Below are 72,089 nucleotides of genomic sequence, written 5' to 3'. Positions count from 1 at the left end.
AATGGCTTTATGCAATAAGCTGCAACCCTTTTTGTCCATCATGTCAACATCAGCTTTGCTATTAACTAATGTAATTGCTATACTTTCCAGTCTTCGGGAAAGAGCTAAATCCAAAGAAAGGTCTCCATTTTGGTCCAGTTCATTTAATTTTCCAGGCAACTGAAATGACAGTTTGTTCCAAATTTATGAGATCAAGTATAAACTAACTCTTAGACCCCGCCCCACCCCAAAAAAATATAATAAAATCTATGCTTTGAAGAACGAATTTCTTTATTATGCAAGGAACAGTTTTTGCGTGGAGAACCCCTTTAAATGAGATATAATGAGGACATAGCTGAGCTTATGAAAATGATAGTAGTACATCAAGGATAGTATAAATTAAAAGAGACCTTAGAAATGTACAGAATTAATAGACTACAGCCAATTTTGATTCAGGGAAAGCTAAATAAAGGAGATTAAACTATGTGTGTACGCAGTATGGTAGCAGGAAATCAAAATACTGTACAACTTACCTGGGAATCCATTTCTATTAGGTACAAGAAAACAACATCTTCTCTTTCCAACTTTATTGCTTTGTGCAAAGGGAACTGTGTCTTTGATTTGATCATTTTGTACAATAGCTGAGCACTCATCGAGCTGAAGTCTTCTTTTCTTAGGTCATCCTGGTGGGTATGAGAAGGAAAAAAAAAAAAGCATTGGTGGTCAGATACTTCTTTCTCTGTGGCCTGACATATTTATAATTAAAATGTTTGGATAATCAAACAAAAAATATCCACGGACGGACAATCTGCCCATTTCCTTTGTGCAGAGGTTCACCGTACATTGAATCCACAGTTTTGTTGATAACACAAGGGGTGTTTTCTTACCCAGTGACTTGCAATAATTTCAGCACAGTAGTTTAACAGAGTACTGGCATTCAGCTCCTCAGCAGTCTGATAAAAACGTATGCAGTTCCTCACATTCACCAGAGACATAACTCCCTTTTCACACCTGGCAGAAAAAGAATTAAGAATTAAATGCAACACATATCAAAAAATAACAAAAACTTTTTTGCAAATAAAAGACCCTTACTCAAAGCAAATATAAAAAATAACAGAACTCAGAATACCTAAATGGGAACTTTGTTTCCTTGGGCTGCCACTGAAGCATAAGCTGAACAAAAATATTGCCTCTTCAGAATAGGACATTTAATGCCTAACTAGATATGATGTTTAAAAAAAGTCAGGTTTTTATTCAATCGGTTTACAGGTATCATTTGCCAAACCCGAAACCTAGATTTGGTACCTCACTCCCATACTTAGCAATACACAAAGGGCTAAAGATTATGGGTGGATACTTTTCTGTCTTTCCTTGTATGTGTCAAGCTAGCCCAGTGCATATAATTGCTACTCTTAGACCCTGTCTGGTGCTCCTGTCCACTGTAAGTGCACTGGCCTGGGGTTCTGTTCCTGCTACAAGCACTCTTTTTCAAAGCCCCAAAGATCTTCTGCACTGTTCTGATTGCACACATTTGCATTAGAGTAAAATTTAGCAGAATGCACTTACCTTTCCCTAAGCAGTTGAAGTTGGAAACGATTAGCTAGTTTCATCAACTCAGTTAAGAAGATATCATCTTCCCTTAAATCCAGCTCATCTGTGTAGATCCAACACAGCATTGCCATAGTCACCTCGGGATTAGAATCTAGAGATAAAAAAGACAAGGTATGCCTGTGTAGAACTGAGATATGTGGTCCACATTTAATTTATTACCTTACTTTATAATATGCCCCCTAAATATTTACAGAAAAGATAAGTAAAGTATGTACAGTATGGGATCTGTTATCCAGAAACCTGTTATGCAGAAAACCTCATTTTAATCAAATTATTCAACCTTTTAAAAATTAGTTCATTTTAATCTGTAATAACAAAACAGTACCTTGTACTTGATCCCAGCTAAATTATTCCTTATTGGAGACAAAACAGTCCTATTGGGTCTAATACATTTTTAGTAGCCTTAGGTATGAAGATCCAATCTACAGAAAGACCCCTTATCCAGAAAACCTCAGGCCCCAAGCATTCTGAATAACATGTCCCATACCTGTAATTCATGAATAGAGGGAATCTATTCACTCATTGCCTTCTATACGGTTACATTTCCAGGCATGAAATGAACAGTGTTTTTATTAAATGTCCCTCTAGTTCTTACAGTTTTATCCAAATTCAAAATCAGGGGAATGCATCAGTCACAGAAGACCGGAGGACAGAGCTGAAAATCTGGTAACTCCCCAAAAATCGGGGTAGTATTGTATTACTGCAAACTAATACACCCCTGAGCTATAGGTACCAAAGGTATGTATGCATGATAATCCCTGACAATTCTTCTTGGCTCATTGTACACATGGCTTATTCTCCACTGCCATTTTTCAATCAGAAGAAAACTGCAGTCTGCCATTTGCTTTAAGAGAAACTGCCTACAACTAGAAACTCATTTTTGGGTCACCAGTCATTACAGGTAGTTGTGGAAGTGTGATCACACCTTGATTATAGAAACATTCCTTTGATTGGTGCTTCTGAGCTTTGTTTCCATGAAGAACATGATGGAATCTCAACTCACCTGACAGGTCAAGTTCTTTAGTTGAAGCCATATTGGCTGGACTCCAAACCTCACTTCTTGCAGCCAGCACAAATTTATGGGCGTTTATGTGTTTGTCTCCAATTTTAATTGTCAGATCACTAATAAAACATAAAAACAAAGCTCATTTGACATTTCAACTGTTATGCTTGATCTAAAAATGTAAAATGTATTCCTTTTACAAATGACTTTATAATTCCATTTATTTGTCCTCACAAGTATTAACAGTGTTGTGTAGAGGATCTCATATATTAATTTTCATATATGAGGTATGAGTCCTTAGAATCCTGGGGCTTTCCAAATAAAGTTCTTGGGGCATAATGACCAGAAATTCCTGAGAAGTCAAAAGTCAGATTATAAATAAAAAGTAAAGATTATAAATTGTAATAAAATATGATTGCAGTCATTTGCCACTGATGGGAGTACCTATACATTTTGCTGAAGAGGTGTAGGTTACAGCAAGCTTCCTGTGTTTGAGATTGGGAAATGGAGAATCTGCTTTATAGTTACATCCGCTGATAAAATCATAGATGTTTCCAGGAATGAAAAACAGGAACTAACTGGAATATCAGCTCTAACACAGACAGTGAAAAAGCCACAGAAGGACACCAGGAAAATAAGTGTTATGTTTAACTCTATACAGTATTATCAGTGCAGCTCAAACTACATATGGTACAACCAGCCAAACAGAAAGATTTACCGTATATACTAATATTACCTTGACTAAACATTTACAGTCTATACAATTTAAACAGAGGTAAGTATGCCTCTTAATTAAACTTTTATAATGTTGCCAATTCCAGTTTCTAAGTTGTGGTGCAGCAACAACTGGGGACCCAGAGTCATGAAACTTGGTAACTGGTCTTCATTTTATATTCAACATATCATTTAGTCTGCAACTGTAAATGCTGTCAGGTTGTTGAAGCACTGACCCCAGCCTCTACAAATCAGCAACATTATTTACAATTTACTATTTAAACTAACATTTCTTTGTAGAAAGACACCTTATCTTGAAAACCTAAGATCCAATGCATTCAGTATAATAGATCCCTTGCCTTACCCATACTTAGCATTGCTTGCTACAGCCAAGTTTATTATCTACAAGGACTTCAATGTCCTTTACCATTATGGATTTGCCTAATGCAGTCCCATTAAGGGTATATGCAAGCCACTTATATAATTGGGACTGCACACGGCAAATCCATAAGGAAAAGGATTTTGTAGATAATAAACTTGACTGTAGCAAGCAATACCAGTCAGCAGCATCAAGGGCAAATAAGGTCTTGAGCTGTATTAAAAGGGGCATAGATTTACAGGAGGAGGGGGTCATTCCACTGTATAGAGCACTGGTAAGGCCCCATCTAGAATATGCTGTACAGTTTAGGTTTCCAGTGCTGAATTAAAGAGGGTACTAAAAAAAAAAAGAAGCAAATTCAAAAGGATTCTGGAAGTTCACTCCTGTGGCCGTTTCCTATCCGTTCTCCAACCGGTATGAATCTTATAAATCCAAACACTGTGAAACAGCGCTTCTCAAGGAAGCTCAGGGGAAGACAACAAGAAAGAATAAAAAAAAAACATATATTCCAAATATAGTGTAGTAGGTTTGGTTACTCTTCACCACCTCTCTGTGTGAACACTCTCTACTATTCACATGGAAACCCACTCCTTCAGTTTCCACTCCTTCATTCAGCGGAACTAGTTTACACATATACCTTCTATATGTTTTTGTGCCTGTCATTCATTATTGCTGTCCAGATTCCACTCCGTATTCGCTAGGAAAAATGCACTTCATATAGTGTAAAATATCTTTAATATTTAATAATGTGTTTAAAAGTTACACTCACACAAAAACAAGCAGAGTGGTGCTTATTAGTCTTTCCAGATTCTATTGCATAAAACAGAAATGTTCTATATACCCTTTACATAGATTAAAACTTCTGGAAATTGCAGATGTGCAAGTTATTTTTCCCAGAAGCCTGAGACAGCAGAAGTTTATGCATATCTCACTCCTACTATGAACGACTCTGGTTAACTGCCAAATAAGATCAAGTAGAAGAAAGAAACACTGGAAACAGAAAGAACTGAGCAGCCTTGTTAAGTGATGCATAAGACATTCATCCTGAAATCCTTTAGGAATGCTTACAGAGGATGGCTTCTTGATTCATTAAGCTTATCCACCTCCCTCTTTATATTTTTGGTTGCATCATACCTCCAATTCACTGAATGGCATCCATGGGGAGAACAAAGAGTATGTAAGGGATTTTATGAAAGCTGTTAGTGTTCTAGCTAAAGCTGCTCATCTGCCTTCTTTCAACATGACTCCAAAAAATTGTCAGTTGTGATTTACACACCTTAAAGGGATTCTGACATTATTTTTATGATGTAGTTTATGATGTAGTTTAATTTCTAAATTACACTGTTTACATTGCAAATAATTCCCTCTACCATGTAAAATGTAATTACTAACCCAACAAGTGTATTTTATATAAACCGTAAAACCTAAAACAATTTACCGAAATCTGGGTTACAAATGGAAGATACAAGCACCTTGTTAAAATTCACTTCTTTTGTGCCAAAACCAATATTATATGCCTTCAGCATGCAAAGCAGTCACTTAGTAAGTAATGCACAGAATGGAGAGAGGTCATCATTTACTGTATCAGAGATATATGTAGCAGAACATTTGCCATCATGTGCATCAGCAAAAATTTTCCTTTCTTGAGAATCCATATTTTTACTTTTAACAAGCCTCACACTATGCAAGAAGTGGTCTTCATAGGATGACAAAGATGAATCATATATGGAAAGGAGCTAATATTTACAATCCACCACACACTTTTACAAACTCATCAGAATAGACCTCTCTATGAAGACACTTCTTTTTTTAGAAATGGCTAGACTATGTTGTCTCTGTTGACACCACTCTTGACATCCTCTCATGAGAATCGCCCCCTCCTGCCAATATCAAATCATGACCCTGCAGCAACTACACTTGATAAAGGGCGTTTGAGGCCCGAAACATGTAGTGTTTTGTAGCTGCTAATAAACTGCATTGTTGCAGATCTTCTGCCTTGGATTGCTCTCCTCATTCTACTAGTTACCTGCAGCAACTACATATACCTTACCTGACCCCACTAAGGCGGATGGGATTATTGAGTAATTTCTTTATGTCTGAGAAAATAAGCTTCTTTGGCTCATTGTATATGGCTCTGCCCCATTGTCAAACCTCTCTGGCGAGAAGTCTATGATTCACTCAAGATCTAAACAAAAGTTCAATTTGGACATGGGCTTTTTTTTAGCAACATTAAAAGGGGCCAAGGAGCGTCCAAAATTAATAAAACACTAGTGGAAAGGCTAGCTGCAGAGACTAGGAAGACCATACTACAATCTACCACCCCATCATCCATAAACCTTGTGCAAAATAGACATTTTTTTTATTTCGCATTGATTGGTTGGACACATCTATTAACAAAGAAATTTAAACATGCAGATTCTTTGACATTTGGATATAGTCCATCAGATAACCTATGGCTGATATGTTAAGATATGTCACTTGGTATGACTCAGAAAGCCAACAAGGCACATATCATCTGTTACTCGCCACAGCAACCTCAACTTTAAAATGCCTCCCAAGATCCATTCCAATGCAGGTAGTAAATATCTTTACAGTTAACTATTACTTGGGGTTGGTGAAAACAAGCAGTTGACTCAAGTTTACTCAATTGTATGTGTTTAAAAAAAGTAGGAACTTCCATGTCTATCTCCAAAGAGCAACATGGCACACCTTAATGAATGAATGTCTGTTACATAGTTAAATTGGGTTGAAAAAAGACAAAGTCCATCAAGTTCAACCCCTCCAAATGAAAACCATACACACACCCCTCCCTACTTTCACATAAATTATATAAACCCATACCTATACTAACTATAGAGCATAGTATCACAATAGCCTTTGATATTATGTCTGTCCAAAAAATCATCCAATCCATTCTTAAAGGCATTAAACCCATCACCCGGCAGTTCATTCCACAACCTCACTGTCCTGACTGTGAAGAACCCCCTACGTTGCTTCAAATGAAAGTTCTTTTCTTCTAGTCTAAAGGGGTGGCCTCTGGTACAGTGATCCACTTTATGGGTAAAAAGGTCCCCTGCTATTTGTCTATAATGTCCTCTAATGTACTTGTAAAGTGTACTCATGTCCCCTCGCAACTGGACTGGAGTCCAAAACTGCACTGCATACTCACATGTTCAAAACTTTATGTCTTTCAATAAGTCTCGAATAGTAAGAAAGTCCCTAAAAACTATGTTTTAGAAAGTATGGCTCCGGAAAACAGAATTGGTAGTAAAATATATCTTGAACACCAACATACTGAACTGTAAATCTATGCTAGAATTAACATCATGTTTTTGTTAAATCAACTCTATATTGCAGAGTGTTCTCTCCCACATTTACTATGAGAAACCTATCATAGATATGTTTAACTCTGGTCTTCTAAATTCTCTGATGTTTCAGACCCAGCAACTAAAAAACACACTATCTTCCAAAATACCTCAACAGTAATGTAACTCTTAGATGCATTATATATTTGCAAAAGAGATATCTGGAGAAATGGAAACATGTATGGGGTCATGTGTGGCAGCACAGGCCATTGTGTCATATAAAAATAAAGCGGTTGGTATGCAAACCGACCCCATTCATTAAAAGCACTTATGTAGAAAATATAAATGGACATCTTATTTAAAGGATCAACAGAAATATGCCCTATCTTAAAGTGGTTGTTTAACGTCTAAGCACTTTTTTCAGTTGAGTTGTTTTCAGACATTTGACCTAAAATAAATAATTTTTCAATTGCTTTATAATTTTTATTTTTGACTGTATCTCTAATATTGAAGTTTAAAGATTTGTTTTTCAACTTCACATGTTAAAAACTATAAAATATAAATAATGAAGACCTATTGAAAAGTTGCTTAGAATAGGCCATTATATAAGATAGTGAAAGTTCATTTAAAGGTGAACCAACCCTTTAACATTCCATATAAGCTACTGAGACATGTATCAACTACTTTGTTGTATTGTAGCAGTTCAGAGTCTGCTTCTGAGATTCCAGATTTAAACAACCAAGAGGGGAATATTATAATTAAAACTTTAAATTTAGAAAAATGGTCAAAATGAAAAGTTGTATATTTCTGGTGTACAAAACACTTAAAGGAGAAGGACAGCTCCAAGACAGTTTATTGGCAACATACATACCTGAGTAAACAGCTGTAGACATTGTCTCTGTTTGTTTAGGATCGAAGCTGCCATATAAACTTGGTATGACATCACTTCCTTCCTGAGTCTCTCCCTGCTTACTTACAGCTCTGAGCTCAGATTACAGCAGGGATGGGAGGAGGGAGGGGGAGAGGAGCAAACTGAGCATGCTCAAGCCCTGCCCTGGAGGTTTATGCTGCAAATAGGAAGTCTGATACAGAAGCCCATGTATACAAAATAGATGGAAAGAAATGCTGTGTTTCTTTTGACAGAGGACTCAGAGCAGCATTACTTTGAGGGTTTACTGGTGTATTTATAACGACCTTTCTGATAAAGCTTACTTAATTTTAGCCTTTCCTTCTCCTTTAAAGTAAAAAATGTTTGTAGGTGAACACCCCTTCAAGTTGGGTTTATAACTTTAAACATACAGTAGAGTGTATTAACAGTAACAGGGAATAGCTTAGTGATCATAGAAGATAAAATTCTTTTCAAGTCAAAACACAGTAACTGCCACCTTACCTGTACTGCTCCTGCTGGAAGAGTTGCGCCACTATGAAGAGGAGGCGGCTGATAAAAGAGTCACTGGAGGCTTCTTTGTTAGTTTGGGCTGCTAGGAGAGTGCATTTTTTCTCAGTCTCTGCCAACTTCTGCTGCAACTTGACATACTCCTGACGGAGAAGCGCCAGGTGTTTCTGCAGCTTTCCCACCTCCTCTGCAACATAAAACAAGAATGCATATAAACCACAGATTTTTGTTTTTTTAAATTGAATATTTTTGAATTGAATATTTAAGGTCATTCAGCATCGAAAAGCACAAAAGAAGATGGAGGATCCTGGCTGTGGAAGCGGCACTTTCTGATATCACATCAGTAAAGTTACTTTGTTAAAGGTCCAGGAAAGCACCAGAAAATGACTCTATACATTTATAAATTATATATGTCTACTACAAATATTATATTTCATCGCAGCAACAATTATTTTCTACACAAATGTAGTGCTACTTGCAAACACAGCCCTATATATTGACAAAATACATTGATAAAACATATGCAGAGAGCCATAAATGACATAGTTGCTGGCCATGGCAAAAATCCAGCCTTAGATTTATGTTCTTTCTTTAAAGAAACAGTTCATCGTACAAATAAAACTGGGTAAATAGATTGTATGTGCAAAATAAAAAATGTTTCTAATATAGTTAGTTAGCAAAAAATGTAATCTATAAAGGAATGACCGAATGTCTAACCTAATAGCCAGAACACTACTTCCTGCTTTTCAGTTCTCTAACTCTGAGTTAGTCAGCGACTTGAAGGGGGGCCACATGGTACATATCTGTTCAGTGAGTTTGCAATTGATCCTCAGCATTCAGCTCAGATTCAAAAGCAACAGCCCATGTGCCTCCCCCTCAAGTCACTGATTGGTTACTAGGGATGCACCGAATCCAGGATTCGGCTGTTTTCAGCAGGATTTGGCCGAATCCTTCTGCCCGGCCAAACCGATCCGCCTATGCAAATTAGGGGCGGGGAGGGAAATTGCGTGACTTTTATCAGAAAACAAGGAAGTAAAAATGTTTTCCCCTTCCCACCCATAATTTGCATATGCAAATTAAGGTTGGGGTTCTTTCGCAAAGGATTCGGGCGTTCGTCCGAATCCAAAATAGTGGATTCGGTGCATCCCTATTGGATACTGACTGGTAACCAATCAGTGGAAACCAAATGAGCTGCAAAGCAGGAAGTAGTGTTCTGTTAAGACATCCATTTACTCCAGCCTTTATACATTACATTTTTGGCTAACTAACTATACTAGAAACATTTTTTATTTTGCACATACGATCTATTTACCCAGTTTTTATTTTTCCCCCGAACAACTCCTTTAAGTATAAAATTACAAAATAGTGGAGCTGTGGTTGTGTTAATTAACCTAATCTGGGACATAAGAGATTAGATAAGAAATTTAATTAAGAACGTTCTCATAACTCAATTTGCACTCTAATAATTACTTTAGTCACACATTGGACAACTAAAAAAACAGTTGGCACGCTTTAAATTACATTTTTATTTAGCGCTTGCTAATAAATGTTTAAATCAAATCACTTAGACGTGAAATTGTGTAAAACACAGCAGTGGAAGAGGTTAACTGAGTATATTGTAGGGAAATAGGAAACAATGCTCTCCTTTTGTTATAAGAAAATCCTGTGCTCAGCATTTCGGCACACTGTTTGTGACAGTATGGTTACAGACATATATATGAACTTTAACAGACGACTAGAATTTAAAAAAGAAAAAAAAAACCTTCAATGCCTGCAAGAACAACATTGAAGATGATTAAAAGGGGTCTAATGTGCTCATTATTTGTTACGTTTGGGCTACCAATAGAAAATCTTTTCCTTACTTTTAAGTCTTGTTGACATTGCTGAGTGAATCTACCAGTTTTTGCTCTGTGTCATAATTCGCAAACTGGCGTTGAAATTTGCTGAATTGCATTGGAGTCAATGGGAAGGCAAAATCACATGCATTTTTGGCTCAGTATACTGCTACATGCATGCCCTACATTGTTAGAGGACCTCCTATTATGCAACAACTGATTTTTAATAGAAAAAAACGTTCCCATGTTGCCAATTTCTTAAAATCACATCTATGATTTTTGACATTACCTCTGGACAACTGTTAATGGTATCTACTACTTTAGGCTACATGTATTTACTGCAATAACACAGGCACAACTAATAATAAGTATCCCACATTAAAATGAATAAACCATATATTTATGTGTATGTCCTTATATATAGACAGTTGGCTGGCTCAGATCCCTTTGGTTGATGTGGAAGGAGAGGGGAAGGATAAAATGTTTTTTGATGCACTTTCTTATTGGTTGCGCAAAGCGAAGCGTGCCAAATATTTTATGCAGGTTCGCATAAAAATTTGTACACGCCAAAATCTTTCGCTCATCACTAGTGCTTAGGTAAGGGGAAGCAGGGTCAGGCCCAACGGGACTGCTGTACAGGTCCCCCCACCCTCTCTACACCGTCGCACCTCTCGTCGCGCACGCATGAAGGCTCGCATGCCTGAAGGGCACCACGTGCAATCGCAGAGGGGTCTTCGGGAGAAGGGGTCTGGCCCGGCGAGGGCCCATGAGGGTCGGGCCCATCGGGTTTTTTCCCGGTGTCCCGCCGGGCAAGTCCAACCCTGAAGGGAAGCTGACCACTCCCAACTCTTGAATGCAAGCACTTGGGTCCAATATTTCCGCTAATTCCTTCTCGGCTATGTGCGCCAAAAAATCTTCAGTGCACATATTTTAAACTTGCTTGCGCATTTTTAAAAATTGTGTGCAAAAATACAAAATTTGGTGTTAACAAAATTATTTGTGCGCACCACAATTTGTTGAGTGTGATGGCCCCAAAATTTGCATGCACAGCTTAAGAGGGAGCATTTGTTTTGCCAAGTCTATTTAATAAAGTCTAAGGGCAGATCGAGAATAAAGCAATTCTACATGTCTGTCCTTTCTGCATTGATGTCTAGCTAACGATTCACTGCTTAGTGTTATGCAAAAAAAACACCCACCCCTTTCCCATTTTGTTTCCTTTTCATCCTTAAATTGCTGCCAGAATTTATAAAGTAGTATTACACTGGTTTCTTTGCTGAATACCCTTGTTATTTGTTCTAGAGTGTACTAATATTTAATGCATATCAGACAATGCTCTACCAATTGTCAATTGCTTTTTCTTGAGAGGTATAACAGCAAATTTGTTATTCTTTGACTTATTTTTAGGTACTTTCTCATAAGTTCTAACTTTGTTGTTAACTTCTAGCTTTTTCACTGCATTGGTAGCTGAACTATAGTACTCTACATGTATTTACTGCAATGGCCATCACACAGTGCTGCTGTCATACAAGCTTTCTCTCAAAAAATGTGCTAAAAATCTAGGGCAAATCTAGGAATAATATCCAAGCAAATGTGCAATTACCAATAAAGTTTATTGATACTTTGTTTAAATGGCACCAAGGCATAACCAATCAAGACAAATCAGAACAGCAACTTACAAATTATAGCACAGTAAGGGCACGGTTTTCTTGACATAACCAAACATTCCACTTAAGCTACTCAAGATTCTTTATCCAGAATACGAAGCAATAAGTATCCACCCATTCCTCGGAGAGAATTTTTAAAAATTGACTTTAAACAGCATAATAAAGGTCAACAGCTGTAGCATTCTGTACAATACAAATATTTAGCTGTTCTCAAAATTATAAAAAGATTGATGGAAGATTAATAATAACTGGTTATATGAAATGACTAATCAACTGAAAATAAAGCTAAATCCAAATTAACCTTTCTACACAAGGAAATACTTATATTTAATACCAGCTAAACAAGTAGCAAATTGCACATGAAGAGGGATCATGTAAAATGTTTAATATCTACCTTTCCAGGAGGGCTCTGGAAGCATGCAATAATTGCCAATTTAGTTAACGTTAAATGATTCCCTGTCTATGAAAATTATTGTCATAGAATACATCCGTGAAACACTAACCAGCATTAAAGTATGCACCGCTGCCTTTAATAAAAGTACTCTAGCTATAGTTTTCTATAGTATATTATCTGTAGTTCTCTTTCACTCAATTTAATCAGGTGTGTTTTTGTATATAAAAATTACATTTACATATCTGGAGTTATATACCTTTTCTAAATAAACCCAACTGAATGAACTCATGTCAAAAAAAGGGGGGTGTATTTTTATCTATACATTTCACTAGCCTGGATGCACATTTTAAAAAGAGTTTGGCACATCACCAGACTTGCAAAAAAGACAAAATTTGTATAATTAGTTCATAAGAACTAGAGATAAACAAAATCCAGGATTCAGTTTGGGATTCGGCCAGGATTTTACTTTTTTCCAGCGAGAATCGGCCAAATCCTTGCGCCTGGCGAGTTGAATCCAAATCCATAAATTTAGGGACTGGAAGGGAAATCATGTAAAAAAATGTTTTCCCCTTTTTCCTTTCCTGACCCTAATTTGCATATGCATATTAGGATTCGGTTCAGTATTCGGCCACATCCTTCAAAAAGGATTCTAGGATTAGGCTGAATCCCAAATAATGGATTCGGTGCATCCCTAATAAGAACCAATGTGTCTGTCCCAGGTCCGGACTGGGATTCACAATAGGCCCCTACATTCCAGGTACACAGAGGCCCAAGCTGCCCCCCATCAGCACAATAAATAGTGACTGTCTATGGCAACTTACAGCAGCCTCTCTGATTGCCAGTCCGAGCCTGGTCTGCCCCACTAGTAAGTCATGTAACTCCTCCTCAGAGGAAGGCTTACAAGTGTGATATTTAATCTTTAAAGCAGTCAAGTAATAAGTGAAAAGTGGCTGGCAATTGTTAACTCATGTGTCAAAGTTTCAGCGACAGCAAATAAATAATTTTCAGCACTTGCAAGCATTCATCAAATATTTTTCAACTTGAATGGCTGGAAAAAAATTGAGCAAAGTTATAGTTAAAGCTAGTAAAGCTATACTTTTAAGTCTTGACCTTGATTAACCGATGCCACGTTTAGAATCACCCCCAACCATGTGCAAAATAAACCTGGACATGTGAAACATCATTTAGCATTGATTGAAAGTTTGGTAGATTTACTCTTGATGCAAAAAACAAACAAACCGTAGTTATGATACAAGTCAAAGATATCTACAGTAGCAAGTTTTTCACCAGATCCTCTTCCGATTTGAGAAACTACAACCACCAGTTTATGATATATTTTAATGCATACAAAACACTTTTCTTGGGCATCACTGAAAAATCCAGCAAGTCTTTGGCTGTGGGGAGGATGCTGCATTTATCGATTAAATAAGTGCTGGAGGGCAATGCTTTTCCCCCATGACTGCAAAACTGCCATATACAGCTCTCATTGCTAACAACATTCCACAAGAGCTTTACACATCATTTAGAAAAACAGGGCAGCAGCTCATGAGTTAAAATGGACTAAACTGGGATATTAACATGCAGTTGTTCTTAGCGGCGCCCTTGATTTCCCTTTCCTGCTTAATGTCAATTTTATGACAAAAACTGTACTATGGGCACAGAAGATACACTTTGTTCTGCTCCCTGTTGCCCCTACAGCCCAGTATATCTTTACTTTTCAGTATGTCACATAAGTCTCCAAATGCCCTAGAGTGGGGTTACTTAAAGTACACAGTCAATATTAGGTATATATGGAAAAGCAGGACCACACTCTCTGTTAGTTGTGAGGTTTGTGATTTATTTCACACAAAATAGCCTCTTTATCCGACGTTTCGGCCTCACATGGAGACCTTTCTCAAGGATACAGTGCGTTACAAGTGCAACAGTTTAAATACCCTCCCCCATGTGTGAATTATGTCGTCAATGTGACATCATTTGTCCTTATACAGTTCATAGGTTGAAAAAGCCTGTCTCATTCCTTTTAGAGAATTGTGCTATAATCATTGCACACCGTTTACTATGTAGAATACCTGGGTGCTCACAAAAATAGAAATAAATGTACGAGTAAGAAAAGCGGCACTCTAAATATTTATTAGACTCAACGTGAACACTGTTCACTCCTGACGAAGATCCCTGTGGGGGATCGAAACGTTGAGTCTAATAAATATGTTTCTATTTTAGCCTGTAAACCCAGTGAGTGCCGCTTTTCTTACTGATATATATATTATATATAATACACAAAAACCATGAATATCTTGTAAATTATATTCTTATAAACGGTGAGTTCTGATATCATTAGTTATAAACGGTGAGTTCTGATGTCATTTCTGTCACATGACTCACTGAAACTTGTGTATTATAATAAATAAAGTACCCCCTGTTGCAAAATATGAGGATATTAGAAGTTACCTTGGAGTTCCATGACCTGTATAAAAACACTCGGCCTTCGGTAACTTATAATATCCTTATATTTTACAAGAGGGGGTACTTTATTCACTATATATTCAATGCTTTCAATGTGTTCGGTCTGTTGCTTTCTATTGTTTGCCCTGGTGTATTTGGAACAATGTAACAGACACCAGCTTCAGGCTTCTGCTACATTTTTTCACAAGACAAACAGACTGAAATATGCAGCTTTCAAATCCAATTAAACTACGTTTTAACCCGTTTTTTGTATCAAAATATATTGGCAAGTTGTTCAGAATTACAATTTATTTTCCCATTGAAAGCATGTGGGGAATAGTGAATAGTAGCAGTGTATGGCTCTTTATAATGGATGAATAATGAATGGAGGGCGTTCCACCCACTTGTCAAAGAGGCAAAGTCCCAACATGATCGCTGTCAATGGGTAATAAGAATGAATTTATCGGAAGACGTCTAACGACCAAATAAAGGACAAATAAACCCTGGACAGACGAGTATTTAATCGCTTCTTATCACTCGCCACAAGTAAAGGCAGCCATGCATTATCTATGGAACGCCTCTTAACACACGGTTGTGTGAGGTTATAACCCAGCAGCAGCACAGGGCTATCTATCAGCTCTCACACCTTCTCAAGACCCCAGACACACAGCGATGTCCATTGCCGCGGGTGAACATCCCCACCCTCGCAGGTAATTCGAACCCTGACTCCCTCCCCTAAAGGAAAGCCAAGGAATATCCTAAGGGCCCACAACTCTACCTTCTGCCATGATGGATCCGCCCGGCTGATATCGCGAGAGGAGAGGGGGCAGATAACTATGACGTAGTAGAAGGAAACCGGTAAGCTGAATAAAAGATTCCACGGCAGCAGCAAATACTGAGTTTCACTTCTCGAAAACGGGGAATGACCTGCTTAGCCGCGTTCTCGGGCACCCCCTGGCGGAGAGAGGACGCGTGACAGGCATTTAGTTAGTGGCCAGTCACCAATTCACCACAGGAAAGCCAGTCAGTTTGTAGGGTTAAGATGTGGGCAGTGCCTCCCCACAAATCAGCACAGATACTTGCTGCTCAGGTTTATTAAAGTGTGACGAGAACGTTTTACTTGTTTTCTTAATGTTTTTATACTACTCACTTATTTTGGTGCTGCTAATTGTATTTCCTGGTTCAAGCAAAACAAAGCAAAACATTGGAGATAAATATCACCAGTGATGTTGCCCATAGCAACCATTCTGATTATTGCTCTTATTTTGCAACCTGTAGGTGATCTAATTGCTATGGGGAAACATCACCATAAGTAATATTTATGCCCAATGTTATTAAACACCTAATTCAGTTTAGAAAAAAACATAGAGAAATAATTCAGCACCATGACCTTTGCAAAGCAAAATTAACATCCCACCCCCCAAACCTGTCATAAAATCTGCACAGTGATTTCAAATAGGCCCCGGCATTTCCAGTACACACAGACCCAAATAAACAGACTCTACGATCTATCCATGTGATCCTCTTGCTGGTCAAAGTATTCTGGGAGGTTAATTCTTTATCTTCTGTGAATGTATGGTTAAATGTGCTCTGGTAGGTTATTTAGTTGAAAGAGAATAAGCACCTGCTAGCTGGTCCTGCTTAGGCCGTCACAAAGAATGAAGTGGGTACAAGGCTTCTGTAGTTTATAACCCACACAGCAAACAGGAAGAGACAGACTATTGGGCATATTTTTAAACACTGGATTAAAAAAATCACAGATGATGTTGCCCATAGCAACCACTGAGATCTTTGCTTTTGTTTTCTAACTTGAAATCGAATTGCCGATTGGTTGCTATGATCAACATGACTGGTGATGTTTGTCTCCAATGTTAATAAATACACCCCTATGTTTAGAGTGTAGTAATTTCAGCATAGACATCAACCTTGGTAGATTTGTCCTGCTCCAAGCGTGTGCACTCACCATGTTTCAATGGCAAATTCATGACAGTTCCATGGGTGTCTGCAGAAAATATTTCAGCGTGGGGCAAGTAGTTGGCAAAGACACAAATCTAGAGTGTGTAATTGTTAATATACTTGAAAGAGAGAACTACTGGGCAGATAAAATGGTTATGGGGTTAGCTAAATTGATGACAAAAAGAAATGCTGTGCAGAGAAAATTATATTATAGTGTGTGGTGAGGTACACTGATTCATAACTGTAGCAAATGAAGCATCTTTATCCACTAAGGGCTCTTACACACGGCCGTTCCGACCTGCGCTCCCCTGCGTTCCGTTTGTTGGCGTTCAGCCGCAGGGGAGCGCAGGAATAGACGCAAGTAATAATTTGAAATGGGGCTGTACTCACTCAGGCGCGTGTAGGCGCCGAACGCAGGTTCAGACGCAACATGCTGCATTTTTCCTGCGTTCGGCGCCTACATGCGCCTGAGTGAGTACAGCCCCATTTCAAATCATTACTTGCGTCTATTCCTGCGCTCCCCTGTGGCTGAACGCCAACAAACGGAACGCAGGGGAGCGCAGGTCGGAACGGCCGTGTGTAAGAGCCCTTAGCAAGCAAATCTATGCCTTGGACACAAACATATTAGCAGGTGAGTAAATGCATCAGAAGCCATGGTTAGTAACCTTAGTTTGTTTTACTTATACACTTGTACCAACTCACACACTTGCACTTAGTCTCAGGCTAGTGAGAAATAGCCGATCCATTGCCTTTCAGTGCAGAGATATCAGCAAGTGGGTTAAAGAGGTGGTTCACCTTAAAGGAATTGTTCAGTGCAAAATGAAAAAAATCAATATACAGTGGTGTGAAAAACTATTTGCCCCCTTCCTGATTTCTTATTCTTTTGCATGTTTGTCACACTTAAATGTTTCTGCTCATCAAAAACCATTAACTATTAGTCAAAGATAACATAATTGAACACAAAATGCAGTTTTTAAATGAAGGTTTACGTTATTAAGGGAGAAAAAAAACTCCAAATCTACATGGGCCTGTGTGAAAAAGTGATTGCCCCCCTTGTTAAAAAATAACTTAACTGTGGTTTATCACACCTGAGTTAAATTTCAAAGGTTATAAAGTCATTTCTAAAGCTTTGGGACTCCAGTGAACCACAGTGAGAGCCATTATCCACAAATGGCAAAAACATGGAACAGTGGTGAACCTTCCCAGGAGTGGCCGGCCGACCAAAATTACCCCAAGAGCGCAGAGACAACTCATCCGAGAGGCCACAAAAGACCCCAGGACAACATCTAAAGAACTGCAGGCCTCACTTGCCTCAATTAAGGTCAGTGTTCACGACTCCACCATAAGAAAGAGACTGGGCAAAAATGGCCTGCATGGCAGATTTCCAAGGCGCAAACCACTTTTAAGCAAAAAGAACATTAAGGCTCGTCTCAATTTTGCTAAAAAACATCTCAATGATTGCCAAGACTTTTGGGAAAATACCTTGTGGACCGACGAGACAAAAGCTGAACTTTTTGGAAGGTGCGTGTCCCGTTACATCTGGCGTAAAAGTAACACAGCATTTCAGAAAAAGAACATCATACCAACAGTAAAATATGGTGGTGGTAGTGTGATGGTCTGGGGTTGTTTTGCTGCTTCAGGACCTGGAAGACTTGCTGTGATAGATGGAACCATGAATTCTACTGTCTACCAAAAAATCCTGAAGGAGAATGTCCGGCCATCTGTTCGTCAACTCAAGCTGAAGCGATCTTCGGTGCTGCAGCAGGACAATGACCCAAAACACACCAGCAAATCCACCTCTAAATGGCTGAAGAAAAACAAAATGAAGACTTTGGAGTGGCCTAGTCAAAGTCCTGACCTGAATCCTATTGAGATGTTGTGGCATGACCTTAAAAAGGCGGTTCATGCTAGAAAACCCTCAAATAAAGCTGAATTACAACAATTCTGCAAAGATGAGTGGGCCAAAATTCCTCCAGAGCGCTGTAAAAGACTCGTTGCAAGTTATCGCAAACGCTTGATTGCAGTTATTGCTGCTAAGGGTGGCCCAACCAGTTATTAGGTTCAGGGGGCAATTACTTTTTCACACAGGTTTGGATTTCTTTTCTCCCTAAATAATAAAAACCCTCATTTAAAAACTGCATTTTGTGTTTACTTGTGTTATCTTTGACTAATAGTTAAATGTGTTTGATGATCAGAAACATTTTGTGTGACAAACATGCAAAAGAATAAGAAATCAGGAAGGGGGCAAATAGTTTTTCACACCACTGTAGTTAATTAGACAAAAATGTAATGTATAAAGGCTGGGGTGACTGGATGTCTAACACAATAGCCAGAACACTACTTCCTGCTTTGCAGCTTTCTTGGTTTCCACTGATTGGTTGCCAGGCAATAACCAATAAGAGACTTGAGGGGAGGAGGATGTCCCGTGGGTCATAATGGTTTGCTTTTGAATCTGAGCTGCATGCTAAGGATCAATTGCAAACTCACTGAAAAGTTATGTCTCATGTGCCCCCCCTTAAAGTCACTGACTAACTCAGAGTTAGAGATCTGAAAACCAGGAAGAAGGGTTTTGGCTATTATGTTACACATCCAGTCACTCCAGTCTTTATAGATTACATTTTTGGCTAACTATATTAGAAACATGTTATTTTGCACAGCCTATCTATTTACCTCATGCATATTCATGCAAGTAATGCCAATGCAGTACCATAATGTCCCAGAATAGAGATGTAAATGGTCTCCATGTTGCAACATAAAACATAGGGCCAGCTCTGTGTATAATAGCCCAGTATACATTGAATCCCCCCAGAACACAGGGGATAATAATTAAGTGTTATTCCCTTATACACACACACACAAAACATAATAAATGCAGTCCTAATACTAACAATGGTGCCAATTCCATTAAAATGTCCCTAGAAGCCATGGCTGGATACAGTGATACAGCACAGCATTTTGGAGAGGTTTCTGAGGGCTTTAGAAGTATACTGCCATGACCTTGAAAAAGCAGGGACCACTTTTGACATCTGTAGTGTACAGGTAAGTTATCTTGCTCATACACGGCTCAAGTCCCACAAATTTCTACAGTTCCTGCCAACTATCTGCAAATGCAAACTTACTTTGGCCAATCAGTGAACGCACTTTCACATGCTATATACACTCCAGCATTTTCACTACAACACTTGAGCAACCTGTTCGGTCTTCAAGCTATTATTCCCCTTATAAATGCATTTAAAGTATCAGCCACACAGCACAAGATTTCAATGAGAAACACAATATAGTTGAGCATACTTAGAGGCAAAGTTCTTGAGCTCAAACTTCCAGTATTTTGAGTAGAGCCCTAACCAGATATGTTGAGTGGAAGCCAGATTGCAGGGGGTCGAGAAGGGAGTTGTCAGAGAGATGTTGGATCAGGTGTTTGTAGACAATCGCTAAACGAACAGGAGGATGGCACTCCAGGTAAAAGCAGGTTTTTATTGCAAGGTTCTGCTGAGATACATGGCCTTACGTGTTTTGGGAATACACTCCCTTAGTCATAGGCTTACAAAATGAATCGTACATGTGCATTATATACAATTAGTCTATGGCGACCCCTGATGGTCATCATTACTACTGCTAAAACATTATTTATTTGTTTCAATAAAATTAGAAATTCACTGTTAAAATTGAAACATAAGGAGGGGGTATGTGCCTTGGATATCCTGTATAGTAGTTACTGACGTATTGACTTCAATATTGTTTCAAATAATTTATAATATATTTTTTATTCTCAATATATGGATCTCGTCTCGTTATTACAACCATATGCATATGTATGAAATAACCTCGTCCCGGGGGATAGTGGCAATCCTTTCCAGCAATTCGGATGCGAATGGAAGAAGGGAAACTGGATGATTGTTGGCAGGAGAGCTGGGATCAAGGGAAGGTTATTTTGAGGATAGGAGTGATTAGTGCTTGTTTGTATAACGATGGAAAAGTACCAGTAGAGTGAAAGGTTAAATAGGTGGGTAAGGGGCAGGAGATTTGATAAGGGAGGCAAGAGGGTATGGGGTCAAGGGAGCAGGTTGTTAAAGATTTTATTGCAGCCATTCTTCATTGTGTTTTTTACTTTTTTGCATTTGACACAAGTTCATAATACAATAAACAAAAAGCACAAAAAGAAAAACAATGCCTGTGTATTGGTGTCCTATTTCCATGGCATTACCTAAAAATAATGCAAACGTCAAAATGTATAAAATCAAGAGATAAACTTGATAAGGAAATAAATTGCACAAATTCTCTCACAAGAACAGTCTTTTTTTAATACATCTACAAACTATACACCAATGTAGTGGTGTACTGTATGTGCATGTTGCAGGGAAGCTAAACATTAGTAACTGGTTTTATATGTAATGTTTGCTACATCCTCTCCTTAACACCTTATAAATATAGATCCTTCAGTTACTGTAAAAAGAACACACAACGGCAATTATTTGATAGTAAAATCCTGGTAATCAATAAAATATCCAGTTGTGCTAAATGTATTTATTTTACCCATGGTACATCCTTATTATGGCCTGCTTTCAGAGTATTTCTAGAGAACAGAACAGACAAGATGCATCTTTTGTGAGGTAATTGGTAGCCAGCTGGCTGCTAGGAAGCCTCCCACCCAGCAAGACGCCAAGCACATATCATTCTCTCTGTGAGCAACCCTTACTGAAAACAATTGTGTCTGGCTACTAACCAACTGTCGGGCACCAAATTTGTCCTGCTCGTTATAACAAACCATTCAGGACATGGTAATTTCAAAGTGGATTGCACATGAATAAAATGAGAAAAGAAAAAAAGGGCCAAACAAAACAAAGAATAGTTAGTATTACTGATTATCATATGGAGCTAAATATCATTACTGTTCTCTGGGAAGTAGTGAAAGACTAACAGCACAGATTATTCCCAACTACTGTCAATTAACATGTGCTCTGTAAAATGCCACATGTTGCATTTTTATTTTTCATATACATTTTAGGGTTTAATTATATATATAAAAAAAAAAAAGATGAATAGGTGTCTGTTGCATTTAGGGGACATACCTTACAACATACCACTTCAGTGTGAATCTCAAATTAAGACTGTAGAATGCAATTTGTGTCAAGAGTATTGCTAATTGAAAGGCAATACATTAACTAAATGTTACTGATCCTTCATGGCATGACATTTTTTAGGTAACCCTACCCCTTAGACCTTTAAGTGGGATGTGGGTATAATATAGGCCCCAGACCTACACCTCTTATTTTTACCAATTGGTGGTAAGGGAGGAAAAGATCTGCAAACTTAACCATACAATACCCACTAGTGATGTGCGGGTTCATTTTTCCCAACCTGCACACGCCTACCACCCACGCCCAACTTCCTTTTATAGACCTGTGCTGCCCCGATGAAGTCACAAAAGGGGAGGGGCAAGCATCTATAAAAGTTCAACCCGGAAGTCAGCATTTGTAAGGTCAGAGGGGGATAGAGAACAGTCAGAAGAGCTCAACCCGCACGTGACCTGGAAAGAGGGGTGCAAAGTCGGCCCAAACACTCCCAACCCGCGGGTAAATCCGTGGGTATCAGGCCGGCCTGCCCATCAGTAATACCCACATCTTTTGCAGGTGCCTGACCTACTGCAGTTTATACATTTTACTTTGTTACTGCCTACCACAACAGTCTTTGGGACTGGGGATAATGTACTTATGAATGGAGCTGTGGTAGGACTGTTCCCATAAGCTCCAATCATCAAAGGCTTTGCATGCATGCAAAGAGTAAGGCCTCATGTACTGTTTCCATCTACTGACTGGGATCAATTGGTCCAGCTAGTTTGATTAAAACTAAAAACTTTTTTTATATTTTATTTTTAATTTTAATGGCATTGCAGTCACCCATGTATAGACACAATCTGCACCTATTGAACTGTAACAGAACAGTTCTGGGAAAATCCGTTCTCTTGCAAAAGTGCTTATGATTTACATGGGATTGGACAGATCTAATTCTGCATAAAGTTGGCCATATATGCACCGATAATATTGTATGAAATTAATTTTCGTACAATATTCGGTGTGTGTATGGTGGGAGATGAGCTGACCTATAATCGTCAGAAGACCTGGATATTGGTCGGCTTGTCGATCGGCCAGTGTTAGTGCTGAATTGTCAGATACAGGTAGACTTTTTTTCCCAGGTATAATTGTAATGGTAATTTATATGGCCACCTTAATTCCCTGCCGTGTTATACGGAAAATGCTGATGAAAGCACCACCTTCAACACAGAAGGCCAAAATCATTTTTGTGTAGCCTTGGTTAGAGAAGGTGATGCCAAAAGAACCTTTACGACACTGCCACCCATGTAATCTCCATAAATGGGGATAACTAAGAAAAAAAAAAAAAAATCACCTCTACAAAGCACAAGCAGAAAGTCCAGACCAAAGCATTAACCAAAGTGACCCACCTTAGTTTTGTAAACCTTTATAGCCACCATGCAATGATGATGAAATGGAAGCAGTAGAACCCAGTTGCTTTAAAAAGCCTGAAGCAAGCTGAAGCTAAAATAGTTATTCACTACACTGGAAACAGATATTAAACAGACTTTAAAGAAAATAAAAAGATTTTAGGAGATTAAACAAATCAAGTGGATTGACGAAGATGAAAATGCAACTTTGCTAAAATACAATGAAATAAAATTTGGAAGTGTAATTTCATATAATTGGACCATGCTACATAATTGGTGGTAAGTTAAAGTGTACATTATTTTCGTTGTGAGGTTTGTTGCCAGTGTTCATAAATATGCCCCTAAATCTGCCTACAGAGACCAGAGGGAGGATCTGAACACTGGGCTATTTTTGTAAAGTCAAATTAAACACTTACATTTTCATCTATATTTAGTTTTTCAACAGAATGCATAAAATTAGCTTTCATCTGGCAATTTTTGATGGCAGACAGAACGGTATTCAATGCATGGTTGCTAGGTTAATTTGTACCAAAGCCACCAGATTGCTGAAATTGTAAACTGGAAAGCTGCTAAATAAAAATCTAACTCATAACCCACAAATAAAAAATGAATAATTAAATTGTTAAACACAAGTTCATTGAATAGGGCACGTACTGCCTCTTGGCAGGACAGCCCAGTTCTAGCTGTATGAATACATTTTGAATTCATATAGATGTGGGGTTTTTTTTTTTTGCAGATCTCCCACTAGATTGTGAGCCATCTACTTGTCTTTGGGGAACCAACTCAGAAGTGGATAAATGTTAAAACTATTCTGTAACCAGTCAGACCTTTTGACCACAAAGTTTAAGACACACCAGCTTATTAGAAACAATATTCAAGAGGGAAAAAACCCCAAACCTTTTGCAATCGGATTGCCATTTTTTGTATAGTGCCTACAGTTTCACATTTTAAAGAAATTACTTGTCAGTCTCATTTGTAATATGTAAACAGCATATGTAAGTCTGACGTGGAAATTTCTTATATTTCGCCATATGGCCGCCACCGATGCGGGATAACGACCAGAGGCCCATTCTATGAGTTTCCACTCCCTTATGGCAACAATCCAGGCCATAGAACTGGACCTGCATGCCAGGAAAGAGGCCAAGTCGGCCAAAATCATGGCAGCTCTTGAGCTAATAGCCCAGGACCACCATCCATATACTAGGAAAAAGAAACTCACCAAACGTACTAATATAACTTGTTTTAATTGCGATCCAAAAGGACATTTAGCGCCACTGTCCAGAAAATGAGGACAAGAAAGAACAAAATTCTCCTAGTCCTTATAAAGTTGTTCCTGACCGGCCTCATGCACATAACCCAAACCCGGGAAAATCTTACCGTAGTACTGGGGGCCCCCCGGGAACCTACCATTTCATACCAGACCCTGAAACGGTTAAAACCTTCAGAGCTGCTACACAGTCCCATAGCTTCGCCCACTAGGGGAAAGGCAAACCGGTGTCGGCCCATTTCAATCTATTTCTTGAGGAATTGCCATATCCTCTGTACTGCCTCATCGACACCGGCACAGCCGGAGCAGACATTCTGTCGGAGATTCAGGCCAACATCACTTATACCCCAGAGGGTGTTGTGGTAACTAGTGCACTCACAGACGAGTTGCTGTGTGCAGTGGTGGCAGTCCCGTATACTGGAGAACCTGGTACACATTTGTCCCTGGATGTACTAGCTGAGATAGACCCTAAGGTTTGGGCGGTTGACAAATATGATGTCGGCTTTCTGCCAGTACCTCCAGCCACTATACGGATTGCCCCCGGTTGCGTGCTACCAAAATTGCCACAGTATCCTCTGAGTATAGCGCAGATGGACAGTCAGTCTCAAGATCCAGATTGATAGATAAATCGAGGTCTTAACCCCAACACAATCACCCTGTAATACACAAAATCAGCCAAGGGTCAGGAAGTCACTTACCGACTGGTCCATGATAACAAAATCATAGTCAGTGATGCCTCGTTAGTGCCTAATCCTCACACATTACTTGCGTCCATTCCTCCTAAAGCTTCGTACTTTAGTGTTATCAACTTGTCTAATGCCTTCTTTTCTGTTCCACTAGATCCACAGTGTCAATACATCTTTGCTTTTTCGTTCCAGGGTAGACAACTGACATGGACCCGGTTACCACAGGGGTCCATGACTAGCCCATTGGAATATAGTTGCAAGCTAAAGGTGGTATTAGACCAGTGGGTGCCAGAGGATCCGGAGGTCGCACTGTTACAATATGTGGACGATCTATTAGTTTGTTGCCCTGACAAGGATTCATGCTATAGACACACTATCTCGCTACTGAACCATCTGGCATCCACTGGGAATAAGGCTAGCAAGGAAAAATTGCAGTTTTGTAAGGAGAAGGTTATTTTTCTAGGCCTCTGTATCTCAAAAGGGACCCAACACCTAACAACACAACAGATACAGACTCTCAAAGACTTCACCCGACCTCGTAATGCCCGACAGTTGAGAGCCCTTCTAGGTCTGATCAATTACAGCAGAGATTGGATCCCTAATATTTTATTCAGAATGGGTCCTCTCTATACTTTCTGTGTTATTACAGAAAGTTGGTGACATAGTTTTAGATTCCCCTCTAACCTTTCTCATCCCACACTCTGCCCAAGAGATTCTCAACCAGGTCCAAACCAAACATCTTTCAGCAGCACGTCTGACCAAATCTGAAGTGACTCTCCTTACCCCTACTAACCTCACACTGAGACGATGTACAATCCTCAATCCCGCATCTCTTCTCCCGACCCATTCCGACTCGGAAGAAGAGGGGGGGACGAAGGGATTGTGACTGACTCTAACCCAACCATGACAGAACCAACAGACAATCACAACTGTCTTGAACTCATGTAACCCGAGACAGAAGCAGTACAACATCCACCTCCGTGACGGGCGGATCCACGCCAGCCACTGCAAGAAGCTGCTGGACTATCAAGTGCAATGATCAGGTGCCTTGTTTCTATATACACTTGTTGTTTAATGTATTTTGGATACTGTTATGAGGAGTCACATCCGAATTTACTGTTCAAGATGCATTTACAATTAGCAAAGACAGCAAATAGGTCAACTGCTGGGTGTGCTCCAAACCCCCTCCGAGCCCGAGCATCCCGGCGATGGCGGCAGTACATGCCCTTTATGACATCAGGGTGGGCATGAGAAAATTTAGTCCTTCAGGTAGATCAGTGGAACGACATCTGTCCATAGGATTTAATCAGACATTCTTAGATGGTAATGTCACCTATGGTCTTGATGTCAGCCCCGAGGCTTGTACTAGACTTAGCAGACCCGTGTGGGTATCCGGTCAATTAGGCCAGTCCGGGATTTGTTTTAATATCAGCTCTGGTTTTGGAGCCAAGTCCCTGGGGAGGACCGAATGCCCATCTGGGATAACCATCCAGATCGACCATAGAATCCCTGACAATAACAACCTAACCACCAGACATGATTATGTCTGCTGGGGGGGAGGGTGTGACATTCAGGAGGGAGCAGCAATCCCATTATCCATCCAGTTGTTGCGCAATGCCCGTAACCGTAACCCCAATGACCTTTGTGTCTCATTAAATGGGCCCTATTACTTTTTGTGCGGCCAGGCTGCCTATAGAGTCGTTCCCCCGAATACTAGAGGGTCATGCTCCTTAGTCAGGTTAGTCCCTGCCTCCTACATTGCCGACGGTCACAAGGACTTGATGGTGCAGAGGAGGGTAAGTGTGGGAAGAAGGACCAGGAAAGAGCTATTCTCCGCAGGGGACCGTGCATGGGCATGGTTTCCGGCATGGACCAGATGGGGTATAGAACTTATGAAGCGGCTAAATAATTTTTCCATCATAATGGACGAGATGTTTAATGAGACAGTCGAAGCCATGAGAGAAATTTCTTCTGAACAACGATAGCTGAAGACCCTTATGCTTCAGGAGAAAATGGCTCTCGACTGTCTTTTAGCATCAAAGGGGGGTTTCTGTGAGTTCATCGGGGAGGATTGCTGTACCTGGGTGGAAGATACTGGGGACAAGGTTCAGGCCCATCTTGACAAGGTGAAAGCATTACAGGGACAAGCACGCGCTATTGCAGAGGAGGGTTGGAACCCCTTTAAAGGTTTAGGGGGCTTCGGTGATATGTTGTTATCTATTGGATCATGGCTTAAAGAAGTTGGAGTGTATGTCCTGATGCTGCTCTTTCTTTTCCTCCTCTATGTGACGGCGAGAATGACCTGTTTGGTGAACCAAGTTGCAAAGAGCCGTGCAGAGGACCATGTGATGATTCCATAAAGAGCCATCGCCTGAAGCATCCGGAACCCTTTACCTCAGGAAGATCAGCACAGGAAGAACCACCACCTTTTTTTTTTTTTTTAACAAACTATGGACTGTCCCTAAAAGAACCGACTTCTTCCCTTCTTGGAGACTTTTTTTGGGCTGTTCTTCTCAAAGAAGACATAAACAGAAACCTTGTATGATGACATCACCTCCTTGAAGGCCAGTCTGGACCTCATGATCAAGATATAAAGAAGATCAAGAATATTAGGCCGGTTCTTCTTGTTAGTGCATTTGTAGTGTAGCATGTTCCCTTTTCTTTCTGTACCCTTTAGAAGCTTTGGTTGGAGTGATTGTAGCGTTAGGAAGCCGTTGCGGTGACGACATATGGTGAAAAAGGAGGGACTGACGTGGAAAATTTCTTATATTTCGCCATATGGCCGCCACCGATGCGGGATAAGCGTCTTTACGACCAAACTTTGCACAGTCGCCCGATCTTTCCGATTCCCATCCGATTTGTGTTCATCAGGCATGACTGTAGCATGTCAGGTGTGGCGCCGGTTGGGATTGAGGAATACGGACCACTGAACAAAGGTGTAGTTTTACAAGATCAGTACAAGCCATGCTAAGATCACTGTGTCTGTGTATATGTATATTACCGGGGGAAGTGCCTTTTGTCCTGGTGTCTTTTGTTTGCCTAGGGCAGTCTATCTTCCCCCCCCCCCCCCTCTTCTATGGACATGTGTCTGTGTGCTGGTTCCACCAATTGATCCATAGCATAACATGCTCATTGATTGGATATATTGTAAGACCACCTTTTGTCTTGGTGTATAATAAACCACTGGCCATTGTAGAAGGAGGCAGAATACTGGACCCCAGCTAAGAACGACTGCTGTGACGTTATTTCACAATTGCGCAACATCACCACACGATACATCAAGGTTTCCGGATCGATTGTCCATTAAGGCAAAAGATCATTTAATTCTACCACAACAAGTCTTACCAACTATGGAAATGGAAAAGAGTCTGTGCAGTTCAGTTATGTGTAATAATTACTATTTTATATAGCCTTTAGTGTGTATCTCCACACTATAACAGGGACTTGGTAATGGATTTGAGGGTATTGTAATATGTATTAAAAGCAATTGCCAACAGCAACCCATGTTAGGGGCAGTGGGCTCACTTGCTAACCCCACAAAATCCATAAGATACTTGATATAAGGTTACCGGATCACTTTTAAGAAATGCATATTAAAGGGCTGCACTGATTACAGCCTATATAGGTGGATTTTCTAGATGTATCCCTGATTTTCCAAATGTACTGGTAACAACATCTACATTTTTGCATTTTATGTTTACTCTTCACACTTTACAAGTTATTTTCGTATTGTCATTGATACATTCCTGTGTAGATTTCAGCACGGTTTTCCCTTTTAATACAGTTTAACTTGGCAAGCACCTGTAAAATGATCGTCGAAACAGAACATTTAGACTTTTGTTCCATAATATATATTAAGACAGTAGGCACTCTATTGGAAAAAAATTATATTTTGGAAGAACGCACTACAGAAGGTGACAGAATTCCAAAATCAAATTACATGAAAATATACATCGCAATTTTCTCTTTGTACATTAGGTGAGGAAAAACTGCAATAGGACGATAAAAAGGTAAAAGAAGGATGACAATAACGTAAGGAGGTGAGCAAAAAATTTTCTTTTTGGATAAAGGAGGTTAAAAAGAGACTGAAACAGAATTGTTATGTCAAATCCTGAAGATACTTTGAGAAACCAATACCGATGCATGCTTTCCTTTTTAATATTCAATATCAGACAGCGAAGAAGATCGAACAGGAAATGCAATTACTAAAGTACACTGGTCAGATAATTAAAGCAGCAGGGTTTTGGGTGCTCTTGGTAGCAAGTAAGCCAGCTACAGCCAGGCTGAGCAGCACACAGGTTTAGACATTTTTGGGAGTCAAGTTTCACACATGACCTGAGAGGATTTTGAAGACTTGTTAGGGTGCAAATAAGGCACTTCAGGAGTTTAATTACCAGAGTTCCGTCCCCTTAGGGGTTATATGTGGCTGATCACTTAAAAGGTAACCAAATTCCTGCAGTGACCAAAGAAAATAGAAACTGTAGACATTATGCCAATATATATATATATATATATATATATATATATATATATATATATATATATATATATATATATATATATATATATATATATATATATATATATATATATATATATATATATATATATATATATATATGATCAGAAACAATTTCTTTTTATAGTACTTTGTTCACTATGCAGTGCTAGCAAGTTGTTTTATTGTAATTGCATATCCCGCCTGCAATTAAGCCCCAAAAGAGACAAGGGTGACAGGCTCCTCAAACAGAATTTCTAAAATCTCCTGGAGCTAAATAAAAGACAGACAAGTCAATGCAGTATTGCCCACTGACACAACAATGTGGCCTATTCTGCATAGAGAGGACAGTGGCCATGGGGAGACCAGTAGGAAGATTCAAAAAAGATTCCAAGAGCTCCTGTCAGGAAAAGGACACTAGAAGCATTAAATTTTACTTATTCCAATCTCGTGATATTTGTTTTTTTTTTACAGAATAATAGGTTCACTGTTGGAGAGAAGACAATCCCTTCCCTCCTTCATATTTTATCTTCCCCTTTATCTTCCCTATTTGCATTCCCACCACTTTTTACATATGTTTTACCCTACACAACAAGAAATTATTATTTGGTACAATGTGTATTTATGGATGTACATGAACAGTATATATATTATCCAGATCGTGTTGTGCTATGTACAGGTCTGTACAATTCTTCCTGAAGTTTAAAGCAGTTCATTAGATTTTGAAATGCGAGATCACCTTTAAGTTGGCACTTGTTAGGCTATTGTCAGCATTGATAACTGGCATGTTTTATTGCAACCCAGTGCCAGCCAGTATTTGCCAACTTATTACAACAAAAAGTCCAGCAAAAGGTGGGTAGAGCGCAGGAAAAACAGTGCCTTGTTTCTCAAATGGAGACCTAAAAAAAAAAAAAAAAAAAAAAAAAATACCAATCAGTAAAGAAAAGGCAAGGAGGAAGGAACCTATTCACCCACCATCATTTGCCACAAACAAACCGTACTCAATTTTAGCTACAGCAGATTCATCTAGATCCCTCATTTAAGTGCAACATAAAGTCTCATTAACTTCTATAGGTTGCTTTGAATTATCATACAAAAGTCCAAGTTAAATTCCTATAGTCAATTTTTACCTGCCAGTATATTCGAGATGTGTGAGAGGAAACCATATCACCCAGAGGTAATCCAGACAAACAGAAAGAACACACACTTTTTGAAGTTAGTGCCTAAACTGGAATACTTTATCCACTGAGTGAACAACAAAGTAAAATATTTTTTTTGACATTAAATATAGTAACTTTTGAGCCAGAACCTACAATATCTATTTCTTGGCAACAAATGTGCTAGTTTATATGAGAAAACAGTCAATATGTTAGTTCTGTAGAGAGACTTGAATTGCATTTGACTTGTTTATCTTCCTGTGTATGAACAAAACAATGTATTCTACAGAGCTTATGTTATCTATATGTTTTATTTGTATAAATTATAGTACAACTTCTGAAGCAAACAGCTTTTACCAGTATAGGGCTAAAGAACTTTATATATTTTAATTACTAACAATTTCATTTTTTTGTGTTAATGTCCCTTAAAGACTATGTATGCTACCCTCTCAGTGAACCAAGTTTAAATGCTCATTGCTAAATGTACATTAAACATAATATAATAAAACAAATTAAATGTATTACATTTACATGAACAGGAATGCAGCAAATCTTACCCTGAAATTGTGAAGCTACTAAATGCTGGTTAAATGTCACTCAAAAGCAGTTTCTTGGCTTTTTCTTACACATCGAGCAACTTTTCTTTTGAATTCTCCATTACGGTCTTCTCTCCACTCTTTCTGTACAAATAAAACACAGAATGCAATTCGTTAAAGGGATTATTGTCATTTTAAACTATTTTGTGGTTTTTCTACAATGGCACTGCCACAAATATGAAAACAAATTAATATAACATATTTAACTATAAATGAATTCCTGAGTTATAGGTGTTTATTTTGGCATGATGGCTTCCCTAACTGTTCATTATACATTCATACTGTGCTGCCCTAATAGCAGGCACAGCATTACATGTGTGCTTGGAAGCAACCCGAAACCTCAGTTCTCTGCGACTCGGCAAAGTCACTATTTGCACATGCATGTGACATCAGTAGGAGAGCCATCACATGCTGTGCAAAGAAGATGCTGCTTTTAGTTTCCATCATCCTTCATATCTGCTCTCTGGTTTGTTCCGCTATCCACCGAGAAACACCCGCCTCGAATACCTACCTACAACACCTAGCTGTTGAAAGGGAACTCTTTATTTCAAAAATATTCCTCCTTAAGTGCATTCCTTCCCTAGGCTGGAGTATCAGTTTGTTATCATTTGTAATTAAACAACCAGGAGATGCTGGTATTTGTAGATCAAAAACATCTCAAGAGCAGCACTTTATACTGGTTTGTGGTGTGGAGCGCTACAAGGCATGTGGACTGTGTGTACATGGCATTTGTTTTGGCTCAGTTGAAAACAATACAGGGGACTGAAGCAAGAGCTTTTTCCTCATGTATATGCAGAATTCAGGGGGCACAACTACAGAGGAAACACACTGTGCGGTTGCAAGAGGGCCCAGGAGTGTAAGGGGTAAGTAAGGCCCAAACTAATTGGAAGAATAGATCAACTTTCCATTTCTTTCATGCAGCAAAGATCCCATGCCACAATTATGTTTAAAAAGTTTAAGTACGATTTGTTCATACACTTCTGGCCCTTTTCATAACTTACAAATCATGTATAATTGATTTGATGGCTTAGGCTCAGATCCAGGAAAAAGGCTATAAATTGCACTTTAATTTTGTGTTACATTACTTAACCAGTGATCAGTTCTGAGGTAAAGCACAGAAAATGTTTTGATAGCATGAGGCAAACTTGATTGCAGTGGATCAGTTCTTATAAACAGTAAAAGCACTTTGCAGGCAACAAATATGATTTGTGTGTTAACTGTAGATATCCAACACTTCTCTGGTCTCTCATTGTACACAGTGAGAAAATAACCCTTTAAAGGAAAACTATACCCCCCAAACAATGTAGGTCTCTATTAAAAGATACTGAGTAAAACAGCTCATGTGTAAAACCCTGCTTCATGTAAATGAACCATTATCATAATAATATACTTTTTTAGTAGTATGTGCCATTGGGTAATCATAAATAGAAAATTGCCATTTTAAAAAATAAGGGCCGCCCCCTGAGATCGTAAGATTCACTGTGCACACATACAACCACATGTAAGGTCACATGAGCCAATTAACAGACAGAGTTCTGCCTTTTGCTTCCTCACTTCTTCCTGTTACAGTTAGAGTTGTAGTATTTCTAGTCAGGTGATCTCTGAGGCAGCACAGATAGAGTCACGAAATGGTGGTTCAAGGCAAGAGATGTAAAATGGCAATATTTATGTAAATATATATTCCAGTTTGGTAAGATTATTTAATATGTCATTCAATTTGATATAAACTATCTGTTGCTTAAGTATTCATTTTGGGGGTATAGTTTTCCTTTAAAAGCTCAACATATCATTAATCCGTTCTACAAGTAAACACAAAGCTTTAAAAACTTTGATACAGAGAGAAACATTTTCAAAATATTACATTTACAAAACCGTATTGAAAAAAAATGTACCGCTGCATCAACATTTGCTGGAGAGTCTCCATTAGGGTCTGCTAGCATGGAAATTACGCTGATCATTATGGTTTCCACCGTATGGATAGGTAGCCAACGCTCCTCTGGTTTCTCATAACCATATTTGTCTTCTCCTGGCTCATGAAGAATGGAAATACATACATCTCCACTCTTATCAACTAGAAAAAGTAAAAACATTCAGAAAATTATATGCTTATAAAAAATAAGACAAAAAAAAAAAACTAACTATACAAGTGCTTTTAAAATAGATTTTGGTCTCCAGGTGTAAACACTGACAGAGGAGACAGAAATTAGTCTCTTGAAGCAGACCAGCAGTTTGTGCTGTTTAAACAGAAGTAGTAGAGGCTATAAAATAAACCATGCAGCTAAAACTCCTGCTTGTACCCAATTTATGCCCCACAGACCATTAATCAGCACAGATTTATTCAGGTATGAGATCCCTTTTCCAGAAACCAGTTGTCCAGAAAGGTCAACTACCCTAGAATTAATTTTAAGAAAATAATTTTATTTAAAAATGATGTCCTTTTCTTTAATAAACAAAAATCTTCATGAATGTAGAATGACGGAAAAACAATCCTAATGTTTTTTGGAAGGTTAATTTTTTTTTTTTTTTTTTAAGCAGAATCAACCAAGTATCGTAATACAAATCACAGAAAGATCCCTTATCTGGAAAACCCCAGGTCCCAAGTATAGATCTTACACCTGTTAAAACCTGTGCATTTTATGTAAAAATTTAATTAGGTGCCCTTTCCATTATATATACATTTTACAGAGATTCTTCCATTGTTTACTTTAATCCAAGCAAGTGCTTATGTACAGTATGCAATATGTACTGTTGATATCCACATCCACTATGCAACAAAAGGGAGGTAGTTACCCTGCCAGATTATTACTGGAAAAGCCAAAACAGACAGCACTGTTTCACAGCGGATTTTAATGTAAACTGCACCGCAGTAGGCTAAGGTAGGTATTGATCCTAATATGCTTTAATGTGATCTTTTGGCCTGAAAATAGTTTGTACCTTCGGTCTACAGTGTCTCCAATAAAGTAATTGAGAAGTAGCAAATAAGCTTGAGAAAACACCTTGTGTAACATTAACCTCAGGCTAATATCACACTGGCCTATTTCTCTGCAGATCAGCAGACCAATGGGAAAATAACCTGATAACGGCTCAGTGATAGATATAAGAACAACACTTGTTAATAAAAATCCATGTCCCATTGCGACTCTTTCAGTTACAATGAGTAGGAGAAACAACAGCCTGCCTGAAATCACTTACATCGTGCAGCACGGACTCTTTTGGATAGCCCTGACCAGGCAAAAGGACCGGAGATGGCTGCCTACACACCGATATTACAACTAAAACAAAATACTCTTTTTGGATTAGGAAGTAAATTTTAAACGGTAGTGAATGATTTACTGTGCAATTTAAAAATAAAAACGACACCATAAAAATCATGATAGAATCCCTTTAAAATATGAACCTTTGTTTAGTTTTTGAATTTAGTACATTGTTCTAAAGCTCATCTGGCTGCTTAACCAAACAATGGCCTGAATTCTAACTGTAAGCTGGCCATAAACGCAAAGATCTGATCGTACGAATCGAGGATTCGTATGATTTTCGGACCGTGTGTGGAGAGTCCCGACATTTTTCGTCCGGTGGAGATAGGTAGTTTGGTCGATCAGACCGGTTAAAATTTCTGTCAGCTGCGGGTAATAACTCTGCATGTATTGCCGATCGTAGAATTTTCAGAGGGAGTCTGTCACTAGCTTTGGTCGGACATAACTTTCGTACGATTGCCGTCAGCGGCAAAACATCGGCTGATCTGTTCTTTTGTACTTTATTTGATCGGAATGGTTAGTGGCAGGTTGGGAGATGGGGAAGTCCGATTGTACGTTGATTGGTACGATCGGATCTTTGCGTTGGTGGCCAGCTTAAGAGGGCTAAAAAATAATGGAAAATTGAAAATACAACACTATATACATAATTTGTTTTACCATTTAACCAGTTTCAGGATATGCATATATCCACCTTCTGCCCCAGTATTCAGCAAAAGCAAACCTGATTTGGATTTCTTATAAAGGAGTGTGCAAGAAAACTACAAGGGGTCAGGTCTTTTCATTCAGAACAGCTTGAATCCTTTTTTGAATATGGTCTATATAGCTTTTCATCACAAAAACAAGAAACAAACATTTCTTAAGTATGTGCTTAGTTTTCTTTCCCCCAATTGACATATGCAAACTAGGGTTCGAATTGGCCTAATCCCTAAAATAGCTGACTGCGCATCCCTACATTATATACATTGCACAGTGCACAAGATTCTCCCAGTGTTGTTTAGATACAGACATGGTTTTAACATTTGTCTAAGAATGGGATCTGCAATCTATAGAAAAAGTAAAGTTTCTAGGCTAACTTTTTTTTTCAGTTTTGCAACGGAAACATGTATCAGGGTGTTGCATAACATGTCTATTTAAAAACGTCCCTGGATATCAGCAACATGTATAAAACTTTTGCTCTTTAAAACAGGTAGTAGCTTTGCCAACTCTACTTTAATATAGCATATAAACAACTGGTCCACTGGAGAGCAATTGGTAAAAAAGTAGTTTTTGCATAGCACTGCATGTTTCCAACAATTTAGGTCCTTCCTCCGGTGCAATTTTTGTTGCATAACATGAACAGTTTTTTAGTGCTTATCACAAAAGCAAATTAACATTGCAGTACACAGCAGCATATGTTTTTCAGTAGTCCGATTATAAAAGCACATGCAACTTAAATGCCTATGCAAAAAAATGCATTTTTAACACATTGTAACCATTCTAAATCCTTCAACATTACAACAACCTTTTTGAACATCCTTCAGAATTTCATGCAATAACCGTTAGCATCTTACCATTTGGGTGCCATATTTCGGTGATAAATTTCATTTTAGGTGGCCGGAGAGGATAATCCCTTGGAAAGGTGAGGTGAGCCTTGAAAACCCCACCCTCACTGAAAAGACAAGAGAAACAATAAAATACAAAAAACAGTCCGTAAAAGCCTTTATGTGCAAGGGTCTGAACTGATAAGTCTTCACAGCATCACAGTACAAATAAAAATGTGTTATCAAACTTTGAAAATATTGTACAGTATTATAATAAAAAAAAATTAAAAAAAGAGAACAGGAAGATACATTTTTCAGAAGTAAGATTTATGTGCCATTGTGGGTAGGTAAATAGGAATACATTGCCCCTTTAAAGTGATACTGACACTAAAAAACTTTTCAAATTATAAATGTACATTAAAAGTTACCAATAGGTCATGTTGATCTTTTTTGCTGAGAGGTTTATTGTTGTAAGCAATTGTTAGTTGAAGTTCCTAACCCGGACAGTCCCATCTCAGCCTGTCAGTTAAAGTTTCTAATGCGAACAGACTCCTGCTGCACAAATATGGCAGCCCCCTCATACAGGAACATGGGGCATCAGACAGGTAACGTAATAGCATTGTGCAAATACTTTATGGCAAAGTTAAGTTGTTTTCAAAGGTAATATTATGAAAGATTTAAAAATGAGTTTAATTTCTGGTGTCCGTATCTGTTGAAGGCACAACAGTGTTTGGTGGCTTGTGTATATACAGCTTTGCAATTTTTATCTATTCCTCGTTGCATTTTTTACAATTATATAGATTGAAAGCTTCAGAATTTTTTTTTTTTTTTTTAAAGGACCTGCTTTTATGTAGCGATAGTAGCACTTCCAGATATTAAAGGAACAGCACCATCAAAAAATAAATGTTTTAAAGTAATAAAAATATAATGCAGTGTTGCCCTGCATTGGTAAAACTGCTTTGTTTGCTTCAGAAACACTACTATTCTTTGTATAAATAAGCTGCAGTATAGCCATGGGGGCAGCCATTCAAAGGAGAAAAAGCTCAAGTTACACAGCAGATTAGATCTGTAGAACATAATGTTAACGATCATTCACTATTTAACCTGTGCCATATAGCCTTTTTCAATTTCCACCATTGCTACACAGCTGCTTGTTTATATGAACTATAGTAGTGTTTCTGAAGCAAACAGATCAGTTTTTACCAGTGCAGGGCAACAGTACATTATATTTTTATTACTTTAAAACACTCATTTTGTTACTGTTCCTTTAATATATTTTTTATTTGCCATATTAGATTTAACAATTTTTGGGACTTTGTGAGAACAAGTTTGTACTATCACCATCATTTATTCTGCTGTAGTTTCATAAATACAGGGAAAAAAAAGTGTGTCAAACCTCACCTAAAAAGACTTCAAGCTGCAGCCCTACCAGAAACATTAAAGGGATTCTGTCATGATTTTTATGGTGTAGTTTTTATTCCTAAATTAACGGTTTACACTACAAATAATTCACTCTACCATATAACATTTCATTCATAATTCAACAAGTGTATTGTTTTTAGTTGTAATATTGGTGTTTAGGCAGCCATCTCAGGTCATTTTGCCTGGTCATTTGCTTTCAGAAATAGCCAGTGCCGCACTATGGAACTGCTTTCTGACAGGCTATTGTTTCTTCTACGAAATGTAACTGAATGGGGTCGCAGTGGGACATGGGTTTTTACTATTGAGGGCTGTTCTTATATCTACCAGGGAGTGGTTATCTGGTTACCTTCCCAGTGTTCTGCTGATACGCTGCTGGGAGGGATAGGAGGGGGTTAATATTACTCCAACTTGCAGTGCAGCAGTAAAGTGTGCCTGAAGTTTATCAGACATGCCTGGGGGCATCTGGGAAACTGACAATATGTCTAGCCCCGTCAGAATTCAAAATTAAATATAAAAAAAACAAGTTTGCTCTTTTGAAAAATGGATTTCAGTGCAGAAGTATGCAGAAGCAGCATTAGTAACTGATGCATTTTAAAATAAACATGTTTTTCCATGACCGTATCCCTTTAACTTTAATGCTTGGACTCAACAGAAATTTTTCCTTAACATATTTAACTATTGACACTTAACTCTTGCAATAGAAATGGGTGCCATCTACGCATCGTACTTACTATAATGTGTCAGGTGGGCCGATTATTAGAACCTCCCATCGGTATAAGTCATTGTCATCTATTAAGCCTGCTGAAAAACCTTCCACTGGATTCTTATTTAGCTCTGCAAAGAGAAAAACCAAACAAAATATTCACTACATAGCATAGATAAGCAGCTTACCCAGTTTGAGCAATTTTGTGCAAGTTTTAGGCTAGTATCAGTCTGTGTAAGAGCGCAGACCAAGAAACAGCCCTACCACTTGTAATGTACGCACCGGAGCCACTGGGCTAAGAAATGGAGTTTGTCCTGGAACATAGTATCGGTTAGCGATGACCAAAATGCACCTTTTAGTACTGTTTTCCAGTGGATGGCAGCAGTGAACAAAATGTTCAGCATAAATGAACCTCCTTAACCTGCTATAGCATAGCACTGGTTCACTAGAATACCAACAACGTAAGCCTCAAACCAATAAAGAGGGCATCCTTGCATTTAGCACTGAATGGTAAATAAAAAGTACGGTATCCATTATTCAAAATTCTTAGGACATGGGTATTTTCCCAGGTAAGTAGCTTTTAGTTTAGAGAAGCATCTTGCAATGATTCATGCAACAGTTTATAGTAAATACTAAACTTAGATCAGGGAGCTAAATAATTCCCCACACAAAGACTCACCCACTTTCTATTCAAATCTAAGGTATTTTTAATAGTGTATTTATCAATGGGTGAAAATAGAGTTCACCATTTGATAAACTAACATCACATTGATAAATCTGCCCCTTGGTGTAAGAAAGAAGAGTTTGGATTTGTAGAGCACTGGGCTGATTTTTCAGTGGGGTACAGTTATATCTCATGGTAGTTCCCATTTAGGTTTTATTTAAAATGTTAAAAAAAAAAAAAAAAATCGTACTACTTCAAATTATTAATGTACATTAAAAGTTAAAAATTGTCAAAGCTGCCAAACTTGTCACTTCTCAACTTGTCAGCTAGAATTTTTGGTGGTTATGAGATTCACACATTTTAAAGGAGAACTAACACCCCCCCCAGATAAAGCAGCCCCCTTAATTGCCCTTGATCTGTCCCAGTTACCTCTCGCTACTAACACAGTATTACCTATATTAGCGTTCCTATTGGGAATCCTGAGCACAAGAAGCAGAGCAGCGGGATCCCTTGGCACATGTATAATATAATATATATATTTAAACCGTAGAAAGCATTCACGGCATCATATTGTTTAAAGAAAAAAAAAATAGTTTTTTATTTCCATAACCACATACCAACACGTTTTGGTCCGGACAGGACCGTCACCCTGATGACCAATTGAAAAGTTGCTAAGAATGGAGCATTCTACAACATACTAAAAGTCAACTGAAAAGGTGTACTACCTTTTTAATTCTTATGATATATTATGGATGCCTCCTCTAAGCAAATGTTCTGGTCAAAGCATGCAACCACTGCACACACACAAAAAAAACTGCTGAATACACCGAGGTTAGAGTCAGTGTTTTCTGTAGGTCTTTTGTTTGTGCAGGAAGTTTATTGGGTACAGCTCACAACAATTAAACATGACTAAGCAGAAAAACCCTCTGGCTAAATTCAGAAGCGGTGTCTACACCTTCCAAGTTTGAGTTTACAGTCACCAGCTAACATTGGACTTCATGGAAAATACAAAGCACAAAGATTTCATGCATGCCTGGAAAAAAAAAAATGCAGGAAAAGGGCTGTGCCTTCTCTTTGCAAAATAACACCTAAGCAACTGAATTCCTTAAAAAGATACTGACACCAGAAAATAAACTTTTTTTGTTACATCTATTATAATATTGCCTTTGAAAGCTACTTATAACTGTCAAAGTATCAGGGAAAAATGAAAAAAATTATTTATTTATTTGGAACCAATAGAAAACAGTCTCATAAAAAAATGGATCTACAGGGGCTATTAAAGCAATACTTAAATATTCTGTATTAAAATATCCATCATTTAGGGCTTCCCTAGCTTACACATTGCCTTCATTATCTTGCTCCCATAATGTTCATCCTCCAATCCCTTCAGAGCTCTCCTACAAAAATGGTGTAACCTAGCAAATAAGCAAGTGTGGTCTGACATCACTGAGGTGTGATCATCCAGCTGCAACTAAAAGTAAATTTACCTTTACAAAAATGACCCGCTAATGCACATTCCTCTGAATTAAGAGCAAAAAATAAACATTTGCTTCATGCACCATGTAGCCTTATAGAACATGGATTTCAAACTTTTTTAGGTCAAATGAAGATACCATCCTGCTTGGTGTCCAACAAGTCCTGGAGATTCAGATGCTATAAAATTATCTTGTTATACACTAGGTGATAGGTGTTTATAATTATAGATTTGTCACAAGAGATACTTTGGTGGCAATTCTCACTTCCACTCTCACAGTTCACACAGTATATATGGTTGGACATTTTGGGGTGCTTGTAGGTACTGAAAAATATTCTCTGGTTGGGACCAAAACTTTGATTCAAATAACCTTTTTATATTTTTATTAGACCCTTAACTGTATTTGTTCATTCAAATAAATAAAAAAAAAATATAAATACATATATATTTTTTTTTTTTTTCTAAAGGTAGCTCATCCTAAAATTTTACTTTTAGTAAAGGCAGTGGTATTTTAATTTGATTTTCATTTCTTTATATTGGTGTTCATTTTTTAATTATGCAGCTAAGTTGTTGCTTGGGTTTAATTACCCTAACCAGGGAGCAGCTTGAAAGCCATGATGGAAGAGGAATATAGGCATGGGACCTGTTATCCAGAATGCTGGGATTTGGTGTTTTCCGGATAAGGGATCTTTCTGTAATTTGTATCATCACACCTTAAGACTGCTAGAAAATAATGTAAACAGTAAATAAACCCAATAGACTGTTTATTCTTCAAATAAAGATTAATTAGATCTTAGTTTGGACCAAGTACAAGGTACTATTTTATTACAAAAAAAAACAACTAATTTTTAGAAATTTGGCTAAAATTGAGTCTATGGAAGACAGCCTTCACATAATTCGGAGGTTTCTGGATAACTGGTTTCCGGATAACGGATCCCATACCTGTACTACAGGGTATGAAAGGACAACTATAAATTGTCCTTGCAGACCCAGACATTTTCAGCTGCAGGCCATAGAACTTTGTACCGTTAAAATGTCATACCTATATGATCAGTAGAGATGTGAATTTGACATTTATAACATTTTAGACCCCATTATGTATACATAAGCTGATGGGATAAAAACATGCTATCAAACACACTTCTAACTACACTTTCAGCATTTAAGAAATGTTTTTTACATAAGCAAACATTTGCAGTAGAAATACAAAATGAACTAACCATGTTATAATGCAAACAGCTTTCTAAAATATACAGGTTTCCAGGATCAGCTTAATCTTAGCAGCATTTTTGGCCCCACAATCAAAGTACGGTATACTTATTTCTAGTTTGTTTTATAAGAAAATGCATTACTGTACAGATTAATTCATCTTGTTAAATAGGTGAATTAAAGGAAAGAGCAAAACCGTTAAACAGCTGACATTTAACAAAACGGAAGTACTAAAATCTGCTGGCACTGAAAGGGTTAAACAATGTCCAACTAGAGATGGTATTTCTACAAGAGGAGAAGAGCCTTCCCATGAGAGCTAACAATCTATACCAAAATAGGGGCAGGGAATGACGAGGAATAAATAGCATCTCCGCAGTCTTGTAACTGAACACCACAGCATACATATCAGCTGAACTTCCCGGCACTTGGTATTAGGTCAGCAGGTACAGTTAAGGAGCACAAAAAAAAAAAAATCAATCAGATCAGACACCTCTAAACAAAAACCAAAGAAAGGGCTGCAATAAATATGCAGTAACATACTGTACATCTTCAGAGTAAACGCATCTGTTCTCCATTGACTGGGAACTAGTTTTAAAGTGGCCATACACGGGCAGATAAAGCTGCCGATGTCGGAAGTTTGGACCAATTTGACAGTTTATCTGCCCATGTATGGGGGCTTCCGACTGGTCTTCCCGATCGATATCTGGCCACGATATCGATCGGGAAGGTTTGATTTTTAACCGGCCAACCCGTTGTAGCCTCCTGGCGTATTGTAATTCGATCGTACGGCCATAAGGCCGAACGTTCGAATTACCCCCGATATAGCCATGCCGTGAGTGGCATATCGGGGGAAAGACCCGCTCGTTTGGCGATGTCGCCAAATGAGCGGATCTTTGAGTCTATGGCCAGCATTAATGAAATGATTGTTACCGAATAAGAGTGGCACATTTAACCTTTTTTCCTGTTAAAAAGTGTACACATTCAGTGTGTAAAACAGGATTAAAAAAAGTTAAATTGCAAAGAAAATTATGCGTTTGTCTTCTGTTTTACAAATGTGTGTGTGTGTGTATATATATATATATATATATATATATATATATATATATATATATATATATATATATATATATATATATATATATATATATATATATATATATATATATATAAAATCGTACAAAATGAAGATTTGTACCACTTTATTCTTGCATCTATGGTCAGCTTTAGATATATCTACAATATGGTTACTTTTATTAACCATATTAACAAAAAGTAGCAACAATAATACATGTGTAGCCTTACAGAACATTTGTTTTTAGATGACCCACATTTGAAAGCTGGAAACAATCAGAAGGCAGCAAATAATTAAAAAAAATTAATAAATAAAAAGTGAACGCCAATTAGAAGTTGTTTAGAATTAGCCATTCTATAAAACACTAGAAGGTAACAGAGATTAACCAACCCTTTAAGGAAATATTTATTTAGATGAAGCAGTGTTTAACATATGGGCTGTTTTACAAGATATTGAATTGTTCAGGGGTATATTTTTTTTTATATATATGTATTTATAAAGTACCAACATTTTCAGCAGAGCTTACATGGGTGAATACACAGAACATACAGATTTACATACAAAGCAACAATTAACCAGCAAGAGGTAAAGAGGGCCCTGTCCAAAAGATCTTACTATTTCCTCTTAACTTGCCTATATGTTTTTGTAGTGTAGGTGGAAACCCATGCAAACAGACTATAATAAAATTCCCCCCTACTTAAATGTAGGGTTGCCACCTGGCTGGTATGTTACTGGCCTGGTGGGGAAAAATGATTGTTGATTCCAATGTTAATAGGGAAAAATTATAAATATATAGGAAGGCCGGTATTTTTTTCCAGTAAAGGTGGCAACCCTACTTAAATGTGATATTCATGGTTACCTAAAAGTTACATGTACGAAAAAGCACCCAGCCCGTGGCCTAGTGCTTTAATATGATCATGTAACAGACTAAATATTTTAGTAATTTAATAACTTACAGTAGGGAGAGCATTATCCACTTTATATGTTCTTGCACAGTTCAATAAGCAACACAGCATACAGACTAGGCACCGCTCCTCTGGCCTGCACAATCTTTATTTGTTTGCAGTGTGCACACATACTATTGCGCATGCAGCAACTGGGGAAAAATTTCCAACTCTAGGTAGAGGCCCAAGCCATAAGTTAAAAGGTATAATCTGTTCACAACGTTATTTCATATATTTGAAGGACAATTATACCTTCAGAATGAATACTTAACCAACAGATAAGTTATATCATAAGTGAGCTATTAAAGAATGTTCCCAAATCGGCATATACATATCAGTAAATATTGCCCTTTTATATATTTTACCTTGAGCCACCATTTTATGATGGTCTGTGTGCTCCCTCAGAGATCACCTGACCAGATGTACTACAGGAATAAACAGTTTTGTCAATTCATTGGTTGATGTACCCTAGCATGTGTGCCCTTGGACTGTTTGTATGCCCAGTGAATCATATGATCCAGGAGGCAACCCTTAGTATTAAAAACAATGATATTCTATTTAGGATTTTCCAGTGGCACCAACAACTAGAAAAGAATTTAAGAATATGGTTTATTTAAATTAAGAGCTGTTTACTGATGTGTGGTTTATGTGGCATATTCTTAGAGAGATCTGCAATATTTGGGGGTATAGTATTTCTTTAAGCAATTATAAAATAGTGAAATATTTTTCTGTCTTGTAAGCTTTATTTACCAGTATACGAATGGGAGAGAGAACCTTTCCCAGTAATAGGAACAAGTTAAGATGCTTTGCTAAAGTTAATATTTACATTACATTTACATAAATAGTAACATTATAAAAATGTGAAGAAAAAAAAAAATCACATCAAAGATTTTTTTGCAGTATTTTTATCAACCACAAGTCATTAAAGCAGGTAATTGTACAGAATAATTGGATACCCATTATCTATTGGATTACCATAGTACCAGGCATGTACAGACCCCCCCATATGAAAAGTGCTTGCCAACTGACAGGGACAACCCACAATCCCCTCCACCAAGAAAACCATATATTTTTGGTAAGTAGACCCTCTGTCCAATATGTTTAAATAGTTCTACTCCAATTTTCAGTCATGCTAAACTAGCTGTTTATACAAAACTTGTATATTATACCATCATATGCCCCATATATCGTACCATACCTCGATAGAAACCTTGCCATCCCCTCCCCCAAAAGTACAAATGTGCATATAAGTGTCTGTTTTGTGTTTGAGAGGAAGCGACACTTACCTAAGCAAGGCAGAAACACAGTCTGTACAAGGAAGAAGACCTCTGGATTCAAAGAAGGACCACCATGATTTGTAGTATGGGTGTCAGAAAGAAGGGGCAGCAGACATGTTTCCGCATGTCTGTTTTTGCCTAGGGGCCCTGGGCAATAATACCCAAGGGTTTGCTCGTTTAAAGAAGCTCTTCTGTCCAGTAGTGCAGTAACAGTAAAATATGTGGAACTTAAAGGAGAAGGAAACCCCCAGGGCGCTAAACCCTCCCCCCCTCCCCTGTGCTGCCCCCCCTCCCTCCTCCCCCCTGGCCTACCTGTCCCCTGGGCAAATGCCCCTAACTTTTTACTCACCCCTCTGCGCAGGTCCTGTCCACGGAGTACGCAGTCGCCATCTTCTCCCACGCGCGTCTTCTTCCTGCTCTGATCGGCGTTTTCTGGCGCATGCGCAGTAGGAACAGGTACCGGTACGGCTCTACTGCGCATGCGCCGAATGTCACGAAGTGAAATCGGAAAACTTCGTGACATTCGGCGCATGCGCAGTAGAGCCGTACCGGTACCTGTTCCTACTGCGCATGCGCCAGAAAACGCCGATCAGAGCAGGAAGAAGACGCGCGTGGGAGAAGATGGCGACTGCGTACTCCGTGGACAGGACCTGCGCAGAGGGGTGAGTAAAAAGTTAGGGGCATTTGCCCAGGGGGACAGGTAGGCCTGGGGGGAGGAGGGAGGGGGGGGCAGCACAGGGGAGGGGGGGAGGGGTTTAGCGCCCTGGGGGTTTCCTTCTCCTTTAAAGGAACAGTTCAGTGTGAAAATAAAAACGGTGTAAATAGATAGGCTGTGCAAAATTAAAAATGTTTCTGATATAGTTAGGCAAAAATGTAACTTATAAATGCTGGAGTGACTGGGTGTCTAATATAATAGCCAGAACACTACTTCCTGCTTTTCAGCTTTATAACGGAGTTAGTCAGCGACTTGAAGGGGGGCCACATGGTACATATCTGTTCAGTGAGTTTGCAATTGATCCTTAAGATGGCCATTGACGCAAAGATCCGATCGTACGAATCAACGTACGATCGGACTTTGCCATCTCCCGACCCGCCACTAACCATTCAGATCAAAGTCTTACCATTCCGATCAAATAAAGTAGTAAAAGAACAGATTAGCCAATGTACTACCTCTGACAGCAACCATACGATAGTTATGTCTGACAAAGCTAGTGACAGTCTCCCACTGAAAATCGTACGATCGGCAATACATGCAGAGATATCGGCAGGCGACAGAAATTTTCCAACCTGTCCAATCAACCAAATGACCGATCTCCGCCGGACGAAAAATGTCGGGACTCTCCACACACGGTCCGAAAAATCGTACGAATCCACGATCATAGAGAGCGTCCTGACGAGCTGCATCTCCATCTGGTACAGTAGTGCCAGCTCTGCTGACCGGAAAAGTCTAGAGCGGACTGTCAGAGCAGCTGGCAACATCATTGGAGTGGCTCTTCCATCACTGCAGGATATCTTCCACAAGCGCCGTGTAAGAAAGGCCTCCTGCATTGCACTGGACTCCACACACCCCTCACACGGACTGTTCACGCTGCTCCCATCCGGCAGACGCTTTCGCAGTATTAAACCCCGAACAACCAGGCTGCGTGAAAGCTTTTTTCCACAAGCTATCAGACTCCTCAACTCACTACCTGTCCTCCCACTACATTCCAGACACACCTGAACTGTGAACTTAACTTTGTGAACCGTTAATTTATTTGCACAATTCTAAAGGTTTACACATGTATATATCCAATTTCTGCCAATATATTGCACATTTCATGTTTACATATTTATTGTGTATTTTTAAGTGCCTTTTTGTGATATGTACTAGCTGGAGCCACGTCGTCTCGTCTCACTGTATATTTGTATACTGCCGAGATGACTTTGACTGATTCGTATGATCGGATCGTTGCGTCTATGGCCAGCTTTAGCATTCAGCTCAGATTCAAAAGCAACAGATATGACCCATGTTGCCCACCCTAAAGTTACTGATTGGTTACTGCCTGGTAACCAAGGTAACCAGTCAGTGTAAACCAAAAGCGCTGAAAAGCAGGAAGTAGTGTTCTGTCACATTAGACATCCAGTCACGCCAGCCTTTATACATTACATTTTTGCCTAACCAACTATATTAGAAACATTTTTTATTTTGCACAACCTGTCTATTGACCCAGTTTATTTTTACACAGAAAAATTCCTTTAAGACTCTGTATTTGGTGGCACTTAAAGGGTTACAAGTGTACACTTGGCAACAGGTTTTAAAATGATTGCATAAAAAAAGCAAATGTCCATCTTAGCATTATCGTCGATTACATTGCAAAGATAAGTCATAGACAGCTGCAACTATATTACTTACAGGGGGGCTTAGACAACCAGACTGCTGCAGCTCTATAATCAAAAAGCCAGTGAAATCCAGTGAAAAAGGTATGTATATGGCATCACATGGGAGAGAAAAGAAACCGAATATTCCCTTCAAAGACCAAGGTGCCACTAGAGCGGGTACGGTATACAGAGAAATCCTAGGGCATTACGATAATCAAGCCAGTGTCAGAATTTCTGCTTCTCTCAAGTCTTAAGAGTCTCAATGGTCTCTCAATCAAAAATATTGGCACCATCAAGCTTTTTTCAAATAATGCACATATTCTGCCAGGAAATTGCTACAAATAATATGGTATTGCATTTTATCCATCTACAAATACATTAAAGAGAAAATATTCTCCTAACCCGTTCAGGACTTTATAAACAAAACAAAAACCCACATTAAACAGACCATATGTAATAGTATTTCAAACAGATAAAGTCTTCTCATAAATAATGATTGTATAGTAGTATGTACCAATGAATGATCCTATAGAAGTCTGCCACTGGGGCACAGTACTCAGAGAACCCAAGATCACACATATACAGGAGAGTTTACATTAGCCAATGACATGAGAAAAGTGTGCCTTAGCTCCACACGCCTTCCTATAACAGAAAGAATTTGCATTATTTTTTTACTTGATTAGTGAAGGCACACAGAACGTCACAAAATGGTATCTTAAATTATAAGATGTAAAAAAAAAAAAAAGCTAAATTTACTAATATGCATATCCCAGATTAGATAAAATTCTTTAAGACTGCATACATCTCTCTGTTGGCCAATTTGTTCTATGCTCCTACATCTACAAACAGTCCACAAATATATCCCAAGAAGTTTCAGTCAATCTCTCGGATTGTATAAACACAAGAGGACAGAAAAGAAAATATTGCAGGATTGTTCAAATTGTGGTAACAGAACCTCATTTGCCAGATTTGAGCTGTTATTCCAAAAAGGTAAAACAGATTTAACTCACATCTGTTAAAAACTTTGCGAAAGGGTACTCTGTGGTAGGAACCCCAGGAAGGGATGCTTTCACCAGAGCCCCCAGGCCAAAACATGAAACAGTTTCAGACCAGGATTCCTTTTCACCAACCTTTAGGTTCAGGGTATATCTAAAATGCGGACGAATACTCCCGACCCCAAAACCTCAAATCCAATTCGATTATACACGGTTTGAGTTTTTTCTCCCCAAAAAAACTTGAATGTCAGGAAGGTTACTAACAGCATAAAAATAGTCACTGGATCTCTCCCATTGACATACATGAACTTGGCAGTTTTTAGGTGGCGAATAGTCAAATTCGAGTTCTTAAATGGCCAGTGTATGATACATCTCGAAATTCGAATTAAAACTCAAATCGAGTTTGGATAATTCACAATTTGAGAGTTTTGACGATAAAAAAAAATTATACATTAGAATTTTTAATTCGACCCTAAAGGAAAAGGAAACCCCCTGGGAGCAAAACCCCTCCCCTGTGTAACCCCCCCTTGGCAAATACCCCTAACTTGTTACTCACCCCTCTGCGCAGGTCCTGTCCACGGAGTTCACAGTCGCTATCTTCTCCCATGCGCGTCTTCTTACTACTTTGACCTGCGTCTTCTGGCGCATGCGCCGAATGTCATGAAGTCGGAAAACTTTGTGACATTCGGCGCATGTGCAGTAGATCCGTACCGGTAACTGTTCCTACTGCGCATGCGCCAGAAGACGCCGGTCAAAGCAGGAAGAAGACGCGCGTGGTAGAAGATGGTGACTGTGAACTCCGTGGACAGAACCTGCGCAGAGGGGTGAGTAACAAGTTTGGGGCATTTGCCCAGGGGGACAGGTAGGCCAGGGGGGCAACACAGGGGAGGGGGGGGTTTTGTGCCCAGGGGGTTTCCTTCTCCTTTAAGAAGATTAACTGCTATCAAAACTGATGGTGGCCATGCACTTTTATAAGAAGTTATTTTGAATAGATAAACTGAACATTTTATCAGCTTACATACTTTAGGGATGTGGGTGGGAACATAAAGCAAGAAAAACATCTCATTCTTCACTACCGTTTCATCAGTTATATGCAGTGGACAAATGCCCAAACAATTTGATCTAATGGCATTCACCCGTAGACCTAGGAGAAATTGCAGGGTACCTTGCAATGTAGGCCCACGAAAAAATAATGTAGGTGGATTGGAAGCACTTGACACAGAGATAGGGCCCTTGGTACTGGTGAACCAACCCAGTGGAACACTGCTCAATCAACATTAGCCAACATTTTTCATATGAATGGAGGCAAATCCCAGGAACCGTTTAGTAGTGGAAAGCGTCCTGGAAAAGCAGAGGGTAACAAAGAGGATGACCTTTAAAGTACATTGTCTTTTATGAACAGTAACTAAACCAACCGGAGATGATGGAATGGTGGCCCCATACCTTTTATAGTATATACATTTACTCTCTAAAGTAGACTTATACTTATAACTTTTCAAGAAAGGCTTGATTCTATAAGATTTTTTCTGTTGAATATTGCCCGTTCTGTGCCACATCATATTTGTCATAGATGATTTGTTAATTTTTCTGACCAGACAGGATTTCCAACAGGAAAATCATCTTCCTGGGCACAGCACATTTGTAAAACACACCTACCTATGCGTTTTTAAATTAGTTGTGTTGTAATGCTTGAAAACATTAAGAAACACAATAAATGAATAGCACACAGAGAAGACAGAGCCTAAAAAGTAAAATAAACAGATACATGAATTTTAAAATAAGTTCTATTAACAGCAAATTGGTCTAAAAATAACTTGGTATATCCATGTAAGCAATGCATTTGGTTATTGCAGCCTCTAGGAAAGGTCTCTTCTTAGCCTCTTCTCAATCTGCTTGCAGAATTTAGCCCTGAATAGAACTCCAACCTCTCTTATCACCTCCTATAGACTTCGTAAAGTCTCAATTGTTTTTATAACACCCGCAAGGAGTGTGATCTATTGGTATTGCCGGACATGTACAGTAAAGCATAGCCTAGAGTCCTGCACGGAACCAATTTCTAAGACCCGGACCCGCAAAGCACGACCCGAACCGCAACCCGCATATTTACCCACCTTGATCCGCTACCTGACCTGGACCCACTATTGCCTTATCTGCAACCTGCCGACCACCATCAAACAGGAAGTAATGGTGCTGCAAACCGAAAGTGATGTCATCAAAAGTGGGCAGGACAGAAACAAGTTTTGTAAAACTTTTAAAAGGAGTAAAATATAGACAATATTACATAAGAGAAGAAATTTAGATGAGAGCCGCATCTATACCTGCACCTGAAAATCCACCCCTCATTCTGCAAGGTGCCCGCTTTTTTTTTTTGCAGGTAACTCGCGGGTACCTGACCTACTGCTGGACTCTAGCATAGCCCACCAGTTGCACAGGAAAGAGAGCAGCACGATTAAACCTCAAACATGGTCGTACATTGCTCAAAGGGGGCAAATATGGGGCACTTTGTCTGTAGTCAGTGAAAACAAAATGAATAGTATGGTGCCAGGTTACTTCAGGTGATTTCAGCATGGTGTTTTCAGCAGCTTGAAAAAGCAATGCTAAATCAACTGAAGGAGACCTGCATAGCCTTGAATGTAAATCAAACGGCAAGCACTCTTGTTAACAAGCTTACGTCTTGAAACATGTGATAGTTAGAAGACAGTTAATGAATATATCACAAACTATTTTCTTACAGGGGACATATTATCAAGAGCAAGTTTTTGCCATTGTATTTGCTCTAAAACAGGGGAATGCGTATTTTAAAATTGTTCTTTGTACCACTTTACTGAACATTTAGCAAAAAACTTTTCCTAGCACCCACTGCACTTCCAGGTGTCATATTTTAAGGTATATTTGGTTTTCTTTATTTTTTTAGTTTCAAGCCGCTCCCCCCCCCCCGCATTGTCAGGGCCCCCTTTGGCTTATAAAAAGGTTACAGACATATCAGGAGATGGAGTTTCAGCCATAGCTGAATATCTATCTATAAGCAATCACCCAAAGATTTCACCCTAAATGTACTTTTAAGCTGAAGTTCCATGAACACCGAGCAGAATGAACATCTAGCAGAGCAAATAGTCAGGTCAGCTGGCAAACTATGACCTTGATCAGAAGTCCAATTCTCCATTTTAACAGGCATACACTGGTCCCAGACTTGGAGGAACAGATATGAGCAGACTAATTACACCAATGAGACAAGCAGATTACCACCATGCATAAAAAAAAAATTATAATAATAATAATAATAATAATAATAATAATGGGAGGGCAGAAGTAATGTTGATAAAACCCCTAAGCATGTTACAGAATACTGTACAGGCAAGAAAATAATATTGCTGCTCTATACATATGCTGTGAAATGGGACAGAATGAAATCAAATTTTCCAGACAGGCTAGCTATTGCAAATTGACTGCACAGAGCTATATAAAATGTTTAATAACAATGAATGGGGATTTGTTGCAAACATGATAAAAAGTGTGACAACTAATTTGATTTAGGGTCTACTGTCAATGCTTGCCATGGGGTGTCACACAAAAAAAAAGTATGGTGTGGAGACCATATAACAGAGTCTTAGCGAAGAGGAGTTTTACCTTTGACAATTTTATCCTAACAAAAGGTCACTGAATGCATCACAAGAGCATATAATGAAACAAAGGTTATGTAGCTTTCAACAATAACATCCCAGATACAAAACATTTTCAACACTTTTTTTTTTTTTTTTTTTTTTTTTAACGCACTCCAGAACAAGAGTTCATCGGCAACAGCAGCCAAAAAAAAAAAAACATCTGCAGTGTCACACATCATTTTAGAGCTTGTTTTTGGAATTCTTAAATAGACCCCAAAACAAGATCTTTTGTGGTGATAACTGCTGCGTTTTAAAGTTCAAAAAAGGAAAGGTTGCTGTGCAAATATAATGGCCGCTTTGAAAGGTTTTCCAAGCAAGCAGAAACACGACAACTTAAAATTCCCTTGTGTCCAGGTCACAAATGTATTAAACATATAACACACAATTGTAAAAACATATTACATAGCAACCAATCAGGTGTTTGCTTTCAATTTCTATATGTACAGTTCACATAAAGTAATTTCAAAGAATGTAAACAGCAAAAAATACTGCAGGATTTCTTGCAATACAGATCACATGAGCAGTTTGACCTTTCTAATGCATTAACAACTTATTAAAAAAAAAAATATATAAGGTCATTATCCTGTTCATGTAACTCCCTGAAAAATTCTGCAACAAGTAAAGGTGGCCATACACGGGCCTATAAAAGCTGCCGACAGACCGAGTCGGCAGTTTATTGGCCTGTGTATGGGGGCCCCCGACGGGCTTCCCCGATCGAGATCTGGCCGAAAGTCGGCCAGATCTCGATCGGATGGGATTAAAAATCCCGTCGGATCGCGGCCGCATCTGTTCGTTGATGTGGTCCCGCGATCCCACCGCCCGTTTGCGAACGCTAGGATCCGATCGTTGGGCCCTAGGGCCAACGATCGGATCAGCCCGATATTGCCCACCTCAAGGTGGGCATATCGGAGGGAGATCCGCTCGTTTGGCGACATCGCCAAACGAGCGGATCTATCCATGTATGGCCACCTTAACATGCAGCAGAATCTTTTGTATTTGCAAGTTTTTCCCTTTGCTTTGAGAGTATTGGATGCCTTTAATATCTAAAATACGATCACCAATTGTAGTTAGCATGTGTCATTTTAGCAGTTTATTTAACCACAAATAAAATAATGTAGTGCCATCTGCTTAATCTCAGTACAAAGATTTCTACTAAGGGGCAAGTAGCTTGCACAACACATCTCAAATACCAATGACTGTTTATTTTTAAACTAGACATAACAGATCGAACACTATGATTGATCACAAGAAGAACATGGGCAGTCAGATGGAGGGCCGACTTTAGGCCATATATCAATTAGGGAAGCCCATTGGAGGGCCCCATACAGTACCCATTAAGTTATCGACTATCTGTCAGCAGCTTATATCTGCCACTGTATGGGGGCCTTAGAGGAAGTATGCCCCCTTGTTCCTACTTGAGTTCAATTAATATGAACACACTTTATTCCTATTCATTTTTGATTAAAAACTATAGTTCTCTACTAAGTTGCACTTGGTTTTTTTTCAAAAAACCAGCTTATTGAGTTTATTTAAGGTTTACATGATTTTCTAGTAGACTAAGGCTCGGGGCACACAGGCAGATTCAGGGAAGATTAGTCGCCCTGCGACAAATCTTCTTCTGGGGTGACTAATCTCCCCGAACTGCCTTCCCACTGGCTAAAATGTTAATCGCTGATGGGATGGCACGCAGCGCGATTCGTTTTCCAAAGTTGCCCGAAGTTTCCTCACGAGGACTTCGCTGGGCGACTAATCTCGCTGAATCTGCCTGTGTGTCCTGACCCTTAAGGTATGAAGATCCAAATTACAGAAAGATCTTTTATCCAGAGACCCCCTGGTCCCGAGCATTCTGGATAGCAGGTTCCATACCTGTACATCAATATCAGCATCCAACCAAGCACATACAAATAATCTTACCAAATTTTTTCATGCAACATATTTTAAGTGTACAGCTTTATTGCCAGCTTTACTTCCAAACTTCTTCCTATTAAAATTTCAACCATTTTTATGCTCAGATAAAATGAAAACACAGAGCATCGTAGTATATTTACCAATATGTATAGGCCAATTTTCAGAATTTTCTTCAGGTCACTTATGTATTACATGTGGGATAGGTTTTCATCACTTATGTATTATATGTGGGATAGGTTTTCATTAAGAGAGAGAGAGAAACCTGCACATTACTAGTGTACACCACTGCATTGGCACTTTTTAAATTCAGCATGATGATCACATATGAAATGCTTGAAAGATATGAACAATAACTGTAAGACTGAATGGTTTTCTGTAAGAAACAATTCGTGTTACAGTTCATTTTAGCATTCTGTAGCAAGACATGTAGTGGGTAGAAGTTAAAAGCAAGGGCAGAGTAATTTGTTTTATTTCTCACAAAACTGGCTTCTCCACCTCCCTGCCTGGCTTCCCATGGATTGTGTCACTTCTAAGTTGCAGGGTGGGCACAGCAGGCGAGGTTGTAAGTTAAAATGTGGGTTGCAGGTTGTGTCCATCCAATGCAGATTCGGGCAGGTCCATTTTAACAAGCAGTTCCTAGATTTTACAAGTAAGAGGATTTACTATTATCATCGCATTAAGGTTTACAATGTCAAATATTACACCGCCATGGAAAAAGTAATACCACATTAAACAGAAAGAAAACTGGTGGTTGCGTAAGAAAAAAATCTCAAGGACTTCATATATTATTAATGGAACATACCCAGAGGGTTATCGAGCTGCTTGTAGACCGAGCTCCATTTCTATAACCTACTGATCAGTCACTACTTTTGCAAAGAACATGCCTGATTTAAATAGCGTGATATGGCTAATCACTAAAACTCTATTTACCTGAATGTACCCACATTAAAAAGCTGCTTAGTAGAGAAGATTCTAAAGTTACCACTCTAAATCTATTGTGCATTTTGCCACAATGAAGTTAAACAGAGGTAGTTAGACCTGGATCTTACAGTAAAAAAAAAATAAAATAAATGAAAATAGCCCAGTCCAAATCAACACCCCCCAAGCAATGGCGACTTTATGAATGCAGGACAATTGACACTTGATTAATGCCTAGCAAAGCATAAATGCATAAATGAACTACTATAGACAATTGAAAAAGATTGTTCAAAATATGTAAAACAAAAAAAGTTTGTTTAGATTCTCATTCATCCAGGTCATGGTAGAAATAAGTCAAATCAGCGGTTTCACCAGTCGTCCGACTGGCTTTCTCAATTCAGAATTGAACTGGTGTAACGTCTAAGAAAAACACAGCAAGTCCAGTTCATTTGGTGTATTTCTACAGATGTACAAAACAGAAAGATTAACAGCAAGTAAATGCTGCACGTGCCATTCTTAAAATAAACTAACTTACAGTGGGTGCAGTTATGACACAGTGCTGTGCAGTTCACAATAAGTCATCACTGTGGTGTCCTGTCCCTTTAAAGCTGGCAGCACATGGAGCTGCATTGTGAGGCCCTACGTGAGGGGTCAGTGCGCAAGCGCGCATCGCCGGCTCCGGCTGTGTGTCACCAGCAGGCAGAGAGAAAGCCTTGGGCAATAGCACAGCAGAGAGGAGACAGACTGAGACACACAAAGGCGATGAGTATTAGGCGTAATGAACAGAATACATAACCGGCTGATGTTGTCGCCAACAGTAACCTGAACCCCGTAAGCAGCACACTTGCACCTACTAAATATGGTATTTCATATACGCGTGTCAGTGAAGCATAAGCAACCTGCCGCTCTCCAGTTCGTCTTCAACTAATCCTACAACAACCATTATACCCACTGCTCCTGCTGGACTACAACTCCCAGCAGCCTTTAAGCGCAAAATAAAGGATTAAAGCTGGGGATTGTAGTCCATTGACAAGGGCAGAACATAAGTGTATTTCCAGTAATACTATCCCCCCTGCCCCCATTCCTTCAAATCCAATTACCTACCCGTACACTAATCCCCCGGTATTTTTTCCGCAACTGTCAGGGGCAAATTCACCGTGAGACAAGCGTTCCACCAACTGGAGTGTAAAAACTACGGCCCACCTGACGCTGTTGCCCTAAAACTCTCAACATCCCACTCCCGAAAACCTATCGCTGCCTGGGGATCTTGGGAGTTGTAATTCAACAGTAAGTAGAGGGGGGCCGCGCCTCATGTCACGGAAGATGAAGTCTGACAGTCTTTTGTTACGACAATTATGTGTGTGTGTCACTTGCGCAACAATGCCACAAAGCATTCCCTCCCCCGCTACTCCTTGTTACCCCGGGCCGGGGTGAGGGTTATTACCTGCAAGCTGCCTCCGCAGCAAAAGCGCCGACTGCAACTCCGTCATACTGTGTAATGAGACGAAAAACGCAAACGTATACGCAGAAACAAGGTTTAACACAAGAGGAGGGGGCAACGCAGCTGGTCCGGCCCGTCACCTCTCTCACTCTCTCCCTCCCGGCTCCTCTCTTCACTGTCTCTCTCACTCTGCGCTCCAGCGACACCACGCACGCGCAGTTATAACCCTTCCTCCTCGTGCAACCGTAACACACTGCGCAAGTGAGAAGGAAGAAATGGCGGCCATCTTGGGAAGGTCTTTTAATTGCGCCATCATAAAAAAAGGCGTCACTAGTAGGAAGAAGAGGAGTGTTTCCGATTTGGGGGCGGGGGATACATACCCTATATGGCCATAAGTATTGAGACGTATTTTTGTAGAATATCTTTTTTTCCGAAAGTCAAAATGAATCTAACTTCGGCTACCCGTTTAGTGTTAGGATAAACGCTACTTGTCTGGGAAGGCTTTGAAATAAAATGTTACAGCATTGGTGGAATTTGCTTGCAAGCTGTCACATGGGGCGTTTTCACGTGTCTATTCTCCTAGCCACATTTCCTTATGTTGAACTTGAAAGTTATCTTTGCCTGGCACTTTTGAGACCTGTTATTTTATTCATATTAAGAGTGAAAGCAGAAATTCCAGTGTTGACTCATTGTCAGCCTTGTTATGATGTGAGGGTAGAGAAACGTGTCAGGTTGCCCTGGGTACATTGTTTTCTGATGGCCTTGCCCTTTGGAGTGATGATAGAAGCATGTTAGGGATGGTGCTTGGGTATGTCTGGGGACTGGGAAGCGCACCACAGAAGACAAAAACTTAAGTTAATACACCCTGGCACCATGTCTGGACTGGCCCTGGAATTCTAAGTACAAGAGGCCTAAACAGCCCTCCGCCAGCCCACTAAACTGACTATCTAGGCCTAGGGCATCTTATATCTATAGCTCCTCTGGCATTTGCCAGAATCCACAGATTTTGTGCGTGTGTGTATATGTATATATATATGTATGATCGTTCGAATCCCACTAACCGCACGATAATTTCGAAGGATTGGTCGGACTTCCCTAAAATCGGTCGTTCGGCAAGAAGAATCGTCGCGTCTATGGGGAGCTTAAGAACAGCACTCAATAGTAAAAACCCATGTCCCACTGAGACACATTCAGTTACATTGAGAAGGAAAAACAGCAGCCTGCCAGATAGCATTTCTCTCCTAAAGTGCAGGCACAAGTCACATGACCAGGGGCAGCTGGGAAATTGACAAAATGTAGCCCCATGTCAGATTTCAAAATTGAATATAAAAAAATCTGTTTGCTCTTTTGAGAAATGTTTTTAGTGCAGAATTCTGCTGGAGTAGCACTATTAACTGATGCGTTTTGAAAAAAACGCATCAGTTGATGACAGGATCCCTTTAACATAGGCTATATATAGGATGTTGTGGTTATGGGAAGTACTTTTATCAGTACAGTATGTGTACTTAAAGGGTGAACTCTTATAGTCAGCATTTTGTGACAATAAGGACAGTCTACAATCTTTATGTATATGTATGATTCTGGCTGATATCGCCAATTGCTACATAGAGGGTGTGTGCAGTCTCTTGATGCAGTAGCCCTGGTTCTACACTGCATATTGTCACTGTAGTCATTATTTTATTATTATTATTATTATTATTATAGTATTATTACAGTCTTCAAGATTATCATCTGTTGAAAATTGTATGTCCCAATCCAATAAGGCACCTTCAGTGTTAAATTGTTCAATATGAAGTGAGTTTCCTAAGCCTAGCCTAACTTTTTGCCTTAGTGAAAAGTACCTGCAGTAGTGTAACTATATTAGATCAAACTCTTGAATTATAGTTAGGTCAGGAACTAGGATGCTATTGCATCTGGCGCGTGGGGGCCGTGGAGTTGGCAGAGGAGGCCTCGGGTAAGTGGGTGTGTGCAGTCTCTTGATGCAGTAGCCCTGGTTCTACTCTGCATAAGAAAACAAACGGATAGTAAAACATTGTTATTGATCAGTGCCATTTCCAGAGCCAGATATTGGTTTGGAGAACAAAAGAAAAGAGGAGGATAGGAAAGGATGGAGAGAACAACGGAGATGGGGAGTGGCTAAAAAGAAAAAGAGCTGAGAAGACAAAATGGAATATGGAGATAATAGGCAAGCACATGTAAGGTGAAAAGGATGTAAGAAGAAAAAATAAAAGGGAGAAGATGAAAGAGAATATGAAAATGTCAGAGAGAGATAAAACAGAGTAAAGAAGAATAGAGAAAGAATAGTAGAACAAATGTGAGTGAAGTATCTATTTCTATCCATATATGATGGTAAAGCTGCTGTATGTAGAATAATCAATGCATGTATGTGCAATAGCGCTCCCCCATGCTCCTTTAGGGCTCAAATAAGTATTGGTAATTTTAGCTATCTCTCTTTTTTTAAGGTGTACATTGAAAAGGGAGCATAGGGGTATGGAAAAACCATTATTGATTAAATGGTGTATAATATTTAGGAAATGGATATACAGGTATGGGATGTATTTTATGGGGTTTTCAAGATAAGGAATCTTTCAATAATGTGCAGCACTATGTCTTTGGGCTACTAGTTATGGCTACTCTCTAGTTAAACTTAGGTACAGGGTACAGTTATCTTATTACAGGAAAAAGAATAATGGCAAAATCATTGCTTAAAAGGGATCAATACGGCAAATTACTGCTGCATTTTAGTATTTTCTAAAGGCTTTACAAACTGTTGATCCATAGCTGTACTTACAACCATTATTTTATTAAGTAATATTTTCTTGCCACACAGAGAGTGGTTAATATTATATTCTGGCACTTTAGCACTTATATGCCACATGTTTTTGGTTTTCTGTTCATTGCTTTTGAAAATTTGCTACTGCTAAATAGACAGTGACATTCTAAAGACAAGGTGACAACTATTTTTCATTTTTTATGCTTTTTATTTTTCTTCAGCAGCTAGGGTCCAATTTACCCTAGTTGAGAGACTGGAAGATGAACAGGAGAGGGTCTGAATACAAAGATAAGTGATAAAAAGTATCACTAACATTAAAATCGTAGCCTCATAGAGCAATGTTTTTTTGGCCGCTGAGGTTAATGCCCCTCTACTTGAAAGCTGGTAAGAGGGAGAAAATGGCAAATAATTTAAATACTTTAAAAAAAAAGGAAAGGTGTTTCGAACAGACTATTCTATAACATTCTAAATGTTAATGGTGAAGTACCCTTTAATAGTTAACAAGATAGAAGGCTGATATTTTATCTAGAAAAGGTTGCAACCCTTTTAATTAAATGCAAGTACATTTGTTTGACAGGATGTGTCAGTCATATTACCACATGGAATACTGTCTAAATTATTCTCGCATATACTTAAATATCACTCCTAGTATTATAGCAAGCTGCAATAATTAATGGCAGCTCCCAGGATGATTATACATTATTTGTTAGGTATGGTTATTTTATTCCCATGTCTGCAAGGGTTTTTGCATCAGTGAAGGTTTACAGAGCTGACAATTTTCCCATATTTTTAGTGAGTCACCGAGATTTAAATACTGGGCTCAGACAAAGAGGACATGTGGATGGGGTGCTATGGTGTATGGTTGGGATGTAATTGGCCATGGTTTGATCATGACAATCAATTTCCTGGCTATTGCACTTAGGAGGTTCCAAAATTCTGAGCAATTAAAAAGCAAAACAGTTTGAAATGCCAAATATTAATTTTCACGTATGAACAAAAAGTTTTGGCGATTAGTCACAGCCACATACATATTTGTTTGTGTGGTTGCATGATTTTTGGTAAAGGTATCTTGGGAAATCACAAGATAAAACTTTTTGACCTCATAAAAATTGTGAAATATACCTTAAGAAATAACAACCCTGATATGATTCAGAATAAACCAAGAACATACTTTAGCACCCCTAGAACCTTTGACATAAAGCAACAAAGCAAAGAACTGGCACTGGTATTCGACCTAAGGTGCTTAGCTAGTAAACAGTATCATAACATTGCAGAAGTGTGGACATGGTTGTAGAAACTGATTCTCCTATGTGAGCGGCAGATATTATTCTATATACTTACTATAGTGGCAAATGCAGCATTTACTTATACTGGGCAAATTTGGTCTAGTGTAGTAACGTATATTAACCATTCATATATATGTTTTTATTGATTTTGTTACAGCTGTCTGAATAAAGCTAATCACTGACTGGTTGCTATGGGTTTCTGCCTAGGTGTAAATATACCAAGTGTTAGTAAATAAACGTGATTGTCTTCTAAAAGTATTCAGACCCTTGAGCAATTGTCTCATTTTACTGAATAACAAATTCTACACTAAAATGCTGTACTCTCTGACATATTTATTTCAAAGCACTAGACTTTTAATGGGATATTGGTTTAGGTTATAAACTAATCTTTAGGAAAGAAAAAAAAAAAGCTGTGATCTCAATCGGAATGAACTTTTTTGTGTCAATTTGAAACAAAAATATTACAGAAAACATTGCTGTGTATGATTTGTTGTTCAGCAAAATGAAATAATTGGTCAAAGCTGAATACTTTTGCACGGAACTGTATATAGCTATTGTCATACACTCTCTTGGTGATATATATCAGGTCTTTTGGCTTGCAGTAACCTCTGTGTCAAGATGACACCCAACCCAGTCTTTCAACACTTGACTTCTGACCCTTAGATCAGTTCCAGGTTTCAAACTGTACCAGCACTTCTTGGATAGCGGATCAGTGCCTGAAATGTAATCTGTAACAGCCAGATCTATTCAACATACGTCTTAGTGTTTTAATTCACAGATACTGTTAGCCAAAATGTTCCCTTTTACAAATGTTTGTTTAGACTTGTATCCACTTTTAATTAGTACTGGGCAGTTTTCTGTTATTAAATATATTGTGATTTCAGAAAATCATAACTGGCATATGGTTAGTACTGCTGCTTTGCAGAGCTGGGATTCTTAGACTGATTCTGACATGGGAACTGTCTAGAAGGAGTTTGTTGCGTTCTGTTTGCAAGGGTTTTCCTTCTCTAATTGCCTCCTGATGACACTGACACGACGGCATGTGTGTTATGTGATAGGGAACTTATTTTGCAAGCTGCACTGAGGCAATGAATCATGAGCTGCAAACCACCTTGTAACATGTCAGGGCTATTTGCAAAAAAGGATAATATTACTTGAAAACTACTCTAAAATTGTGTATTATCTTAATAAATGTGTTTATGAATTATGTAAGGGTTTTTTAATTAGTTATGTAAACAGTGCATTTCGTATAGGATTTTGGACAACAGAGGTCAGAACTCTCTAGAAGATAGAATCTCAGACATAAAACATGACACCCTTTGCTACTTTGTGTAATAAAGGAAGTAGTCTAAATTATAAGGTGCAAGTACAAAAACTAACATGTATGTAAAAAAGATTTACCCTACTGTGTTCAGACATAAATACATATTTTCTATACTATTGAGAAAGGGTTTGCCTGCTTGTCTGTTCTTCCATAGGCAGCTGCACATTTATCTCACCCACTAAAGCCAGATAACACTCCAGTCTCCCCAATCTCCCCTTTATTATTATGATGTGGCATTACTACATCTCTGTCAGCCTTCTGCTGCAAGATAAATCCCCCGTCCCCCAAGTGATGCACTCTGTAAACCCCTTACAGCAAAATGTATCGCTAATTCCAGAATTGCCCCTCCAATCCGAAAAATGTATCCTCATAAAAATCCTTCTTTATTAACCCCTTAATCCCGTTACTAGTCACTTGTAAATAAAGCTTGCCATAGACGCAAAGATAAAGTCGTATGAATCTTTATTCTGTATGGTTTTGTACCGTGTCCCGACATTTTTCGTGCCATGGTCATTTAGACATTCGGACAGGTCAGAAGATTTCTGTTGGCTAAGGATAATATCTCTGCATGTATTGTCTATTGATATCTGAAGATATCTAACAATATCAGTGGGTGGCTGTTACTTCTATTTGTCGGACAGAATTTTCGTATGATTGCTGTCTTTTAATTCATTACCAGAACACTGTCTGATTCGTTCTTTTTACTACTTTTTTTAATCTGAATAGTTAGTTGTAGGTCGGTACATTGCAACACACAATCCTTCGTTGAACATCTATGGCTACCTTTAGGGTAGCCCCTGTTCCCACATCTGGCCAATGTGTTGCCGGCAAAGATTCTGTCTACCTTGTGGAATGATATGGAATCTGAAGAGGAGTGTTTGCTAAATGTCTGAGTTGGCAGGACTATGGAACCACAGAATAAGGATATGCAAAAAATCTATATCTGAGTTAGGGCTTTACTACAAATAACCTCACCACCCACATGTGTGGGGCTTGATATTATTCCATGTTCTACTGTGTGGATCGTCCATAGCAATTGGTCGTTTAGTTGAACAAACAGATTAAGCGATTTCTAACAGGTAACGATAATATCTCTGCATGTATTGCCTATTTGACAAAATATTTGCAAAAAATCTATATCTGGGTTAGGGCTTTACTACAGATAACTTCACCACCCACAACCGTGGGGCCTCAAATTATTCCATGTTCCACTTCTCATCCTTCTTCTTTTGTATTTTTACATTATTCTGCTTTCCCCTTTTTAGTATGTTATAGAATGACCAATTCTAAACAATTTTTCAATTGATCTTCATTATTTATATTTATAGTTTTTTAATTATTTGCCTTCTTCTTCTGTCTCTTTCCAACGCTCAAATAGGGGTCTCTGACCCCATCTCTGTAAAGCTACACATGTATTGTTACTACTACTTTTAAATACTCATCTTTCTTTTCAAGTCCTCTCTTGTTCAAATTCCAGTCTTATTCAGTTCAGTGCATGGTTGCTAGTGTAATTTGGACCAGCAAAAGCCAAACAATAATTCTTCTCACAAAAATAGCCTTTCAGTGCCTCCAATATTTGTTGTATTGTTCTGCCCAAGTTTCCCATCAACACTCTTTCTATCTGACCACCTCAAAATTATTTTGCCTTTCCAAGAAGCCAGTCTGAAACTACAAGAAGCGTTCCTTCAAAGGAGTGCCAGAAAAACTACAAGATTAATGAAACCTTCTTCTCTCATTGAGTAGAGGAAGCAGTTGAGAGCTATTCTGTATTTAATGTATATGGTGAGTTGGTCCCTGAACTCAGTAATCAGCAGAAAAGCAGATGGAAAGCTACTTGTGACTTATATGGAGGCACAGACTTCCACTGCTAAAGGGCTGTGTATACACTAGGCTGGTACGGAACAACAAAACACAGTGTGTAGGATTTATACCCTTCTATTTTAAGCTTTTGTTCTCCTTTATCTTCAGTTGCATCTGACTTTCCCTCCAATATTGAACATGCTCAAGGGCTTTCTTCGCTGTAGTAGTCATACAGCGAAATGCTCCAAAATTTTATTAGTTGTAATCTGCTCACAGATTTAGTTTATAGTTCAGTGTGCTCATTTGTGCATTAGCATTCAGAGGTATAGGGTTTTTACCCTTGGTAGATACTGGCTACCAACATATCTTGCTATTTTATTAGACTGTCAGAGATACAAATATACAGTATAGGTAAAGATATTATAGTGTAGCAGGTTTTAATTTAACACCTATGCAGTCTCATTTCTGCTTCCTGTTTTCAGAAATTCTAAATGCTTTGATTCAAAATATATTCCACTCTCTCCCCAGTCCACTGCTGTAACTTTTTATTTAAATCTTGAGAGTTCTTTCTTACATTTATATTCAAGTTTCCCATCTAAGTCCAGACAGCTGAAATATGTTGAATCTACTGCAAACAGAATTTATTTTAGGGAGGCTTGCACAAACCTTACTTTGATGCAACAAGATGACGAAGAGGTGCTCAAAGCCTTTAACTTTTCCTTAAGGAAAGTCATAATTACTGTGCGAGGGTGACACAATTTTAGTCATTGTGAGTGATTGTAATTACTCACCCGAGACCCTGGATTATAATTGTTTAACAGAGAACAACGTGCAATACTATAAGAAACATGATAAGACATATAGAAGCTGAGCAATTCTGGTGCAAATACTTTAAACCACAGTCATTTCTTTCGAAGCTTTATATTAGAATAGATAGATAGATCGCAATATAGATAGATTTTGTACCTTAGTTATTTTTATACATATCCATCTTCCCCGAAATGGTTATAGAATATATTTAATCCGGCATTGTCAGACAGATTTATGTGACATTATGGGGCAGATTTACTAAGTTCGAGTGAATGTTCGAATTTCGAAAACTTTGAAGTACATTTTTGGGTACTTCGACCATCGAATAGGCTATATTCGACTTCGAATCGAACGAATCGAAGTAAAAATCATTAGACTATTCGACCATTCGATAATTAAAGTACTGTCTCTTTAAAAAAAACTTTGACTTCATACTTCACCAAATTAAAGCTACCGAAGTGCAATGTTAGCCTATGTGGACCTTCTTCTAAGTTTTTTTTGGTCGAATAGAAATCCTTCGATCGATTAAAAATCGTTCGATTCAAACAATTTAATCGTTCAATAGAACAATATATATTCGACCGCAGGATTGCCAAATTTGTTGAAAAAACTTTGAATTCGAATTCAACGTTTTTTAATTTGATGGTCGAATTACAAAGTTTTTTGTACTTCGAGATAAATCTGCCACTATGTGTTAGAAGTCAAATTAAGACATCAACGTCTTACCAAATATTACACAACGTCAATGGTACTGCCCAGAAGAACCATGTCAAGCAGCTAGCTATGTAGCACAGAGCTGAATCAATAACTTTTTTGTATTGCAGAGAAGGTGGTGGCTGAAGCTGATAAATGGGATAATTGTAACTTGCGAATCTTGTATTGCTGCTATAATATGGAGGGTAGAGTTGTTTTTTGTTGACAAGTAGCAAGCGCGTAATCTATGTTAACCCTTGACTACTAACAAGTAGCTGATGGTTTGATTTGCATTACAATTGGTTTTAAGCAGATTTAAGGGGATTTACATGTAATAATTGAAATATTTCTTAAAAAGGATGTGTATACTTTTCTATAAAGGATAAGAAAAAGCAAGAGGGAATGATCCAGTTACTTTTAACCTTTGATGTACCTGATACATTTGATGATAAGCCTGCCAAATAGTTAAACATCTGTAAGTATAACTGCTCTCACAGAATCTATACGTGGGTCCCTATCCTATGTAAACTAAATTTGGTTATTTCACTTTTTACTGATGTGGTGGTATTAACTTGGTGGGAATACTCTTTTTAGCTGATAACTGGTTACTGCACAGTACACATTGGTGTTATAAAGAATAGTCAAATACTGCACTATTATATTTTTTTTACTTTTTCCTCTTCTGCTCTATTATTGCAACTTTCCAGTGACAGATACATTTGGATTTCAAGTTGGAAATGGAAGAGACTTTTGTTGTTATTTTTTTTTGAGTACTGACCAGCATTTCACTTGTTTTGATATCATTAAATTTGTGTTTGAAATCTTTTCCCCAGAACTCTTTAAAGTAAATTAATAAAGCATATATGTCAATCCATTACTGATGGGATCTCTTATACTGTGCTAACATATAATGGGACAGATTCTGTTTGAAGAGAAACACTTATTTTGTAGTTTATCTTATAAATAGTAAATAGAACTCTATTGTGAAAATTTGAAATAGCATTAGGAGATGACCAGATTTTAACATACCCGGTATATAAAATTTAACTTTGTTTGGGAAAAGGGGTTAACCTTGCAGGAGTCTTGTATTGAGATGCAGCTCTATGACTAGAGAGAATAATGCAGGCAAAGAATTGTGAGAATTAATGTAGTCAATGTCCATTAAAGGGGACCTGTCACCCTAAGAAATCATTTCAAATTATTTTCTATCAGGTTAGTTGAGCAAAATAAACTTTACATACACTGTATTTATTATTTAAATTTTGTTTCCTTCTTGGAACTATACAATCACAGCAAACAGGTAGCAGCCATTTTGTGGACACGGTTATTAAGAGAAATTGTGTATCACCCCAAAATCTTGTGTATGCACCAGAAAGGGGGACCTAATGTCCATGGGCAGTGCCCTACACAATTATAGAGCCTGAGGAGGGAAGGGGGAATGGGAGGAGAGCAGTGACATGTAGGAAGTGCTGAATGGAAAGTGAAAGTAATTGACTGCCCCTCCTCTATGCCACGGGCATAGATGCGGGGCAGGTAATATTTGATTGACAGTTTAGATATTTAAACACCTTTATAACAGGTATGGATGTTTTAATGAAAAAAATTTTTGGGGTTTCATATTTAATTTGCAAAGGACTTTCATTATGCAGCTTTTTATGTGTAGGTGACAGGTCCACTTTAAAGGTAGATATGGAACTGGATGGGTTACTCTGGAAGGGTTTTGAGTCATGGTAATATAGCTTTTAGCTTGGTTGCATGGTGTTAAGGAATAGGAGTATGTGGGATAGTTGGATATCCAGAACATGATAAAAATGGAATACTAAGGTATCATAGAGACTGTACTTTTCAAAGGGTGATGGCACAAAAGGATATTTGTCACCCTCAGTTAAATCTTCACTACTGCAGGTGACAGATCTCTCGAAAATAGACCTACCATAGCATAACATAAAGATCACTTATCATTTTTCCACAGCCAGATCGCCACAAGTCATAGTTTTTTTCTTGTGGTGATCTTAATGTTATGCCATGGAAAGTCGTTTTTGCGAGAATTGTCTCCTGCTGTAGTGAAGATTTAACCGTGGATGACAAATCTAGTGCCATCCATCACCCTAAAGCTTAGCAAGGATGTCTTACAATGTACTTCCTCTCCATCTGTTTTTGATAAGTGGCTATCTCCTGGCTGTTGTAAGATAATTCCTGTCTTTTAATTTTGGAATCTAATTTTCAGTATGCCCTAAATGCATATGCACTTTGAGAGAAAAAAGTAAAAACCCATGAAATAGATCTGACAAAAGAGGAAACGAATAGAGAAATTGTAGCTGTAGTTATTGTCAAAATGTACAAAATAAAGGTTTCTCTTCCTATGCCAGCCCATAAATCCATTAAAGTAGAGAGCTTGTGCTACTGATTTAGCCAAATTGTGGCTTTACAACTGTATAATCAGGAACTTGTGACTAAAACATTATTCACCACTTAGTGGCACACTGAAGAGTGCAGGAATGGAGCTTGCCATCTGAAGGCTTCTGCTCAGTATAAGTGTGCAAAAAAAGCAAAATATTACAAGTTGTGACAACAAGGTAGGGATGGGTGAATTTGACCCGTTTTGTTTCACTAAAAATTTTCCGACAGCAAAATGTCACCGATGACAATTAAAGTCTATGGACTTCAAAAATGTTTTTGACGAGCGGCGAAATAATTTTTTTGGCGCTCATCTTTTTTTTGCCGCATGACGCGATACAAGTCTATGGGCGTCATTTTTGCAGTGAAACAAGGCGAAAAAATTCACCCATCCCTACCAAGGATCAATCAAATGCAAATTCCATTGTCCCTAATACAAAAATGTAATCAGTGAACAGTCTCACTGAAATCTTTAGATACCTGCCACTTTGGTTGTTAAAAGGTTAATAGTAAGGCTGCAGTATCCCCTTAATTACTTACAATTGCTCTAACCCACTCTGCCCCCTCCCTCAGTAATTTACTGGCTGCTGTCTAATGCGCATGCCCATAGAAACTCTAGCTGTCTGATTCTATTTTTTTCTCCTAACCACCTCTCCTGAGCTCAGCTTAACCATTACAGTTCTCAACCCCAGCAGCACTTTTTATCAAAGTATGCTGTGCCTGTGTAAACCTGCATTCTGCCTTGCATGAACTTCATATCATACAAGTCCTGTTTGCAGATGTCTTTGATAATCTTCGGGTCTAATTCTGGCGCTTTGGCAATTTCCGTCACGTTCAGCGAATGCACAGTTGTCGCAAACCGGGAGATTGCTCCAACTGTACATGTGCTGTTATGCTGCTCTCTTCCCGAAGATTACCGAAGAGAAGAAGATGGCGCCCGTGAACTCCGCTGTACAGAATCTGCACCGAGGGGTCAGTAAAGAGGTAGGGGATGGGCGAATTTGACCCGTTTCATTTCACCAAAAATTTGTCTCCGGCATAATGTCGCAGACGCCCATTTTGTCAATTTTTGTCACGCAGCAAAGTTTTTTTGACACAGATTTTTTTATTTTGACACACGACGCCATACAAGTCTATGGGCATCATTTTATTCAGCGAAACAAGTCAAAAAATTCGTCCATGCCTAGTAGGGGTATTTACCAGGGGTAACACCTAGGCTGGGAGGAGCAGTGAGGATTCTATATAGGTTAGGGGGGTATGAGTTTTTATAATTAACAGAAATCTGTTTCTCCTGTCTTTGGAGTTCAAAAGCTGTGTAGCTGTAAAACTGATTGTGGTGTGCCCCACACCAGTTAGCATGAAATTTGTGAAAATGTTCTAGATAATTCTAGATTTCAGTTTATATGCCAGTTAGGTAATGATTTGGGTGAGCACATATTTGGCATTTAAAATATTCTTCAAGCTATTGATAAATGTGACATTGGCTTTAGAAGGGTGGCACTTAGACCCCTCTGAATTTTCTGCATTGGTAAAAAAGGAGGAAAGAAAAGTTGTGTTTAAATGATCTTCCACTGTCATCACCTGGAATGTGAGATACTGTACACTGGTGTATTCACCTTGTTATGAACTAAGGACAGCTCTGGCCAAATATTGGACCTCAAAGCTTGAAATAAAAATGTGCAAGTCTGGGGGGTTAGCAAATAAAAACTAAAGTTTTCATCAGTTTTTTGCAATATACAGTAATGTTAGATATGGTTCTATTGTTGGTTTGGGTATTTAGCCATTTGTAATGTGTTTCAATAAATATATATAATGTATAAAATATTTTTCTTACTATGCTCTTAACTGTAGGCTTAAAGTGAATCTGTTTTTTAAGGGAGTGTTCAGATTTGAGGCAGAACTCTGTTGTGAAGTTGTGTTTTACAATTATCACATACTGCTGCACTTTGTCTACCAACCACAAAAAAAATAAAATAACATTTTTACTTTCTTCAATGAAAAAGAAACTTATCTCCAATATACTTTGATTAAAAAAATGTGTACCGTTTTTATAAGAAACCTAACTATATGCAGTTAAATTCTCCCTTCATTCACTGCTGTGGATAGCAATTTTCAGACGGTTCCTAACTGCTGGGCAGGGAAACAATCATACTTATGAACAGCATGGGGAGCCCCACCTTACTTCCCAGCCATCCAGAACTCAAGCAACTTTGTTTGTTTCCCTGTGGAGCAGTCGGCGACTGTGTAGAGATTTGTATTGGATTTTATTTTTGTCTTTACATCCCCTTTACTGTTTCCAACTCCAACTGAGATACAAAGATCATGGAGCCAGATTTAAACAGATAAATTGGGATTCTATTTGGAGGAGTGTATGAGGAGTTCAGAGGACTCAGAGGACCAGCACTGGATGAAGGGGCACGTCCCCGAAACGTTTGCTGGGATCTCATTAATAAAAGAAGTTTTCTTCAAAAGATTGTCTGCAGAAGCATTATGTGGAGTGTGCCCATGTTCTATACTTTTTGGAATTTGAGGAGGCTTCTCGTTTGCAGCAGGGCCTACGTGGAGCACCTCCTGTGAGTTATAAAATATTTTTTCATACGAAACAAGTAATTGCGGGGAATGAGTTTACAAGTTTGGATATGTTCAGAGGACTTCCTCGACTGATATTGGGCAGGTTTGATTTTCCCCTGCGATCGAGGAACACCTACCACCGCCTATTCCCACTGTTGTAATCTGATTATTTGCCCTAGAGCCAAATGATCGGATTAGCCCGATATCGCCCTGCCTTTGGTCGCCAAATGTGCAGATTATAGTGTATGGCCACCTTTAAATGTATTTGAAAGTGTTTTAGTCCAACAAAATGAGACAAAAGCCTACATTATGAACGATACCAAGGATATAAATTGAGAAGCAATGATCTGAAGTTTGTTAAGCCATTGTAAATAAGACATATTTTCTTTTTGCCTATAACCCCCTATAAATGGAATATCCAATACTTATTATGTTTTATTTAATAATATAAACAATATAAAAACCCAGACATATGACATGAGTGTATAAATCATGCATAACCGAACTATTTCTTTGAAGGTCATTTAAGCTCCAGAATTAAATGATATACAATATGATAATTTTTCAGTAGCTGCAGCAGCTTATTAAAATCAATTTGCATTTCTTCTGATTGTCCACTGGAGGGCACTGTTTTCCCATACCAAATACCAAATTAACGTTAAAGTTGCAGCATTCAAAAGTTATAATGCGGTCATATAACATAATTTACATTTATTTAAAACACAGTTTATATTTATGTTTTATTCAATATTATACTTTGCTAGAGGAATTAATGAAGTAAAATATTTATTCACAATAGTAGTATATAAGTCACCCCACATTATTTAGCTTCCAGAGTTTTGTACAAGTAAAAGTATACCTTTCATCTATATATACTGGGGGTCATTTATAAACACTGGGTAAATTTGCACTTGGACTGTTACACCAGTCTGCTTTTTGCTTTCATTATCCTAGCTGCAGATGGCTAAAAACAGCTAATCGACAACTGGTTGCTATGTGTTACTGCCCAAGTGCAAATTTGTCTTGTGTGTATAAATTAGCCCCAGTAGAATGTGAATATTGCTTAAAAACCAAAACAAGACTGCAAAATGAAAAATCTTTGGGGGCTGTCTCCCTGCTCTTGCTTGCTCTTTGGTTTTATGTATCATCATGTATCCAGCGCTAAGGAATATGTTGGATCTCTAAAAATACATAATCATAATAATAATGTATAAGTGCCATGTATAAGTGCCTGTCAAAACTAGAATGTAGATAAGAGGCTAGAATATTACATAATTAGGTTAATGCTACACAGGGCTGATTTTATGCCTGTTGATAAATGTAGGCCCCATACACCTGCATCAGCCCTTTCAGCACCAGGAGCCATTGCATTAGCCAGGATGCAGGACATGGAGTAGATTTCTGAGCCGAAACTCACTGAAATCCACTCTGTTTGCCTGCACTCAGAGGCTCTGGTGCAGACACAAGAGAGGGCTGATGTGAGTGTAGGGGCTGATTCTCAGTCTGCGTTTATCCACAGGCCTAAAATCAGACCTATGTGACATTAGCCAAAGTCTTATTTTATTACCTCTCTTTAAAATTAGATCCTTTCCTTCTTATCACGTAGTGCCTATTTATTAAGACGTGATCATTTTAGGCAGATATAATTTTATACTAAAGTTAAATAAAGCATGGTGGTTAGCATTTCTGCTTTATGGTGCTGAGGTCCTAGGTTTGATTCCAGCACTATCTGTAAGTAGTTTATATGTCTAAAGGTGGCCATAGATGTACCGATAATGTATACAAAACAAATTTTTGTACAATAGTGGGTGCGTGTATGGTGGGAGACGAGACGACTGATATAGGCAGAAAACATAGCTATCGGTCGACTCGTCAATCGTGTTGTCCAGAAAATTATGAAACAGGCGCCTTTGAGGGGCACTTGAACATAGGCCATTGTTAGTGCTAAATCATCAGATACACGTAGAAATCTATTGATTTTACCTGTATATCTGACTATTCAGCTCGAAAGAATGTAATTGTAACATCCATGGCCACCTTTAGCTGTGTTGTGTGGGTGTCCTCTGGGTACTCTTTCCTCCCACACCAAATATATACAGGAAGGTTAACTGGCTTCTGATAAAATTGATACTAGTCTGTGGAAATCTGATAAGAACTGTTATGTTTTAAGCTCCACTGGGGTTGGGACTGATGTGAAGATGTGATCAATCTCTGTAAATGCTACCGAATATGTTGGTGCTATATTAAGAATAATAATGCAGCGGCCACAGAA

The 72,089-nt window shown here is 38.5% G+C and overlaps 2 protein-coding genes across 3 annotated transcripts in view; both read right to left on the bottom strand.

The window, feature by feature from the left end:
• ankfy1.L (ankyrin repeat and FYVE domain containing 1 L homeolog) overlaps positions 1-15,657 on the bottom strand; it is a 37,016-nt gene extending 21,359 nt beyond the window's left edge. Inside the window, exons 1-7 of one of the 2 annotated variants that reach the window (XM_018246971.2) lie at positions 15,501-15,657; positions 8,382-8,574; positions 2,594-2,712; positions 1,546-1,681; positions 867-990; positions 513-662; positions 1-159 (exon numbers count right to left, since the gene is read on the bottom strand). The exon at positions 1-159 is cut by the window's left edge and continues 7 nt beyond it. In XM_018246971.2, the coding sequence (XP_018102460.1) occupies positions 1-159; positions 513-662; positions 867-990; positions 1,546-1,681; positions 2,594-2,712; positions 8,382-8,574; positions 15,501-15,510 (891 nt within the window). In that variant the 5' untranslated portion in view covers positions 15,511-15,657. Of the gene's footprint in view, positions 160-512; positions 663-866; positions 991-1,545; positions 1,682-2,593; positions 2,713-8,381; positions 8,575-15,368; positions 15,393-15,500 lie in introns of those variants that run through there. The other variant, XM_041582280.1, reaches the window with a different exon arrangement.
• Positions 15,658-29,756: 14,099 nt separating this feature from the next.
• Positions 29,757-56,435, bottom strand: ube2g1.L (ubiquitin conjugating enzyme E2 G1 L homeolog). Its single transcript, XM_018246972.2, has 6 exons — positions 56,167-56,435; positions 38,270-38,372; positions 36,147-36,244; positions 33,235-33,413; positions 31,304-31,426; positions 29,757-30,488 (listed from the first exon to the last, which is right to left on the bottom strand). The coding sequence occupies exons 1-5, from the start codon at positions 56,210-56,212 to the stop codon at positions 31,340-31,342; spliced, it is 513 nt and encodes a 170-aa protein (XP_018102461.1). The 5' UTR covers positions 56,213-56,435; the 3' UTR covers positions 29,757-30,488; positions 31,304-31,339.
• Positions 56,436-72,089: the final 15,654 nt, after the last annotated feature.

Source organism: Xenopus laevis, chromosome 2L (genome assembly GCF_017654675.1).
Source record: "Xenopus laevis strain J_2021 chromosome 2L, Xenopus_laevis_v10.1, whole genome shotgun sequence".
Classification (NCBI taxonomy): domain Eukaryota; kingdom Metazoa; phylum Chordata; class Amphibia; order Anura; family Pipidae; genus Xenopus; species Xenopus laevis.
Note: the sequence above shows the minus strand (reverse complement) of the source record. Positions and strands in the feature narration are given on the sequence as shown.

Bases quoted from the DNA above. Each gene is read 5' to 3' on its own strand.
- ube2g1.L (XM_018246972.2), bottom strand. From the start codon at position 56,212: ATGACGGAGTTGCAGTCGGCGCTTTTGCTGCGGAGGCAGCTTGCAG. The intron at 38,373-56,166 runs GTAATAACCCTC...TTCTCTTTGCAG, and splicing joins GCTGCGGAGGCAGCTTGCAG to AGCTAAATAAGAATCCAGTG. The intron at 36,245-38,269 runs GTAAGTACGATG...TTGTCTTTTCAG, and splicing joins GGCCCACCTGACACATTATA to TGAGGGTGGGGTTTTCAAGG.